General features: G+C 34.7%; 6 protein-coding genes and 2 long non-coding RNA genes across 9 annotated transcripts in view; 3 read left to right on the top strand and 5 right to left on the bottom strand.

Moving 5' to 3' along the window:
- The first annotated feature begins 5,453 nt into the window (after nt 1-5,453).
- On the top strand, nt 5,454-6,338 carry LOC104895695 (PLAT domain-containing protein 3). The gene is made up of 2 exons (XM_010682266.4): nt 5,454-5,650; nt 5,741-6,338. Exons 1-2 carry the CDS (start codon nt 5,585-5,587, stop codon nt 6,203-6,205), a joined length of 531 nt encoding a protein of 176 aa, XP_010680568.1. The 5' UTR covers nt 5,454-5,584; the 3' UTR covers nt 6,206-6,338.
- A 6,654-nt stretch (nt 6,339-12,992) lies between these two features.
- Nucleotides 12,993-14,037, bottom strand: LOC130591957 (uncharacterized). Its single transcript, XR_008969944.1, has 2 exons — nt 13,529-14,037; nt 12,993-13,437 (listed from the first exon to the last, which is right to left on the bottom strand). It is a non-coding gene; the product is annotated as an uncharacterized LOC130591957 (long non-coding RNA).
- A 4,117-nt stretch (nt 14,038-18,154) lies between these two features.
- LOC104895694 (TPR repeat-containing thioredoxin TTL4) lies at nt 18,155-25,012 on the bottom strand. Of its 2 annotated transcripts, none has more exons than XM_010682265.4 (7): nt 22,853-25,007; nt 22,554-22,749; nt 22,084-22,256; nt 20,217-20,550; nt 19,572-19,779; nt 19,382-19,482; nt 18,155-18,574 (listed from the first exon to the last, which is right to left on the bottom strand). In XM_010682265.4, the coding sequence occupies exons 1-7, from the start codon at nt 23,875-23,877 to the stop codon at nt 18,422-18,424; spliced, it is 2,190 nt and encodes a 729-aa protein (XP_010680567.2). In that variant the 5' UTR covers nt 23,878-25,007; the 3' UTR covers nt 18,155-18,421. The 2 variants fall into 2 exon arrangements, 1 of the variants encoding a protein (XP_010680567.2); XR_007274995.2 differs by having other exon boundaries at nt 18,434-18,574; nt 19,645-19,779; nt 22,853-25,012.
- Nucleotides 25,013-26,606: 1,594 nt separating this feature from the next.
- On the bottom strand, nt 26,607-34,269 carry LOC104895693 (protein SCO1 homolog 2, mitochondrial). The gene is made up of 8 exons (XM_010682263.4): nt 33,990-34,269; nt 31,700-31,838; nt 31,474-31,540; nt 30,614-30,811; nt 30,443-30,532; nt 30,199-30,331; nt 29,985-30,118; nt 26,607-26,942 (listed from the first exon to the last, which is right to left on the bottom strand). Exons 1-7 carry the CDS (start codon nt 34,076-34,078, stop codon nt 30,010-30,012), a joined length of 825 nt encoding a protein of 274 aa, XP_010680565.2. The 5' UTR covers nt 34,079-34,269; the 3' UTR covers nt 26,607-26,942; nt 29,985-30,009.
- A 2,210-nt stretch (nt 34,270-36,479) lies between these two features.
- On the bottom strand, nt 36,480-40,107 carry LOC104895692 (succinate dehydrogenase [ubiquinone] iron-sulfur subunit 3, mitochondrial). The gene is made up of 3 exons (XM_048645911.2): nt 39,757-40,107; nt 37,654-37,892; nt 36,480-36,960 (listed from the first exon to the last, which is right to left on the bottom strand). The coding sequence occupies exons 1-3, from the start codon at nt 40,054-40,056 to the stop codon at nt 36,576-36,578; spliced, it is 924 nt and encodes a 307-aa protein (XP_048501868.1). The 5' UTR covers nt 40,057-40,107; the 3' UTR covers nt 36,480-36,575.
- A 5,339-nt stretch (nt 40,108-45,446) lies between these two features.
- On the top strand, nt 45,447-49,650 carry LOC104895691 (mediator of RNA polymerase II transcription subunit 30). Its single transcript, XM_010682261.3, has 4 exons — nt 45,447-45,695; nt 47,285-47,657; nt 48,679-48,759; nt 49,356-49,650. The coding sequence occupies exons 2-4, from the start codon at nt 47,292-47,294 to the stop codon at nt 49,458-49,460; spliced, it is 552 nt and encodes a 183-aa protein (XP_010680563.3). The 5' UTR covers nt 45,447-45,695; nt 47,285-47,291; the 3' UTR covers nt 49,461-49,650.
- A 12,091-nt stretch (nt 49,651-61,741) lies between these two features.
- LOC104896195 (uncharacterized) lies at nt 61,742-63,497 on the top strand. The gene is made up of 2 exons (XM_048647200.2): nt 61,742-62,320; nt 62,416-63,497. Exons 1-2 carry the CDS (start codon nt 61,742-61,744, stop codon nt 62,923-62,925), a joined length of 1,089 nt encoding a protein of 362 aa, XP_048503157.2. The 3' UTR covers nt 62,926-63,497.
- Nucleotides 63,498-65,629: 2,132 nt separating this feature from the next.
- Nucleotides 65,630-66,008, bottom strand: part of LOC104904007 (uncharacterized) — a 1,064-nt gene continuing 685 nt past the window's right edge. The window contains exon 2 of the long non-coding RNA XR_008969874.1: nt 65,630-66,008. This exon is cut by the window's right edge and continues 122 nt beyond it. This is a non-coding gene — a long non-coding RNA (uncharacterized LOC104904007).

The raw sequence follows: 66,008 nt of genomic DNA, 5'->3' as shown, positions 1-66,008 counted from the left end.
TCAATCAGATTACTCCACAAGTCGTTTCCTTAAGTCCTCATCCCTGGTTACATTTGTTTGTAGATGCTTCCTATACTAGTCTCTCGTCCCATACATGCATTGCGGGTGTGTTATTTGATTGTGCAGGTCAATGGGTCACAGGGTTCCAGAGGAAGATCTTTGCAAACTCACCACTTCACGCTGAATTATTAAGTATACAATGGGGAATGATCATCTCGCATGACTTCAATGTCGAGCACCTAAACATATTCACGGATTGCGAGAAAGCAAATCAATTACTGAAAAAACCCGAGCAAGCGGACCCACTGATTCATCAAACTGTTACATTGTGCAGGGATCAAAGCCATTTCTTTCAAAGGATGAGGGTCCAATCGTGCCCAAGGAAGCTCAACCAAGTCGCGGATAAGCTAGCAAAAGAGGGTAGAAAAAACTCTAGTGAAGTTAATGTAACTAAGATTATCCCCACGCCCCCTAATTATTTACTTCACATTTGGGATGATTTTGTATTAAGGCTTAAAGCCCAGACCATTTAATCTATTTATGCATCCATTTTCACCAAAAAAAAAATATACTTTAGCAACGAATGACTCTTTCAGCCTTACAGGTGCTGATCCTGAATATAGATTTGTCTTCTTTCCTTATGGATTGAGATCATTCTGTTAATCATGCAGGGCATGACTATTTTGAGTTTTAATGTATTATTATCATCTTAAAATACTCGTGTTTGTATCAGGTCTCACATGATGATGCCGGCTTTTATTAGATTGTCTACTTGTCGTGTCGTTCCCTACTTAAATTCATTCAGATCTGGTGATCCCAGCTTATTATATTTTGATATCAATGTTTGTAATCTTTTCAAAAAGTTTTTCTCTTTTCCACAATACATAGATGAAGTTGGGAAACCGAGTAATGAAATAGTTCCCTATTCACCCAACCGCTTGGCTCGGCTCGAGCTTGTGCCTCGACGAGCCTCAAAAATGGAGCTCGGCTCAGGCTCAGGCTCGTGTCTTTGAATGTAAGGTTCGATTCGAGCTCGTTTAAGATTCGGCTCGAAACTGACTTGGTTGAACTTAGAAAATCTGGCTTTAAAATTTAGCAGTCCGCCTTAATCTTGTCAACTTAAATCTTTTATTCATTAAAGATTTAGATGCTAAAGAGTCAGTGCCAACAACTAAGCTAGGCCCAACATATAAACCATCACATCTGAATACACTTATATATATAATGTTGAATTCCTAATAATACACTTGTTATTCCTTTGATGTGGGACATATGGAAGTTAAAAAGCAAAATCATCCAGCTATGCGCGCCTTGGCTTGGAGGATTTATAAACTACTTCAGTTTGTAAAATATCCCCACCACCCATTTCAAAACAAACTTTTCAGCTACCTTAGTGGATCGTTATAGTTTTATATTGCATAATAATTAGATAGTGTTTAAGATATTTGTTAGAAGCTTATAAGATTTGTGCAGCCTATAAATTGTCAAATGTTGTCAAAGTATAAATAGCCTTCATCAAGAAAAGTTAGACATGTCAAACAATAAGTAAGGGAAAATAAGGGTGTTGTTTGTCTTTGAAATTGATACGAGACACTTAGTAATTTGCATAAATATTATCTAAGTAAGAAGTTTTCGAGCATGCTCACGAGCTTTCGGGTCGAGTCATAGACGGCTTGGGCTTGGCTCATTTATATATCGAGCCGAACCCGAACTCGAGTCGAGCACACTTGAGCCGACCTTTCACCGAGCCGAACTCGAATAGTTCGCGAGCATGCTTGGCTCATTCCCACCCCTAGCAGAGAGAATGATTAAGTAGGAGCTCTACCCTTTCCATCCCCGTCCAAGTGGTTGGGGATAGATTTAGGTTTGGCGGAGATGGGAGCGAGATGGGGATTAAAATCGTATTCGCAATGGGTGGTGGAGCAAGTGTAGGTTTTATGTTATATCCGCCTCATCTCCACTTGCCCTGCCCTATCCCCGCCCATCTCGCCCCACGCCCGCCCACCCCCCATATTTGTTATTAAAATTCTAGTTATATAGTCATATCATTAATAATTTTATCTTGCAAAATATATATATGTGGGTATGATGCCGGTACGAAGTGCGTGCAAATACCCATGCGGGTGGTGGGATGGGGATGAGGTGGGTGTGACGCGGGTGCGTGTATCCATGTGGGTGATCGGGGGAGTGGGTTTGAATACGTACTTTATGGGACGGGGGTAGATCTGAAAATTCCCCCTGCAATAGGTGGTGGGGCAGGGATGGGGATGGGGATGAAAATTTTATGCGGGTACGGTGTGGAGATACCATCATCCACACCCGCCCCTCCTTATTTTTGAAGTATCGAATTATGCGTAATGTTGATAGTAAAAAATAATCAAAAAATATATAACACATGATAATTTTTTGATATTTTTCCTTCACCAAAAAAAACACTTTTGATATTTTTGTTGGTTAAGTTAGTGAGGATTGACTGTTAAACTCTCATGAAAAATTAAAAGCATAACAATTTATAGATTTGTTGTAGTATTAGCCTTTTTATTTACAAATTTTTCTGTTTAATTCGAGAAAAAGAAAAGAAATATGTATTTCTCATATATCTTTTCTATTCTTAATTCTTAAACTTGCAAGTTGTTTTTTCTCGTCATAGTAAAATATCCTTCGTGCACAATTACTTAGTTTGTTAATAATATGATCCATGGGAAGGACTAAAGTATTCAAAAAGAAAATTAAGGTAATATTGAAAAGAAAAAATTAGTATAAGTAATCCAATTTTCATTCTTTTTTTTAAGATAATCCCAACTTTATCATTTCAAAATAATTCTAATTGTGAGGAAGTTTCTCAAAGTAATGCAAACTATTATTTTATATATGTGTATTATAGACCTAAAACATGTAACTAAACATCATAATGATTGACAATTATCATGTGCATCACTTTAATTTGGTTTTATTATTTATGTGGTGTAGTATGAACTCTGAAATTTTGTAGTCTTTAATTAATATACTCCAATTTGATTATGAGAATAGTAAGTAATATGAGCTTGAAATAAAATTAATTAATATAAAACACAATTCTTATAATGAAATGATTTATTACATAAACATGCATTTTATTATTTCTTTTATATATTTTCTCCATCAAAAGTTCAAAACCCTAATTTTGTGTATTGATTTAGTGGCCATTTTGAGTGATGGAGAATTTATATTTTCTTTTGGATTTTTTAACAAGTATAATACAAACTTTTTCCCGTTCTCTCGCAATAATACAAACTTTTGATTATTTTTGAATAATACAAACTTCTGATCAAAATTTCTCCAGTAGGGCTATACCAATTAATAACTTGTTGTAGGAGGTAACAAGTTGACATGGTTTACTGGTTACAAGTCAACTTGACTACTAGAGAAATTTTGTTATAAAATTTGTATTATTAAAAATAATCAAAAGTTTGTATTATTTCGAAAAAATAGGCAAAAATTTGGATTATCGTAATTAAAAAATCTTTTTCGTTTCTATCACTAGTTTATAAGTTAATGATTATAGCAAAAGCGTACATCTTTACTATTTTTTATTGGAGAGCTTTTCTGCCAAAAGAATACTACCTCCGTTTCTTTTTAATTGTTACACTTTGACATTTTACACTATTCACAAATTGCACTTTGACCCTCGTTTGTGATTTATACGTGAATAAAAACATAGTCATGTGGGATCTTGTTAGATTCGTATTAGTTTGTATTTTATTAATATGTAGTTTTTATATTTTTTACAAATACAAAATTAGAGATATAAAGGCTCAAAGTAGTGTATCGACATGCATGGAAAGTATAAGTGTAACAATTAAAAAGAAACGGATGTAGTATGTTTTATCTCAACCCGCCTGAAGGTTTGAAGAATATGTCTTTATGGTTTTCATAGTTCTACTAAAAATTGTTTCATTGACATGTGTTTCTACGAAGTCGAGGCAAATGTTAGTATTTTGTCCACAATCAATTGAATTAAATCACATTTTACTTCAAGACTATGATAGACCGACGGATAACCTTTTTTGTGTAAGGTTGTATACTTGTAGCCATTAACAACATGAGAAAGAGTTTTGCAAAAGTGTTAAATCCCGTCAATTCTCATACGATTGCTATAGTTGAATTATATTTTATCAAATATAATATGTATAATCAAAGTTTTGACTTTTATGATAGACATTATATGCTCAAAGCTATTTTATTGCTCTTTGTTCTTTAGAGTCTATCTACTATCTAGCCTCCAAATGAGCAAAATTAGCTTATGAGGAAAGCCCTAAAGAGCCATCAATGTGTTTTAGGCAGACCGGATTCACTATAATATATTGTGCAACCACACTGATTTCATCATACAAAAGCTAGTCACATTACAAAAAAACCTACCATATCATACGAAAAGTAACTATATCAGGAAATTGAATATGTCATACAAAAACTGATTATATAAAAGGTAATATTACCATACGAAAACTAAATATATCAAACGAAAACTGACTATGTCATATGATTTTCGGTGCAAAATTAGTTATTGTGAACATCGTCCGTTATAAGCATGTATTAAGCAAAAAAAATGCTTGTCGTTTATTTACACCCAACTATGTAATCATAAAAAAAAATTTGAATGGATCAAGCCTACAATAACTTGTTGTACACAGATAACCATATGGTATAGCCAATTTTCATTTGGCATAGTGAACTTTCGTGTGATATATTTAGTTTTTGGACATTTTTGGTGCACAACACATTATCATAAACTCGGTCTACCCACAAGATGTTATCCGCTCTAGTCTCCCCATCATTTTTTTTTTTTTTTGTGCTTAGGAAAGATAATTTGGTTTGAAAACCAACCCATACTAAGCTACTAACGTGCAGGGTACACTAACTCAGATATTGGATACAAGACTATACAGACCAGAAGTAAAGCACCAACATATGATTGAGATGAGGATTTGAACTTTGGACAATGTCCTAAAATTCAGGATGGTACTCCACTGAGCTACCACCTCCCACTCGGTCTCCCCATCAGTATGATTTCAATAATGAATCTATAGAAAATGAAATCACCGTCAAAATTCCCCAACAACACCCCCACCCTCTCTTTTTTTAATAAATTATTACAAGGGACTGAGCAACTAAAATTCTAGCAAAAATTATTAAAAGAGACGGTCTAATTTTAATATAAAAGTACATCTAGTCATTAAATAAATTAAACTAGTCACTAAAAAAAATTAACCTAGTTATTATTAGACTAATTTTTTTTAATATTAAACTTATCATTGCATAATTTTTAATTTGAAAGTATGCGATCTCTTACAAGACAAACTCAAATTCTAATTATATCTTGTCCGTTGATCCAGCCCATCCAGCATCCACCATCCACCATCCAGCATCCAGCATCCAGCATCCAGCTAAGATAAGAATAAGTAGTCCCACTTCGGCACTTCCCATTCCCAAAATCCCAAATATAATCATCCGGTCACAAAATAAGGAAAGCTAAAAACTGATCTACCTAACAACAAACGCCACCTATCTTTCTAACTTGAGCGACGTCAAGAAAACAACAGCAATGGCGAGATTCACTGCATTGCTCAACGTCATTATCTTCTTATCTCTCACCCTAATTGCTCGATCTGTAAGTCTACTTTCTTCATCTTCTTCATTTTCTTTACACTACCAAAACCAATTTTAATCAACTCTTCTTTTTTCTTTGTTCTTAAAACAGTCAGATGATGAACTTAATTGTGTTTACACCATCTACGTCAGAACTGGGTCAGTTTTAAAAGCAGGAACTGACTCCAAAATCAGCCTTGAATTATGGGGTCAAAACGGTGACGGAGTAAGAATCACCGACATCGAAAACTGGGGTGGGCTTATGGGCCCAAAATACGACTACTTTGAAAGAGGTAACTTGGATGTTTTCAGTGGACGAGGCCCATGTTTAAATGCACCTGTTTGTGCTATGAGGGTTGTTTCTGATGGATATGGGCCTCATCATGGTTGGTATTGTAACTATGTTGAAATTACTACTACTGGGCCTCATATTAAATGTGCACAACAAAAGTTTGATGTTGAACAATGGCTTGCTTCTGATGCTTATCCATATGAACTTACTGCTACTAGGAATTATTGTCCTGTTTCTCTTACTAAGGAACTTGTTCCTACTTTCAGGTCTCTCTCTTCTGCTTAATTTTTATCTTTTGTCTAAGTCACAAACAAAAGAAATTGTGCTTAATTTGTCATGAGATTGAGATTTGAGATTTGAGGATGGATGTTTTTTTGTATCTTATTTTTGCTAATAATAAAGGTGTTTTTTTTGGGTTGTTTTTGTGTGAATTTTTGCTTCATCTTCGTTTTTGCTTATTGTTTCTTGAGTAGTACTTCTTTTTGTTTTAGAAATGTGAATGTTAATCATCATTAGGAATATTAGTTTCCACTTTTCACCATCCTTTACAAATCAAATTAAAATAATGGAAGGTTGTTTTTTTTAAAAAAAATTGACATGAATAATTTCAATTTTAGCTAGTCTTTTATAAAAATAATATTAACTTTGTATTATTTTAGAATAATTCCAACTTTAGAAAGTACCTTCTCAAAATCATTTGAAGTTCTTCCTCCATTTTAATAATAAGTGAAATATAGAGAAAGTACACACATACCAAGGAAACAAATAGGTTGTGGTCCCCTCTTACTATTTGGTTGCTCATTTGTAATAAAAGTAATTTTTTTTTTACCATTTAAAGCTTGATTTCACTTATTGTGAATATGTCAAATAAGGGAAGTGTTTCACTTAGGCTCCGTTTGGTAGAGCGTAAAACGTTTTCCCAGAAAATTGTTTTCCTTTATTTTCAATTTTACATTGTTTGGTTGGCAAAAGAGTGTAAAACCATTTTCCCTTGTGGTAAAATTATTCTCCCAAGGATGGAAAACCATTTTCCTTTCAAAATGAAGGGAAAATTATTTTCCTTCTCTCTCTTGTACACTCCTCTCACTATCTCCTTACTTTCCCTTTCATTTTCCTTTTATTTCATCATTTTTTTTACATCGAACCAAACAACGGAAAACTAATTTTGGAATTGTGTTTTCCATCGTAAATTGTTTTCCATGAAAATCATTTTACACTGAAAATATTTTACGCCCTACCAAACGGAGCCTTATTGTGAAAAGGAGGAAGTATTAGTTTTTTATATTATTATAGATCTAAAACAGATTAGTGTAGGTAAGAAAAATGATACTTTAGTTTTTTTTGAGAAAGATTCTTTTAAAGTTAGGATTATCCTAGAATAATTCAAAGTTGAGATTATCTGGAAAAAAAAAAACGGTTGAAAGTTGGAATTATTCAAGCTAATTTTTTTTTTTTTTAGAAAAATGATTTTTTCTCAACCAAATACACTCTAATAATTGTTTGTTAATCCTGTATGTTCAAGATCAAATATTAGATTTAAAAATTAAAGATAGGATGCTTTCCATGGCTAATAAGATCCAATCTTGCAAATTTGGTCAACTAGTGCTTTAAAGAACAAAGAAGAATCTGGCAGTGTGTTAGACAATGGGACAAATGATTAATTAGAATAAAGAGATAGATCACCTTGTGACGATTGACGACAAATCATGATTACTTGGTACGCTTCTCAACGATTCAAGCTAATGGAATACCATACACAATAAAAATCAATAATTCTAATATATTTCCTCCGTATCAAATTAATTGTAACAATTTAGGTTGTACGGTCTCTTAGACAAAATTTCTTAAGAGTAAGATTAGGAAAAGGTGAGGACATGTGATTAAGTTTAATTGGAGAGAAGAGGTGGGACCAAGCACCATCTAATGCCGCCACTACCAGTACCTAGTGCCACCACTATCGTTGGGTCACCACCAGTACCACTACTTACTGCCACCACCATCACCGGAGCACCACTAGTATCAACAGCTCCATCGAAACACCACTAGCATATTAGCACAATTCACCTAGCAGAAGCAGATCTTCCGACAATCCCAAAAACTAATCCCTGACACGCCTCATCCCCCGACAAAGCGGTTGCATAAACCTCAACCAACCAGACAAGGAGAGATAATGTAGTGAAAACAGATGTTCCCGTCGAAGGAGACCAAGAACAGTGCCAACGATCTCCTCAGATCTAGAAACATCCACGCGGACAAGCCGTAAACCTAAATCTGACATGTTCGGAGCCGATGCTGAGCGACTCGTGAAAGGAAAGCGAGTGACTGGAGGAGTTCGGCGATGGACGATATCCGGAGGGTGGTGGTAGAGAGAGAAAGTGGTGGTGGGTGATGAAGAAGAAGAAAATGGTGGTGGGTGAGAGTTGAGGAGATAGAAAGAGGAAGATGATTTGAGTTTGTATTGATTTAATTAGTATGACAAGTTTTTGATTAAGAGTTTAATTAGTTTTCATTAGGTATAATTAAGTGTAGTTTAATTTTTTAGTAAGGGTATTCTCATAAATTCATACCTAAAAAACTTACCAAAAATAAAAAGTTTGGAATTGTTGCATTTAATTTGAAACTGCCCAAAATGAAACCTGTTGCATTTAATTTGATACGGAGGAAGTATTACAAGTTATTTCAAACTGTAATGTTAAACATCCCCTCAAAAAAAAAAAAAAAACTGTAATGTTAAACATCATCTCAAAATGTCTTAAAATCGTCCCGAGTTTATTAAACATTTTAAACTTTAACATTCTTTTTTTTTTCTTTTCTCTAAACCATCTTCCATCACCACAAGTCCACAACGGTTAAACTTTTTATGATTTTCACTTAAAAAGATTACGAGATATTACGGACTTAAAAGCATTTTGAAAAATATGTACAAATAATGTAACAATTAAAAAAAATCAAGCGAGTATAAATGAAAATGAAAATGAAAATGAAAATGAAAATGTTGATCTTCTTATGGCAGGTAGTAGACATCTAAAAATACCTCACTATCAAACATTCAGGTTCCCTGGCTCCTTTCGGCACTAGGATATTGCATTACGAGTATTGTAGTAGAATTTTAGATTTTTATTGACTCGATTAAAGTCCATTATTAAAGTATATTAAATCATAACTCATACCCATGGTCCATGACAGCCTATCAAGGCCCAATAGAAAACGACAATAGAAATTGGCTAAAGGTTTCTTGATATGTACTGCTCCTTATTAATGACATTCTTACAAAAATGATCAACCCCATGAAAGACAATGATAGGATCTCTTTTAAAAGCCAATGAAGAGTCTCAATTAAGGCTATGTTCAGTTCACCTGAAATTTTCTGATCTGAACTTATCTGATCTGAACTTATTTTTTCTGATCTGATCTGATCTGAACTTATTTTTTCTGATCTGATCTGATCTGATCTGATCTGAACTTATTTTTTCAACAAGATCTTATCTTTTATAAAATATATTATTACTATTATATTATTACTTTGTAAATCATTATTATGCAATACATTATAAGATCTTCTTTATAGTGTTACTATTATTATCATTTTATTTCTATTACAACTTTTATACAACTTTTATTATTAATAATAATTATTATTATTATCATTATTATAAGAACAACAATAATAATTATAATCATAATTATTATTATTACTAAAAATAATTATATAACTCAAGTCATTATTTTATAAGAGCACTTATACAATGTTTCACACTTTCCCTTAAAAAAAGTTTCACACTTGAGAAGTCGGCAAACTGAACTCTTTTTTTTCCATATAAAATAGAACAAGATATACAAACAACTATGACTTGAGCAAAAAATAAATAAATATCGTGCAACTTCAAATAGCTAGAGAGATTTGAATTCGGTAGAAGAGGTATACCGAATCTAAATTTATAATTTGTATTCACACTTAGCTTATTTTGAAATGTAATCCGAAATTAGTAGTTTCGTTGTCATGAATTTGAGATATCATATTTTATATATTTCTTATTTTTGTGTCAATCTTATGTTCTTAACAGTGTTTTAATTTTCTATTATTTAATAACAACAAAATAACTTAATATAATAATACAATGACATTTATAATGGTAACAACAAGATTAATAATAATTACCAATATTAATAATTAATAAGTACAACAACAACAACAATAATAATTCTTTTGAACAAATGTACTAGTAAATAATAATATTCCCTTTGTATTTTTTTATCTTTGTCACTTAGAATCTTTACACTATTCACAATTAGAGATAATCTTTTAGATTTTTCTAATATATAAGAAAAAATATAGTCATGTGGGGTCTTGTTTGATTCGTCTCAATGAGTACTTTATTAATATTCAATTATTATAATTTTTATTAATATGTAGTGAAAGATATTTAATAATAATAAGTTTTTAAATATAAGCATGATATGATTAACTGAACTGATCTGATCTGATCTGATCTGAACTTATTTTATTCTGATCTGATCTGAACTTATTTTTTCTGATCTGATCTGATCTGATCTGATCTGATTAGATCTGAAATAAGCAAAAATAAGGTGAACTGAACATAGCCTAATAAGATGTTATCCCGAGGTTTTAATACCATAAAACAACATTTAGAGGTTCCCAACTGCACTAGATCCAGAAGTAATGGCCAAGTTACAGAGTACGTGTACCTATCAACTATGTTTACGGAAGATATCTGGGTAATCTAGAAAAGACGAGTCCGGATCCTTTAGCGTTTTAGTGAAACTCTACAAAAGTACAAGGAGTTCGGATCCTCTAGAGTTTTAGTAAAACTCTACAACGTAGAGTTGCATCCGAGCCATACATTTTAAAATCAAAGGCTCATTTGGTGAAAGGAAAAGATTTAGGGGTGGATTTTGATGAGATAAAATAGGAAAATTTTTGGAAAGAAGATATATAAGCCATTAATTTTTTATTCAATTTTTGATATTGCTATCTTCGTATTATTTAAAGAACTATAAACAGGCAAAAATCTCATAATGATGAACACTTCAAATGAGCTAAAAATAACTTTAAATGTATCATACATATGATATAATCGTATATATAATAGATATACTCACATGTACATGTAATCTCTTTGTAACTAATGGTATGGTTGATAGCGTAATCTGTTATAATAATGTGACAAACCAAATCTAGATAAAAAGTTGAAAATTACAATAATAGTGTTTTATAAATTTCATGGAAAAAAATATAATCTAATGAAAGTAGTGACTGATAAATATTAATGAAAGTAACATCCAACTTTGCAGTTCAGATTTTCTTTCTTGTCTTGTTCTAATAGAATTTCATCGGGTAAACTGTGTCAATGTCCCATTTATTGTGCAAAATGACTAACATGTAGCTTTTTCTAGAGCATCGTGAGCTTTGGCCGCTTCAAGAAGCCAAGAGTTATCCACGTTGATCCCATAAATGGAGCTCTTATGAAAATTAATCTGCAAACCTGAGGATAATTGAATCAGGATTAGTGCTTTTTTTGATATTCAACAGAGATTGGATATTCGGGTCGCAAAATACTAGGGTGTCATCTGCATATTGCAGATGCGACACCATAGTTCTATTATGGCTTCTTTCAATTCCACTCCAAAGGCCCCGGGACACCGATTTCTGGATTAATAGATTTAATGGTTCTACGACAAGATTGAAAAGAAAAGGCGATAGGGGGTCGCCTTGTCTCAATCCTCTCTGGAGCTTGAAAGTAGATGATGGGGAGCCGTTTATGAGGATTGAGGCCGATGCCGACATCACACAAGAGCGCATCCAAGTCCTCCACTTGGGAGGGAAATTCATTTGAACAAGCACCCATTCTAGGTAATTCCAAGAAATACTGTCAAATGCTTTATGGAAGTCTAGTTTCAAGAGTGCCGCTTGAGACTTATTTCTTTTGCACGAAGCTACTACTTCACTGGCAATGAGGGCACCGTCTAGAATTTGACGCCCTTTAATAAAGGATGTCTGATGTGAGCCAATAAGTGAATCAATGACCCTTTGAAGTCGACGGACAAGCAGTTTAGCTATGATCTTATACAAACACCCTACCATACTAATAGGGCGGTAGTAGCTAAACTTCAAAGGAGTTTTCGATTTTGGGATTAGAGCTATGAAGGCAGTATTGCAGCCTTTGGGTAATCTGGAAATTTCCCAAAAATCATTGACCAGTTCATACACATCCGATTTTATTATCTCCCAAGAGTTCTTTATGAAAGTGAAATTAAAACCGTCCGGCCCGGGAGCTTTTGATGCGTCACAGGAAGCCACAGCTTGATCAATCTCTTCTCTGCTGAACCTTTCAACTAGGTTTTTCCCTTGAGTGGAGTTTAGGGAATTGAATTCGAGATCTTGAAAAACCGGCCTCTGATGATATTCTTCTTTGAATTTTTTTTGAAGAAGTTTACTGCCTCTCTCTTGATTTCCCAGGGATCTTCTATGACCCCTTCCCCTACCGCAATCGTTTCAATGTTGTTTTTCCTCTTATTCATTGTCGCAACTGTGTGGAAATACCTCGTATTCCTATCACCTTCTTTGAGCCATTTGTTTCGGGAGAGTTGTGCCCAATATGACTCTTTCTTCTTTAACCACACTAGTACATAATAGGCGATTTGCGTCGGATGTGAGGCACCTATTTGCGTCGGACATGGGTCCGACGCCAGAGGCCTCGACGCAGATGACTATCAATGGTCTGCGTCGAATGCAGATCCGACGCACATTTTCACCTATTTGCGTCGCACCTCGTATACGGTGCGACGCAAATAGCTATCCCAGCCCAATTCAGAGTAATGCAGAGGTTCAGAGTAATGTAGAGGGAATGTGCGTCGCACATTGCCTAGGGTGCGACGCACATTAGTGATTTGCGTCGCACCTAGGGCTATGTGCGACGCAAATTACTATTTTAATTTAAAAAAATTATTTTTGGAGATGAAATTCCGGATTGAATATTATTATTCCAAATAAAGAAATAAAATTCCAGATTGAACATCCAAACATAGGCCAAAAGAAAGAAATAAAGAGAAGAACGATTAAGGAACATTATTATTATACAATTTGAAACCAAAAAAATTAGATCTAACACACAAAAAAACCCTAAAATTTAATATCCAAACATTAAAATTTACAATTTATTACAACTTTTACATAGATCCAAAAAAATAAAAAATATTCTTCAATCTTCATCGTCAATAGTCGCACTCTTCTGTTAAAAATCAAATATAAAAAAATAAAAAAACGCCATTATCTTTCAGATCTAGAAAAGTGTCAACAAAAAAAATCAAATACAAAAAATTTTAAAAATTCGAACCTATTGGAGATGGAGAACGGCAAAGAAAGCCAAATTATTTCAGTCACTTTCAGATGCTGAGATGAAAAATGTACATACTAGCAGTGTAATCATCTTCGAGGTCGATTTCTTGGCGGAGCGATGCTTCTTCATTTCTCAACTCCGTCGGAATTGGCTTCCCCTCTGTTAAATTAATTAAAGATAAGTCAATCAATTTCAATCCAGAAAAACAAAAAAAAAAAGAGAAAATTAAAGAAAAACAAACAAAAAAAACCTTCAAGAGCTTCTCTGATTTTGCGTTTCTTATCATACAAAAATTAAAAAAATCGAACCTGTTAGAGATGAAGAACGTCGAAAAAAGCGAAATTATTTCAGATCTATAAGGTTTTTCCTTCGAAGCTTCACCACGCTTTTTTCGTCAGATCTTCGAAGGGTTTTTCGAAGCTTCGAGTGAAGGAGAGAGAGAGGGAGGGAGGGAGAGAGAGAAGCAATGTTCAGACTTCAGAGAGACTTTTAGGTTAGAGGGAGATGGGGAGATGGGGAGTTGGGGAGTTTTAGGAGAGGGAGATAATGAGACGCGCTGGCTTGATGAGATAATGAGTTTTAGGAGAGGGAGATGGGAGATAATAAGACGCGCATGGGCCAAACTAAGATGTGCGTCGCATGGGCTTGAGTCCGACGCCTATGATATAATTTCCAACGCACCTTATGGACGTGCGACGCAGATAGTTGTCACGAATGTGCGTCGCACCAAAGCAGAATGCGACGCACAACTACAATATGCGTCGCACATACTGAGGGTACGACGTATATTGCTCGTTTTTGTGTCAAACGCTCTTTGGCATGCGACGCAAATAGGTATTTTGCGTTACTTCCGTGTCTGTGCGACGCAAATCAGGGGACGCAAATCGTCCTTTTTCTACTAGTGCCAATTCCAGAGACCTACTTGCGCTTCCTTCCTCTCACTAACCTCTGAATCGCTTAATGCACGATCATTCGCTGCCAGGTCTAGTTCATGAATTCTGCTTTCCAGGGCCTTTATTTTAAGATCAATTTGGCCAAATTCGTTGGAATTCCATTCTCGCAAACGGGACTTTTTTTTCCTCAGTTTTTCCCCTAGAGGCAAGCTAACATTGGTACTCCAGGTTTCTTCAATAAGTTTCAGGCATTTGGGGTGAAGCAGCCAACAATTCATGAATCTAAATGGGGCGGGGCCCCCAATTTTTCTCTCGAGAGTGGGCAAGTAATGGGCAATGATCCGAGATGGTCCTTTTGAGCAATGAGACTTTTATTGATGGGAAATTCAGCAGCCATTCTGGAGATATAAACAAGCGATCTAACTTGCTTTTGGAGTGCCCTCGAAACCAAGTGTAACTTCCATTTTGAGGAGAAATTTCCATCACCTGCATTTCCTGCAAAAAAACACTTAAAATCATGTGAGCCATTATTTGATATATGTTGGCTACCACGATCGGAAATATCTAAAACCTCATTGAAGTCCCCCACTAATAGGCATGGCAATTTGGAGGAGAGTTGAAAGTTGCATAAACTTTTCCACACTTCCGCCCGGTCTGATACGGAACAAGGGTTGTAAACATTAACAATGGAGCACTTGAAGTGAGTGCTACGGATTTCGCCTAAGATGGCAATCCAGTGTTTCTCAATGATAGAAGATTCCACCGCAAAAGAGTCCTCATTCCATAGAGACAGCAGCCCCCCAGAATTTCCAGATGATGGGCTAAAAGCCCAACTAACATGAGAATATTTCCACATGGATTTTATGATCTGAGGGCTAAATACTTCAATTTTCGTTTCTTGGATGAAAACGAATAGGGGTGAGTGAAGGTTTATTAGGCTGCGAATTGAGCTGCGTTTGACCCTGGCATTAAGCCCTCTAGCATTCCAGGATAGCAATATCATTTTGGATTGATTGGATTAAATGGAAGAGAGGAGGGAAAGACTACTGCAGCGAGTCCCAATCCTCCCGCTGTTTTTAAAGAATTTTATCAATTCTTATCTGGAGGACTGAAGGTGGGCCATCAAAGGTGAGACCCAACTGGCCTGCAAGAATCAGATAATTCTCGGTATTGATTTCAATTGAAGGCTGGATGGGTTGAGAGGGAGGGCTAGGACAAGGACAGGTTAAGGGAGGCTTTTTGAGATGCTTGGGAGGCTTTTGGGCTTTTTGCATAGCCTTCTTGGCCCTTTTCTCTGCGTGCTTGTTTTTAAGGGAAATAGGTATTTCCTCTTCAAATCCCGGTGGAAACATGGGCCCGACGATAATGAGGATAGTGAGGATGATTTTTTGGGCCTGTCAAGGGGTCCATATCTGTTTGAGATTGAAATGGGAGAATGTGAAGAGTTTTGCATTGGGCTTTGAATTGGGCTTTTTAGGGGGGATGAGTGGTTCACATTTCCAAGCTAAGGTGTAAAAGGAGTTTTTGCTGAGTTGACAATTTGGTTCAGAGGGGAGAGAATAAGTTTTTTGGCCGTTAAGCTTTGGGAAGTGGGGGAATTAATTGGGGGTTCATTATTGGGTGACACTGTTTTGGAGGTAATGATGAGTTCTCTGGGGTTGTGTGGAATTGGAGATGAAAAGTCATTTGCAGCTTTCTGGTGGGGTGGACTCCACGCGTCATTGTCCTCATCCGAAGAGGGGTCAGGCTGAGGTGGGATTTGATTGCTACCTTTTTTATTCCCATCAAATCTAATTTGACATTCCTCATATATGCAGATTGGATGTGATTTTTCTTCAATATCTAGTATCAGTTTACAGTTGACAAAGAGAACATGCAATCTGTGATTACAGTTGCTTTGGCGCATTCATAACTGGAATAATCCACGAGAGTACCTTGCCAAACACGTTTCCAATTTTGAAGAAGTTATCATAGCTCCATGCCCCTAATGGCACCCCATAGATTCTTAATATTATTTCTCTCCAAATTGATGCACAACCTGGGTTGACCTCCCGTATCTCCATGAACCATCTTTTGAGCCACTCACTCTTTAGCATGCCTTTTTTGTCTTCTAGGGATTCAAAGATGATGAGGTGTAAAAGTCCTCTCAATGGTTTTATGGACATACATGTTACTCCTTCTGCCAGAATGTGATCTAATATTGCGTTTGAGGATAAGGCTGAGTTAGCGAAGGCTATAGAACTTCTTTGGAATAGTTCTTCGTTCGCTGTGCATGGTGAACCTTTGAGTGACATAAATTCTTCTCCCTCCATTGACTTTACCAGTAGTTCGTCTCGAATTGCCTATGTTTCTTCGCTTAATGCTCTTGCACTCATTCTTTTCATGGCGCATGGTTCAAATTTGTAGTAATCTGGTTGAATATCTGGTTCAGTAGGAGGGATGTGTTGTTTCTTCGGATCTTTAATAGGTTGGGTTGGTTGTTTTGATTGTGGTTGGGGAATGGTGGTGGCCTGGGGTTGGCGATTTTCAGGGTTCATATGGTTTTGGTTTAGACATACTTCACGGTATGACCTATGGTCTCTGTTGGGATGAGAGTAGCTGTGTTTTTGGGGGTTATGATTGTTTGGTTTATTGTAGGGTTGGTTTCTTGAAGGTTGAGGGTAGGGGGTGTGAATGAGTTTGTCGTGTTTTGCAGGATATATTCAAATGTTGTGTCTTCCTATTCTTTTCCCGTTTTCCCCTCTCATTGCTGGTTGCAATGCTGAGCTACTTATGAATTTGATGAAAGCATATCGGTATCTTTTGTTGGGTCGAAGTTTTTCCGGTATGTAGACATTTGCAATGGAGCCATATTTGCAGAAGATCATAGCTAGGCCATGAAGGTTAATGTCTGGTGGAAGAAAATCAACGAAACAAGTTTTCTGGGCTGAAGGTGGGGTTGATAATTTATGCTCCTTTCGATTTCCTCCTGGTTGCCATAACCCATGGGTTGGGGTTCCTCTCTCTAAAACTCCCGTCTCCCTCTCTCTCTCTATACACATCCTTTCTCTTCTCTATTGATATTTATTATTTACTCAGTAGTATTTTTCCACAATCATACTACTATTCACGTTCTTTTTGAAACACAATGAAAAGTATTAAGAGCTTAATTATCAATATACTATAACTTAGTTGTCTAATGTTTCAAATAAAATATGATGAAGTCTTGTAATAATTATAATTAACTAAAAAGACCTAAACAAGTATATACATCTCCGACACTCTTATTACGTAACTTACAAGAGAAATATTGATGTCATATTCTGTTACCACAATTTTTTTTAAGGTATTGTTTTCAAACTCAAACGGTCAAACCTTTCAATTCTTTTTACTCATCACGTCGTGACGTGAACTTTTCAATTTCTTATAATACGAAAAGTAGCAAAATAGATTATGAAATTTAAAAGGAAAAATTGACAATAGAGGTCTGAACTTTGGGAGATAATTTTTAAAAGGTCTGAACTATTGATTAACCTGTGTAGGTCCCAACTTTAGGGGGTCTTAACTTTTAGCGAGCCTTAGTGACTTAAAACTAGCTTAATATTTCGTCACTTGTAAAACTTGGATCACTTCCGAAGGGTTAATTGAGGGAGGGATGTAGGAACTAGGTGAGATTTTAAAAAAAATCTTCAGTTTTAAGTCGTCGAGGCCCGCTAAAAGTTAAGACCCCCTAAAGTTGGGACCTATACAGGTTAATCAATAGTTCAGATCTTTTAAAAATTATCACTCAAAGTTCAGACCTCTATTGTCAATTTTTCCAATTTAAAAATAATAACATATTTGTTTATTTTAACGGACTCGAGGCATCGCCCGAGAAAAAAAAACTTGTTATTAATTTATTATATAGTTGTTTCCCCTAATGATTCTTATAGTAACAAAGCAAACTACGTGACTAATTAATGGTGGGATTATTTCACTCAAAATTAGTTGACAGAATTTAGAAAAAAGAGAAACAAACAAATGATTCATTTTCCAATTCTCTTCTTCAATTCTTTTGGCTCTATACAATCTGAAAATCATATTAGCAGCACAAATGTAAATGGATAATCCCCAGATTTTTCTTCCCGTCAAAATATGTAACCCAAGCCCAAGGCAAGCTTTGTCCTTACAAACTTACTACTTTTGCCATTCCAACCATGCACTCAATTGTGTAGCCAAAAAAAAAATTGAAAGAATGACAAACTTCCACTACTATGGTTTTTCCATGTATGCTAGCTTGTATACTCTTTGATGGAGTTTTCTAAGAATTCATGATCTTCTCCAGGAAGTTCTGTAAGCCTTGAGCCATTTCGGTATATCTTGAAGGCTGGCAATGTGCTAACACCCTCAGATTTCACCAAGCTTTGGTGATCTTCAACATCAACCTGGAATGTTTTCGCAAACATCGAAATTCAGATGACAATTACCAGTTCGTGCATTAGATTAGTACAATAGAGTTGATCAAGTATGACCCAAAACCTAAAGTACCAGCTTGTGGAGATTGAGCGAGTAAATTGTTTTTTGGTATAGCCTGTCCCAAATTACATTCTCGACTAAACTGTTTTTGTCCTAAACCTGCTGGTCCAATTCAAAGGGTCAAAAGTTTTTGGATTTTTGGTACGGTAGGGGGAGACCAGGACGGCTAATCAGCTCTAGTGCTTGTTCAGTTGACATGATAAAACACGGAAAGTGAGAACTCCTAGGATGTAGAGAATACCGAAGTTGTTTGATTGACCTTAACACGGGAAGTGTCATTCACTGATAAATTATACTACTTCCTACAAAATGGAGAAATAACTTACGAAGCCCCTATTTTGAGTAGGAATTGTCAGGGAAAGACATAATTAAAAAAAAAACTTTTTACTTCCTAGGAAATAGTAAAACTTATATTCAACCGAACAATCATATAAAGTATACCATATTTCCCTGTCTTCTAAGTCATAATAGTTTGCCTAAATCATATACTAATATATAAAACAAATATTATTATGTAGCAGTATAATATCATTGATTTGTCCTATGTATATTTTTCAAATACTATATGGATCCAATTATAATTGTAGAACTTTTCCGTAACAACTTGTCTCTCATACGCCAAAACTGGGCAAATTATTAACTATTACTCCAAAAAGAATAGAGAGGGGTATAAGTTTAAACCGTGTAACCTCAACCAACCAAAATTTGGAACAGACCTTGAGAAATTTAATGGTAAGGTATCTCTTGCAGAGTTGTTCGATAAATTGCAGCGTTTGTTGGTTGCCTGGCTTGTTATAGAACAATGCTACTGATAAACCTGCCCAAATCATAATAGATATTACGCTTAGCTTACAATGAATCATCTACATAACTGAGAGAATCTTCATTTTATAGCATCTAATTTACCAGGCCAGGATGTGACATCCTTGAAGTGCTCGTTACTTTGGATTTTAATTAAACCATCATTCCCAAATCTTACATTTGACACGTCTTCTCCCCGCTGCTTCTTGAGTTGCATCTGTGCCTCGAAATATGCCTTTGCAACATCCTCATTTCCCGGTGATTCTTGCAACAATATCTCATAATCTCTTATAGCAGTTTCCCATTTTTGCAACTACATCACCAAAATATAATTTTTGTAAATTTTGATCACATTGAAATATTGAATAGGTCATCCTCCCTTAAGAACAAATAGCTTTTGGTTCCAGTAAGGTTCAGCAACTGTTTCCAAGTTACCCAAGGAAGACATTTTATGAAAGCATAATGTCTAGCTAGCTCTCTATCTAGCACCCTGCATATCGACATTATAGCCCCAATGTATCTGATCAGACTTGGGGTTACTGAGGGTATTTTACTCAATGCATAGCAAGGGTGTTAAATAGAGAGCTTCAGTGTTAGCCATTAAGCTACTCTTTTGGAAACAAGTGGAGAAAGAAAAGTACTTGAAGTTTTCAATCCACTTCAATTATTTTTCTCAACTATAACATCAATTAGGAAGCATAAGAAAATAGCACTCAGGTGGGTTTGCATCAGAAGAGAAAACTCATATACCTTGGCATTACAGTCAGCTCTTCTTAGTCTAGCCTTGGTATAAGAGGATCGTGAATTAAGTGCGGCCGTACAGTCCTCTATTGCTTTCTCAAACTGCCCTAGTTTGACACGAGAAGCAGCGCGGTTGCAAAGCAAGACCGAGTTGTGTGGGTCATGCTCAAGCCCCTGGCCATAAGCAACACAAGCTTCTGAGAACCTACCTTCTTTAAAGAGGTCATTCCCATGAGCTCGAGCAGTAGACACAGCTCGAGCCCTTCGAGTTACTACCCCCACCTCCCTATTGGATGGGTCTAGTCTACCTGCATGTTGGATAGCTTCCATTGCTTCATCAAACCTGCAAGCCCCTTCAACAGTTAAGAACCACTTTGACTTGCATATATTTGCCTACAATTGATATTGAGCAGAAACAACATCTATGACTATATTCACATTAAAATCCTGGTAGTTTCTTGAAAGCTGAAGTTAAGATGTGACAGTAGATTCAACAAAATTAAAAGGATAGGTTTATACTAAGCACCAACCTAGAAGTTAAGGTATTAATCCCATAAAAGCCTTTTGATTGTTGATAAAACATTATCTTGGCAACCGATAATTTTTTTTTTGTTTTGGGCTGAGAGCCACGGTGGGAACTGGGAAGTGACATAAATAGGATCGGATCTTAGGTCTTGAATACGAGCTCCTCCAGATTTTACCAACCAAGCCAACTAACATCCACATGAACTTGTTTAATGTGGATCCACTTTATGATACCCTTCATCGGTCGTGTATGTTTTGTAGGCATAACAGACTAGATATCTGGCCGAATCTAACATATGATATTGTAGCTTCACTAAGGCCAAGACTTTGAGGATGTCAAGAAAAACACGGATCAAATATATTACCCAAAATATTTACGTGAGAGCCAGTTATGACCTAGTGTTCAATACGATTAGTCCTTAAATAGTAAGATTACTTATTTGGTTGCCCTGCTTTTACATCAAGAAAATTTAATGAAAGCCACTCGCATTGATCTTCTATTTCAGACTGCTTGTCCTAGTTAATTTTTCGCGCGTTAACTGATACATTAAATGCATAAAGAGGTGATTAATTAGGACAAACAAATTAAATCATCTCAATACAGAAACTGGGACAATCATTCCAAAATTAAGGGGTTAGCAAATTAGCAAACAAGTTGTGTATGACAGGAGTTATTGTAAAATAACAGTTAACAAATATTCAGACAGAAAATTGATGTAAAACCTTGCTGTGACAGAAAGTTCTACAGCACCAATAAAAACAATAATACAATATTGATTTGACAACAAATATTTTTTTAATAAGTCGCTTGTTAATCTTGTTTGACAAGTTTAAAAGTAGATTAAATAAAATAATCACCTTGGTGTGATTTGTTTAAATTACTGGAATTAATCTACAGTTAATCCCTCTTGCTTCAACCAACATTTTGAGCTGTCTTACAGTACGTGGTTGGCATAATCATCATGCTAGCAACTATTAGATGATGCTAATTGACTTTTTTGGTTATTTGAATCACTCCTTTAACCCTTATGTTGTACTCCCTCCGTCCCTTAATATAGTGCCCATTTCTCCAATGCACGTTTGCCAATGCACGTTTTGTATCGTTAATATCTTTAATTTCATATTAGTAAAAATTATAAAAGTTTGATTTTCTTAATGTACGTAATGAGACGAATCAAACAAGACCCCACATGACTATGTTTTTTCTTATATATTAGAAATATTTTTTGAGGGCTTTCTTTACCTTTGAATAGTGTCCAAAAAACTTTATTACTATTGCTTGAAGAGGGAAACAAAAACAACTGACGACAATGAAGATCTGAAAAGATTTTCTAATAAGAGACAGACTAACCTCCCAGCAGCCATGTCTACCTGAGCCCTGACCACCAACAACATAGCATTTCCAGCAGGACCAAAGAACTTGGTGCATCGATCCGTATCAAAATTTGGACCATTTGTCAATGTTGTCACAGCATCTTGAGGCCGATGGAGTTTCAAATATGCCTCAGCTTGCATTGCAAATATCTTTTTTCAAGCAAATACAATAACTGTCAATAACTTGCACTTACAAATCTAATGAAAATAGCAATTGTCTTACGACAGTATTAAATTACAGCTGATGTGTATTCAAAGTGTCGATTCCAGATTACTTTTTACGATTTTTTTGTAACTTGTACGTACTTTTGTATAACTTGTCAACTTTTCAGGTCAATTTCTATAACTTTTTTATATACGACTTCAATAGTTTTGTTTAACTAATAGAGAGTTCTGACTGTATCAAAAATTCTCGATTGAACTGAACACAATGCATAAGATGCTAACCATAGGTGCAGAATCTGCTCCGGCAGCTATGGCGTTGCCAGATTCTCTGAGCACAGTGTGCCAATCCTTCAACCTCTTAGCCTCCTCGCACTTCTTCAGGTGTCCTAGAACAGCCTTTGCATGATTCAATATATCTGGGTCGGCTTCTGGCCCTGCTTTTTTAAAGTGAAACGAAACCTTTTCCGCTTCTCCTAATCTGACAAATTTCATCAAATATTCCTTATAGTATCATCCAAGGCTAGAAACGAATCATATGGCTAATTATGATTAAAAGTATAGCAAGGTGTCATTGTAACTACCTGAGATAAAGATTAGCCAAACGGTGGTGAGCCCTGTGGTAGTGAGGTTCAATACCAATGGCTTCTCTGCACTCAAAAACAGCCTCAAGAAGCCGTCCAAGAGCTGTCAAAGCCGCACTCTTATTACTTCTGTAAGAAGCCTTAGAAGGGTCCAAATCGATGGCTCGTTCATACAAAGCTAAAGCTTCTGCAAAATTGCCATTCTTGTAATCTTCATTTCCCAATATCTTCAATTCCTCAGGGTCCATCCTACAAGACAATGCTCGACATAACGAAGTCCCTCCTATTGTTGTTTTCCCTCCATTTTCTATCTGCTTCTTGTTCACTATATTCCCCATCCCGCTATTTGAATATTTTGATGACATGTTATTATGACTATAATTATTGTTGTTGTTTGGAGTTTGATATTCTTCAGGCCTACCATTAGTACCTGGTTTTGTGCCAGTATAAGTGGTTCCCCCAGGCTGCCTCAAGTTACCCAAACTACTATGAACCATCACATTGCCAGATGAAGCACGGACAAGATTTCCTCCTACTCGACCCTTCTGCTGCTCGGCTATCATCATCTCTAACTCACCAGATATCCCCATGGATTCCTTTGGAACCGTCTTCCTTGTATTATGTCCATTACTTTGATTCTGAGCTGATGCCTGGCTTCTTGAAACTGGCACTACAGTTGTGTCATTTGAGGACGGTCTTCTACCTTGATGTTGATTTAGATGTTGTTGTTGGTGTCTACCAGGAGGAACTTTCTGTTGAGGTTTAGGGCCAACACGGCTAGAGGAAGGTTGGGAAGAGATACTATTAGCATCGAGATCATCAAAACTACCGCGTCTCTTCTTGGAATTATGGCCAGCACTAGGAATTCTCTTAGGGCTGTTGATGCTTTTAAGGATACCATCTTGATTAGGGAGAGAACCTGTTGATGTGGTTCTTCTTGGCCAAAACTTTTTCCTTCCACCAAAAACTGCCCCTAATAACCCACATCCTGATTTTTTATGATCTGGTGATGAAACACTGCTCATCTTTCTCTTGTATTTATTCTACAAACTCAATGAAAGATTTCCAGCATCCATGCATATGTATGCAATGAAAATATTTCAAAAGGGAAAGAAGGGGGGAAGGAACACAAAACAAAACAAAACTAAAAGGTGTTACAAATGACAAAAAGTAAGCTTGAGAATATTTTTTGAGGATGAAAAAAATGAGGATAACCAGAATGGAAAAACAAACCTTTCCTTATGATATAGTAAGGTTCATCTTATTTTATCATGAATTTTGTCTAATTCTCAACATACAAAATGTTGACAATGCATGAAAACAATGCCAAAAAATGTTTGATTTTCTCTTAATATGATCACCCACCTACACTTTGTCTTTATGTTTTTATTGTCTTCATGTTGCAAATGTGCAAGAAAATGGTGACATTGTAATGCCAGAGAGATAGAAAGATAGAGGGAAGGGAAAGAGAAGGTGGGTGCCAACGTTCAGGATTTGAATAATAAAATCTATTTTCCAAGTTCCCTCAAAAAAAAAAAAATCTATTTTTTAAGATTTTGGACAAAAAGGTTTTTACTTGGAGGATTTTAATATTTAATATTTTTATTTCTTTCCTTTTTCTTACCACTTTGTTTCTACTATTGGCTATTGTCAACTTGAAATCCATTTGGAAATGTTTTTGGGGTTGGTGGGTGGGAAGGAGAAAAGCTAGGAGACCCAGTCATAGGAAAAATTTGTGATATCTACATTTTTAGAAACATATTTTTTTCATTTAATTCTAATTATTTTTAAGAAAAATATTATCCCCCATTATTTTTGGTGTTGGGTCCTTGTTGTCCGCAATTCTCCCTCAGAAGATTTAGGAAAATATAAATAAGACAAGAGAAATGACGAAAAAAGATGTTACTCGCAATTTTGTATAGCGGAACTCCGTGTATGACTGCCAACAAGGAATCAGATACTACCTACCTTTAACCCTACATTCCTTTTTTATTATTATTACATTGTGAGTGAATGATAGGTTACAAGTATCGTTTATAGGTTCGAATTCCCCTTCTTCTTCTTTGTACTTTGTATTGTCTTCGTGGCTCATATGAATAAGAAAAACATTATGAGTGGTCAATTTACTAGAAATTTTTAATTTTCTTTACTTGGGTATTTTATATATTATAGGTATAGTTGGACGAGTAGGAGTCCATGATCCTTTAAATCCTTTATATGTTTCGCCTGGTAAAACTCTACTATTTCTTCTCATTTCATTCAGCATGATATGTTCTAAATATTTTTTTACAGCATATAAGAATAAGAAGTTAAATATATAAATTTATAAAGCAATAACTAAATTCTAATAACAAAGATCGACGTGTAATTTTATCATAATTTCTTAAGATAATACTCTACAAAGATCGACTTGTAATTATGTCATAATATAAATTAGTTTGGGAACTGTTATTAACTAAATATTCTTCCTGCAAATTTGCAGGGTTACCTTCAACATTTCACTGTCGTAAGAGGTAGTACTGCAATTACCAAATAGAATCCAAAAATGTCATTTTCACTGAAATGTAGCTCCCATAAAGTGTTGCTAGTCTAATGTAATTGATGTTTAATGAAGCATATGAGCAAATCAGTTCCAGACTGCACTATTTCAGTTGGCAACCCAAAGTTAATGATCATTGCTTTTGCCAGTTTGATATCGTCAAACATAAATTCCATCTGGCTTAAAGTATAAACTAACTCTATACGTTTCGAATTAAATGCAACAAAAAAATATTTTATATTTTATAAATAATACCTCTTTGTTGCATTTAGTTTGAAAAAGAGGAAATATAAGATTTGTAGTTGAGTTCGTATGAAATGAAAATGCCGGTAAAAACAATTCCCATAGAAGATCTTGCTGCATGCCACTATTCTAACTTCTAAGATCTTGCTTGCATAGCATACTAAATTTCCTAACTACTCCATAGATAACAATTACAAACACTAACAAAATCCCCATAGTATGTATGCATGCTAAACAAGAATCTAGGTAAAACTAAGAGTATTTTATAATTCTTAAGTTGAATGAAGTTGATAAACGTTTGTACATGACACCAATGAGGCAATGACTAAATAAATGAAAAAGTAAATATCACTCCATTTGAAAGCAGAAAAAGTCAAATGATAGGAGAACAATAAAACTAACATGTTTATTTATTAGGAAAATAAGATATAATCGGATCCTCATGATTTACTTTATTTCAATGGTACACTTGGTTTTCTTGTCCTTAATGTATAACCATACCATCAATATATATAATTACATATTATCTCCGTTTTTTATTAGTTGCAACAAATGCCTTTTTGCGCAAATATTAAAGAGGAGAGAAATTATAATTTAACTCAATTGCCCATGCTTTTTACATGTGAAGTACGTAAAGTAAGGATAAAATGGTCAAATTGCCCAAAAAGCTTTACCAAGAAAGGAAATGTTGCAACTAGATAAAAAAAACCTAGATATGGAAATTGTTCAACTAAAAAACAGAGGAGGTATTAGTAAAGCAAACATAGAATCGATATTTTGGAAGTAGCACATATACGAATCTAATAATATTAATACCACACGATAAGAATTTGATATTTACATCACAAAACAAAAAGTTAAAAGTGTAAGTAACTTATCTCATGAATTAGGTGCATCAGATAGAAAAATCGAGAAGTAATGACACTCTAGAATGACATAAAGGGAGGTTCTTTCTATTGTTATAGGCAGATATTAAATGATAACATATCATTATCTTGCAACTTTTATAATTATCGCAACTTTAAAATGCCTGCTTAGGCAACAATTATCATTGTGAAACAGATATTTTCTGCTTGCTTAATCCAGAAAATTTAAAATTTTAAAAAAAAAAAAAACATATAACCCATAAACACTGCAACGTCTGTTTCCAAATATATCTAGTCTGAGAAGCTAAACCGAAATGCCTGTTAGTTTCAGAAGCACATTGTCAAGGAACCTCTCAAGTTTTGGTGCTTTGTATCAATCAGCTATCTACGAGCCAGTGAATCCAAAATTCTTGATTCGATCACATATACGAATTTCCCCTCCCTAAAAAAAGAACCAGAGTTCAGAACCATTAAATTTACACAAGTGATCGATCAAACAAACCGAAAGTTTTCCTATTTAACCTTCTTTATCACAGCATAAATTAGTTATTTGAGGTGAGCAACATGCATGTTTCATATTGATTTTACATCTTTGGTATGGTTTTAAAGAAGGGAAAAGTGATGAAAAGGAAAGCTAATGATGATATACAAAAGAGGAGAAAAGGAAATCCTCAGAAGAGCATAGAGGGAAATAATTGTGTCAATTCGTAACGCAAAAGGTTCAGATTAATGTTTAAAGATTACTAATTCAAGAAAAAAAATAGGGGCAAGGGAAAGAGATAGAAATTTGTCTCCAGGAACGGTGTTTTTAATTCTTGAATTAGAAATAGATATAGATATAGATATAGACTAGTTTAGATATAGAAAAGCCGACTAAAGGACTAATTTGATATTCGGGAGACATATGACACATATCATTAACCATACTACCTTTGTCCATAATATATCATCTTGATACGCTTTCACACACAAATTAAGAACATTACTTATGAATGTGGGTGAATGATTAAGTGTTGAGATTAAGTTAAGATTGGATAACGAGGGCGAAGAAAACAGTGCTTGTGACAGTGTGATAATTTTGAGAGAAGGATTTATTGTGATAGAGAGAAAAATAAGGTAGAAAGAGAAATCGGATCCCTATCAGGCTATTACACCACGAGTTAGAATATTTCACAAAACACGTCATAAGAAGTTAAATTTCGGAAAATAAATATGGAATGGAGGAAAGATATAGGCTCCGTTTGGTAGGGCGTAAAACATTTTCAGTGTAAAATGATTTTCATGGAAAATAATTTACAATGGAAAACACAATTCCAAAATTAGTTTTCCGTTGTTTGGTTCCATGTAAGCAAAATAATAAAAATGAAAGAAATATGAAAGGGAAAATAAGAAGGTAGTGAGAAGAGTGTTAAGAGAGATAAGGAAAACAGTTTTCCTTTTATTTTGGAGGGAAAATGGTTTTCCATCATTGAAAGTGTAATTTTACTCCAAGGGAAAATGGTTTTACACTCCTTTGCCAACCAAACAATGTAAAACTGAAAATAGAGAAAAACAGTTTTCTAGGAAAACGTTTTACGTCCTACCAAACGGAGCCATGGTGTTTTGTAATTCCTCATTGAATAACTTGGTCAAATTCCTCAGGTTGATAGGACATCTAACCAACATTGACTTTGTATCCGATATAAAGAATATACTAAAGAGTAAAGACTAGGTCGTACACTGTTTCGCAACAACGTGCAGGTCAAAACACTACAACAGCAGATACTTGAAAGAAATTGTAGAGAGATCTATATTGTGAAAAGAAAAGGTGCCAGCTTGCATTTCAAGGCCAATGTACGCCAGAATATTGTTCTGGAAATGATTGAGACACAGGAACAAACATCTTTTATGATCAGGTCAACTGCAACAGCAAATCCCCTGTAATGTTGATACCTGCTATCCTAAATGGCCTCATGCCAGAGAAGTCTTTGAAGGTGTCAAACTAACACCTCCGAAGTCTATATTTTTGTAAAACTTTTTCTTACTCTCATCATAAGAAATTGCCAACCTGCTTGACAGAAGTCACAGTTTCCAGGTATAGAAACAACTGTTTCCAAAAACTCTATAGAACTTCTCCTTCAAGTTAGTGACTCTTAAATCCGATTTATATCTTCCTTGGGGTCTCTAGTTTCCCACATTTAGTTATGCTGTCCACAATTTGGTATTTTGGAAATGAAAAATTGTCGAAAACATTATCAACAAGCTTCATGCAGCTGGTAGTGAGAACATTACTAATTTTGAATATTTGGACAATGATTACCTAATTCTATATTGTTGGTAAGTGTTAACTAGAGTATTGTTGTACTTGATACTTATAGCCACATCCTGAATTTTGGAGTAATGTGCCTGGAAAAAGCCAGATCTTCATACGATCTTTATGGTATCCTTAGCCTGTTTCCATATTTATGTAACAGAGTTAATTATAATACGAAATCACTAGCCTTCTAGGTTTTCATTCTACATATCAATTTATAGTTCATTGCATCGAGTTGAAACCTAACTCTCAATTCTTAGTCCCAAACCTAAACTTGAAACAGTTAGGAATTGAGAATCGGGATATACTTTGAGATATTACCCAAAAATGAGAGTTACTACCAACAAAAGGTATGTTCGTAGCCAGATTTGTTGTACTTTTCAATACAGGAGATGCAGAGAAGAAAGGAAAGAAGCGACTTGCCGTTTACGATTGTTCTCTGACTTGGTCGCTTAAACCCCCTCCCCCCTTCCGAAATATACACCCAACAAACCCTTTAACCCTGCTCTACCCTCCAACCCCGTTAAGCAAAACTCCAATTAACAAACTAATTCGAAACTAGATAAGCTTAAGAATTGTGAACTACCACTCCTTTTCAGAACTTATGAGTTACTCATGATTCTTACTAGGATTTGTTTATTTTTTAACGTTCAAATTTAATCCCTTATACATTCCAGAACCCGTGATTCTACACTTTCCCTGTTTCCCATACAAGACACGTAAATTGAGCAGTCTATCTACTATCATATAAACTCAAATTTATGTTCAAAACTTCATGATCGCAACAGGTACAGGTCTTCCGCTTGCTAGCTCCCTATAACTTGCCTGTCACAGGTGACAAGACAACCACAGCAACACTAGTCCCTTAGAACTTGAGCAGAAAATACCAATATACTAATGGACTGCATATCAGGCAAATAAAATAGAGCCTAGTACCAAAATTAACACTACAGCAGTTCAAAACTCGACATCCATGTCCAAGTTACCTAAACTGATCATGCCAGCCAAAAGTTTTTAAATCAAAGATAACATAGAAGTACCATCCTAGAAACTTGTTATGGTGATATTACTAAGCCCAAAATCAAAGCGATTGTCATGTTAGTTGCATCCAATTAAAAGATGAATCAATATCCCGATAGAATTAAGCAACATCTATGTTAGTCGAATAATTGATATAGAAATATCTCATACCTCCAAGAAGATGCAGAATAGAATATTAAGTTGCACTTTTCTTTAACACCTTGGCTATAGCTTCTGCCATCTCTGTAGCACTATACTCTAGCCCGAAACGTTCCATTATTTCCATATTTGGGTTCATTAAGTACCTAGACATTCCATCACAATCATGATCATAGAAACCCACTGACACAATATGGAATGTAAAGCTTTATGGAAAAAGGTTTACATTGTATGAGAAGATTCGACAAGATAGTCACTACCATCCTCTTCAACCTTTTTAAAAAATACTCGATACTCTTGTGCCATTTGCCGGATAGAGTTGACAGGTCCAGTTAACCCTAGTATCCTTGGATCAAACTCTGCAGTTCTTGAAGAAGGAGAAACAAGGATCAATTGTAAGTTAATATCAGATTTTAGTACACAATATAGAAACATATGAGCGAAGACATCCAAAAGGAACAAAAATCCACCTCCAAGATAAGCTTTAAGCTGTGAAGGTGAATCACGCTGAGGATCAATTGTGACAAAGACAGGTAGAACTTTAACATTCTGTTCGGACTCTTTTACATGCAATAGAAGATGTCAGAGATCTATCACAATCAAGAATGAAAAAGCTATGAAATAAGGTGAATGCATTGAACCTAATATGTCAATGGCCTTTGCCAATTTCTGCAATTCCGCTGGCCCTACATCAGGTGATGATGTATAACCAAAGTATAAGAGCACCCAGTGTCCAAGGAGATCACGTTCAGTTACTGTTTGTCGCTCAGTATTAATCAAATTAAATGGACCACCAATAGTAGGCCCCTTGGAAGTAATTGCTTCCTTCCCTCCTTCACCTGATGAATGTAAAGTGGGAAACAATAACAGACAAATCAAGAACTAATTATTCAATGAACTGGCTAGCTCCATTATTTAGGCCCATTCTGTTTACGTTAATTAGAAGTGCAATATATAAACCTTATAATTAAGGTCTGCCTCCATATTCTGCAATCCATAAACTTCTCCTAAAAGATAATAAAACTTCTTCTCCTCTACCTATGGATCTAGCTACCACATTGTTAGTGAGCCAATTCTTAGTTGCTTTATTGCGTTCGTTATAAGATCCATTGTATGATAATAAGTCAGTGAGTCAGTTTGACTAAATGAGTATAGCAGATGGTGTTCACCACAGATTATCTTGATCTAGCAAACGACATCAATAATTTGTACGTCAACCTACCCTTTCAGCCAGTTCTCTACCAGATAATGAGCTAAGGGAATAATAATGAAGTTTGTGGCTAATTCTAAACATGCCACGCCCATGCCAACTATAATGCATCTCCATAAGTTCATTATTTCTTTCTATTATCACTCATTTATCTGTAAAGCATTGGCCAAGCACCAGTTTAAGAAGTCCCTCAATGAAGCCTGATCAAACAAAACATACTGCCTGAATCATGAGTGACCGTGTTTGCAGCACATATATCATAATAGTCATCAAGGTCGAATACCATAATACCTTTCTGAGTAGCTCTTCTCTCATCATTGTAACGAGCATAACCAGCCACTCCGAGAAAAGCAATTGGCTGAGAATTTTATCCAATTTCAAAAGGATGAGAAACCTTTAAACAGGAAAAAGGTGCCAAAAAAAGAAAGCAATCTGAAAGAGAAGTTCAAATATGATAAAGATCTAAAACGAATAACACCAATGCTTGGCATTAAATAATGGAGACAAAGATACGTACAATAGCAAAAGCCATCAATGACCTATAATTAGTACTTGGATGAGTCTCTGACAGTAATTTTTGGCCACTTGATCTTTCAGACGTCTCTCTCGCAGATTTAGCATAACCACGACTCTGGCACCTTTTTGATGGATCAACCCTAAGGGAAACAAAACATTTTAGTTACATGAAAAAAGATATAGAAGTAGAGCAATATATATCAGAACCAACGTATAAACAAATTCGTCTTCTGCTATTTTAAGCCAGATCACCAAAAATATAAAAAGAGGATAATACTGAAGCCACGAAAGAATTTGGAATATGTAGAGAGAGCAGATACAGTTCACATGATTAGATCTCATGGCTTGTCTATATATTGCAGGGAAAAACTACTTTTCTGAAACTAGGACAAAACGATGTTCTTTACACATGAAGCAGCAAACCACTTAACTAGAAACAGAGCATGTCCAAACTTAAACTTCCTAAAGCACTGAAATTTGGACGTGTACATATATTAAGTTAACAAGTCAAATTTTCCTACAAATATCACAATCTTGATCATTGATCTCTAACAAAGAGCTGCAACTTCAACTCCCAATCAAATACTTAAAATAACATTTATCATTTGCCATAAATATGTCTGGACTGCGCTACCGTCTGCCTATGGGTGAGGATCATGCAGATCTGTAAGAAAAAAGAAAAGAAAAGGAAGCTTCCGACCCAGAAAGTTGTACTTCAAGTGCAAGCATTGTTCATGTATACGAAATCAGCAAGAGAAAACATTCAGCTAATAGCAAGATAAGAGCAATAAATTGACTATGATTAAGGACTAAGCCTTTACCCACTAAATGATTTTGGCTTTAATACATGTTCTGCTGGCAAAATAGCAGCTAGAATTGATGCAAGAAAGCAAAAGTATAGCTAACAGTCACATATTGAATGATAATTATAGAAGATCTTTAGGGTTTCTCTATCTTATACCCTCAAACTTAGCATTTCAATTGCATAGTGCCCTATGTTGTTAGCTAGGGATCATTTATTTCATTTACTATTTGTAATCTAATTGAACTAATCTAATTTACAAATTTCCCTCCAACAGATAAATTATGTAGAAGTAAGATAAGTTCATGAACCTATTTAAACTCCTGTTGATCAATCACGTCAAAGTTAGCATATCCATTTGTTTACAAGTGCGGTCATTGTAGACCAAATAAATGTTCATCTTCATGGAGTGTGAAAACCCCTTCGTTGACTTCTACACTACATAACAAACATTTGAGTCACAATCAAGAATTAGAAGATAAAATGCTGACAACTAGCTGATATAACCTAGAGCACATAAGCCTTTGTGTATTACTCCAAGCACTAACGACTAGTAAGGTGAAATCTCACTTGGACCTATGTCGATCCTTGATCTGTTTATGCATATTATCTATCAATCAAACTGATGAGATGCTTAAAATTTTTGCAAAATAACTTAGAAACAAAACCAGCACAAAGTTTCCAAACATGTATACTTCCTCCGTTTTTTTTTTACCTGCGACACATTCCTAAAAGGGAAATAACTAATTACTTGCAACACTTTCTATTTTTGCTTTTCCTTTCTCTCTATCTCTCTCCGATCACATGAGCCCTCTCTTTTTCTTCCTCTCTACCTCTCTCCTACCCAAAAATTGCATTGGAGTTGCTGAAAAAAGTGTTGCGAGTAAAAAAAACGGAGGAAGTAGCATAATTCTGAATATCCTACTACTCCTCTTTATACAACGCCTAGATGGTGCATACATTTGTACGTAGAGCATGGTGCGCACATGTACATGGCTACCAAGCTAAATGTACATGAATAACAAGCCAATGGCCACACATACGTGACTAACAAGCCAAATAAACATATATACCATCTCTTTGGTACATGTTCATTGGTATTGGTCTTTGTGTTCATAACGACAATCATTTATATTCATCGTGTATATGGTTCTCATCCTACGTACGTGTGTACTAATTTGGGCTCTTCACATTCCATGCAATCCATTACATAAAAATTACCACATCATATAACCAACAAATTACTAGTGACAGATACTCGAAACTAAAACAAAAATAAAATAAAATAAAATTACTCTCTTAAAACCTTCAATTTATCTCACATGGATACAAATAATAGATCACTATTGACTAATCCTAGGTCAGAATCCATCAAACAACATTTTCGAATAAAAATTGAAGAAAAATTCAGCATATTATTAGGTTTACAAGAAATTGAATAAGGAAAATGAATTGAAAGAAAAAAGGAAAAAGAAAGGCATTGACGAACCGTTGAAGAAAATTGAGCGTCTGCTTTGAGCGACTTCTGAAAGAGAGAAAAGCTGACCTATACATTGAACACCGAACTACGAATTTCATTCAAATCGATTGAATACGATTCTTCAGAAGTAAAGGAGAAAGAGAAATATAATTTTATGGAAGATTTCTTCTCAAGTAAATGAGTAATCAGAGTGTAAGTGTTTGCATTTTAGTTTACTCAATTCTCTCTCTTCTTTCTGCCTCATTTGTTCGCTGTCTCACGAGAATTTAGCCAATTTGCAGTTATATAATACGATGGCGTTTTTAGTTGGGGTTATGATATCTTGAGAAAGAGGTCAAGTCATGATTTGGCGGCAACTTGAATACTTGTTCAGTTTTTTTGCTTTGCCCTTGTTTAAGTTGTTTTCCTATTTAAAACGCAATCTAGAGAAGTCTTCCCTTAAGATTGTGCTCTAGTTTATATTTTTAAGCTTTACAAAAATATATTATGTAATATATATCTAGGGGTGGTAATGAGATGAGTCAACTCGTGAGCTACTCGAGATCGACTCGGTCAGAACTCGACTCGAGTGAGCACAAATCGAACTCGAGCTCGACTCGAGATGTTGGTGAGTCGAGTTGAGCAACTCGATACTCGACTCGAAAACTCGTGAGAAACTCGAATACCTAATTATCAATAGCAAAATACCTAAATTCAACATTTTTCTACCTTATTGTTGCTTGTAGCATGAGACACTTGCAAGCTACTCGAAATCTACTCGGTCAAAGCTCGACTCGGTCAAAACTCGACTCGGTCAATGCTCGGTCAAAACTCGACTCAACTCAAACTCGACTCGACAAGTTAACGAGTCGAGTCGAGCTAGCTCAAACTCGAACTCGGCTCGCATCATTGACACCATAAACGCAAGATAATTGGCACCATAATTAGTTTCACCATTAATATTTCTTGAAGTGATGATGAGTAACAAATCTCATGCTTATATGGCAAGAGAAATCTTAGTGGTGGTTTGATATACAGGTATTATGTAGGCAACATAAATTCCCATGTTTTTTCTGTTTTGGATTTGTTATTTGGTAGAAGTGGGGAAAATGGGGGAGATAAAAATTATTCTTTGGCATTTGAAATTCCCACTAAATATAGAAATTGGTTTCATCGTTTACATACTCTTCCCTTGGTCACTCACAATTACTACATAGATTCCTATGAATTAAAACTTCCCTTATGATTACAAAACAACTTAGACTAATTCCTAGGAATTTCATAAGGGAATTAAATCCCCACGATTGTAAATACCTATAGGAAAATAATTCATATTGCAACCAAACAATCACTTAGTCCAATTGGTATGAAAGTGATGAATTTAATATAACGCATGTTATATTATAAAGTAGGATTTTTTTTGTCCATAGGTGTCTTAATTTTGAACTTTTTTGCGAGAAATTGTCTTATGCATTTTTTTTGCCCAAAACTGCCACTAAATTGGATTTCGGGTGTTGACAAATGCCACAAATTAATTTCAAGCGTTGGCTTTGATTTTCAGATGACGTAAAGTCACGTGCTGGACACGTGTTCATGTTTTTCAGTCCCGTTTATTCCTCTCTCTTCTATATCATATGCCACTTCTTCTTTCTCCTCATATTTCTCGAATTTGAACCTCTGATTTCCCCTCCCCCCTCCCTCCAAACAATTCTCCATTCAACTTATTGTTCCTCCTCTTTTATTTTTCGAACTTGGAGAGGGGAAGGTGGCAAGAGAGGTGAAGAAAAACAAGTGCTCTAATTATTGTTGTGTAGGCCATAACAAGACTAAGTATAAGCAGCCAACACAGTCCAAAGGAGGAAGACCAAAGTCCATTGATCCATTGACACAACATCAAGAAAAAAGGGAGCATGAGTTGAATGGAGATTGGTTTGGTGGGAGGCAAAATTAGGGGTTCAAATTCGAGAAATAAGAGGAAAGAGATAAAGTAGAATATGAGATAAAGGGAGCATGAGTTGAATGGAGATTGGTTTGGTGGGAAGCAAAATTAGGGGTTCAAATTCGAGACATAAGAGGAGAGAGATAAAGTAGAATATGAGATAGAAGAGAGATGAATAATCTGGGCTCGCTATAAGTCACCTTAAAAATGAACACGTGACTAGTGGCCATCTCTTCTAGCAATAGAATTTATAGTCATTTAATTGTTTGCAAGCCTTATTTCCTAATTAGAAATAAATAATCATTACTTATATGATAAAATAAATATTTATATTATAAATCTATATGCAGATATATCTATTGGAATATTTAAATAATTCAACATCGTCCAATTACTGAATTACGCCAAACACTTCCATCATTGATAAGGAAGTGGTAAATGATACTTGCAAAGTTGCAAATTTACTTGGTTTGAGTAGCTTTGTATTCTACCAGATTTGTGATCTACTAGGAGCTGGAAATTTAGTCCAATGAAGAAGCGATGATATTAAAAGTACCAGATGAGAAGCTTTGATATGCAAATACTACTCTAACAACCATGAAACATCTAAATAAATAGGTGGTTAGAAACAAGCACAAACATTTAATACAAACTATGATAATGGACATTCTTTCATACTACTTCTCCACAAACCGAGAAAGCATACGTTTAGTCTTCATTTTGTTAATGGCAGAAGCGGGGTCTAAGCTCTTAGGACATGCTGCAGTACAATTCCTCACAACCCTGCACCTAAATAGTTTATCGTGATCATCAGTTATAGATTGTAACCTCTCTTCTGTATAATCGTCTCTACTGTCAGACATCCATCGATATGCATTTATCAAAGCTGCCGGACCCAAGAACTTCTCTGGATTCCACCAATATGCAGGGCATGAAGTGGTGCAACAAGCACATAATATGCACTCGTACAACCCATCAAGCTTCTTCCTGTCTTGAGGCGATTGCCTATACTCTAACCCATCTTCTGGTCTCTTCTTCGTCTTCAACCATGGCTCAATTGACCTATACTTTCCATCATTCAATTAGTTATAACTCATAAGCAAGGCTACACAAGGATACACGGAGCAATGCATCGTTGCTTCGCTTGCATGGAAGGGCATGTGTGTGGATCAGATGACCGACACACATGCCCTTCCATGCCAATAATGGACTATTGGTGTATAGTCTGTATACGAATTTAAAATTTTGAAATTGGAAAGTTTAGCCATGACAAAAATAGAACCAAGTATAGATAGATTGAAAAATTAGCCTATCGATAGAATGCAGAAAACTACTCCCTCCGTTCCATATTATACTGCCTACTTCATTTTTGGTGGATCAAATTTTAAAATCTTTGACCGAATATTCTCATTTGTATATATAAAAAAAAACGTATTCATGTCGGATCTTGTTAGATTCGTCTCAATATCTAGTTTCATAATATAACATTTTATATTTTTTATTAATACAGAATTTGAAGATATTAAAGGTCAAAGTTACATCTTGACGACCGTGTAAAAAAGAAACAAACACTATATGGGTGGACGAATGGAGTATAATTTAAATATTAAGATAATGTAAGATGAAATGAATGAAACAAGAGCAAAGCCAACCAAAATTTAAGCAGAGTAGTAGTTATAATATAAAGTACTGATATTGATAGCTCCTAATTGCACCATAAAGCTATATATGAAAAAGTAATTAGTTAGAAATTACTTGTATTGGTTATAGAAATTGGTAAGATCGACGACGAGGTCTTTGATAACGAACATGTGCGGAAGGGGAGTGATAGTGGTAGGCTTTGAAGCATCCGAATCAATGGGTTTAAGGCAAGCCACAGTATTAAGGCCATCTATATTCATTGAACATGAACCACAAATTCCTTCCCTGCATGATCTTCTGTAGCTTAAACTTGAGTCTTCCTCTGCTTTTATCTTTTGTAATGCATCCAAAACCTATCCAAGACCAGAATTTATGAGTGCAAACAATTTCCGGTAAATTCTACTCATTACTAAACAATTTCCGATAAATTCTACTCATTACTAAACAATTTCCGATAAATTTTACTCATTACTCCCTCTGTTTCAAAATATAAGGCATTCACGCTTTATGAAAATTTGCTTTGACCACAAATATCTCCCAAAGACGATAAATAAAAATTATACTGTTGGATTCGTCTTGAAAAATACTATAGTCATTTTATTTTTAAAAATTTTCTATCAACATAAATTGAGAGTAAATAACGGTCAAAATTCAATCTCGACATCGTGCATTCGTGCGTGCCTTATATTGTGAAACGGAGGGAGTACTTTATTACTTGGAGACCTGGAAATTAATTGAGTGATCATAAGGGTTGACAACCCTCCTATTATTGAATTTTCATTGGTTAGGAATTCACTAAAACATTATTTTTATATCACTTTTCCCCTCATTTATTACATACATATCAATATTTTATTCTAACGTATATAAGAAGGTTGGCAATCCTAAGGGTTACTCAAACATTTTCTTCAAGAATTAGTTTAGATAACTAGATAAACGTAAATTTTCTTGAAATTGGCTAAAGAACAAAAATACAGGGGTAAATAATACTTTCCACTTTTTCTTTTATCAAAGTGTCCATTTGGTTGGACGGACATCAGACAAAAATATGTAATGAAACCATTAAACTGGAGGATGGATGAAAGAAAGGAGAAGAGTAAAGTCGAGAAAAAATGTGTTTTCCTTTCCTTGGAGAAGAAAAAATGTTTTCGACCATTGGATTGGAAATCTATTTTTTACCACTTGAAAAACTTGCCTTGGGGTGAAAATTCGATATACTGTTTAAATTTAAGCCTATTTCAATCCAATCAAAGGTTGGATCCAAGCTAATCCAATCTGACTTTTCAGACACTAGATTAGATTCGATTTAATATTAATTTTTTAAAACTTCATTCCCAAAGAACCCCTAATGAGTGAGATTTATTTGATCACATGACCTTGCATTCATGAGGCCAAACCTTTACCACTAAACCAAATTTTGTTTGGTAATTACATATTACTTACAAAGTTACGACTAGAAGTGTTTATCGAGCGAGCCGAGCCCGAATAGCAGTTAACATTGGGCTTGACCCGAGCTCGTTTAACTTTTTATGGGCTCGGCTCGTGAGCTCGCCGAGCGTGGGAGCCCGGCTCGTAAGCTTGTTTAGGCTCGGCTCGCGATTACGGGTTCGAACTCGTTTGGGAAATTTATTTCGCAAAAAATTTATATAAAGTATTAATTATTTTTTTCTTTTTAATTGTTTTTACCTTTTCTTTTATCTTTCTTATATTACACACCTTACTTAATATCTTTATAAAAATACTTAATATAATTTTTAATATATATAAATAATTTTTCAATACATAAACAATTTTTTTAATATAAAATAGTAATATAAATAGTATAAAATAATAATCGAGTTGTTCACCAGCTTTGTGAGCCAAGCTTTGCCTAATTCGGCTCGTCTTGTTTAAATCTCGAGCCAAGTTTCAACAAGTCGAGCTTTAACCAAATCGAGCCCGAATTGCTCACGAGCTTGTCAGACCCTAATTACAACATTAGTTAACATTTTTGCCAATGTATTATATGTTCGATCTCTTTCCTTATCCTACGACATAGCACATCAAGCTCTTTTTATAATTTTTATCTCTTTTGATATCTCTCCTCTTCTAATTTCTTGTATCATACTTAAATATAAATGTTGCAAGCAAAAAAAACAAAAAAAAAAGTATAATAGTGTAAAATTCAAAGGGTTGCAATTAGAAAAAAAAATATATATAGAGAGAATTGGAACTAACCATGGGGCCACATGAAGATAGGTCGACGAAATAGGAGCGGAGAAAGGGTTTCTGGTTGGGCAAGTCGGGGTTCCAACGGTAAATTTGGAATTCTTTCTTGAGAGATTGAGCCGGAAGTCGAGCTTCGGTGGAGTGTTGTATTCTCCTTTGAGATTCCACTGTTTCCTCAGCTTGAATTTGAGCAGCAGGGTGACCTTTCAGTGTTGGAAAATCTTTGGTTTTAGACGAGTACTCTCGTCTTCCTTGTTTCACCACTTTCTGTTTCATCCCCTGTCCTCCAATACTCCATCTTTTCCACATTTCCTTCTATCCTATATATTTCTCTCACGTCTCTCCGCCGGTTGTTGAGTTGTTCAATTTTTCTACTTAACTTTGCTGCTGCCTGCACCGATTATTATACTTCATTAAGATGTGTAGCGAACTGTGCGACACTTGGTTTGGTTGCATGCAGATTGCAGATGCATGACTGACGTTTACGTGTAGCTTTTTGGTGCCTCTTCATTACATCACTTTTGAGTTTTGACCTCACCAGGGGAAAATATAGAAAAGGAGTTGAGCATCTTACAAAGATCTATACATTTTAATATTATGGGATGCAAATTGTTACTTATAGAGTTAGAGTTGGTTTTAGGAGACTCGACTTAGGGTGCGTTCTGTTCAATTTAAAAATTTATGTTTCAGGTCCAATAAGTTTAGATAAGTTCAGATAAGTTGTAATAAGGTCTAATAAGGGCAATAAGTTCCAATAAGGTCTAATAAGGTCCAATAAGTTCCAATCAGGTGCAATAAGTTCCAATCAGGTCTAATAAGGTCCAATAAGTTCCAATCAGGTCTAATAAGATCCAATAAGTTCCAATCAGGTCTAATAAGGTCCAATAAGGTCCAAATAGTCAATGTTTAATAAACATTTGTATTATTGTCCATTATTTTATTATTCATAATTTCATATCACTATTAGCTGATTATGTTATTATTAGAATTTTAATTAAAGTACACAATGATTATATAGTATTATACTTGTATTAGTATCTATTATTTTATTATTTATTTGTATTATGCCTATTATTTTATTATTTATTTGTATTATGTCTATTATTTTATTATTCATATTACTATTAGCTGATTATGTTATAATTAGAATTTTTTTATTAAAGTACCACAATGTATAGTATTATACTTGTATTATTGTCTATTATTTTATTATTCATATTGCTATTAAATAATATTATAATCATGGTCAAATAATTAAGGTTAACAATAATAATAATAATTATAATTACAATAATTTGCAATTTGTCTTTAAATGGTTTGTTAAATTAATTATCATAAGAGATAATTAATAATCATTATTTTTTAAAGGACGAATTATAATAATTATTACTCCATTAAAAATTTTGAGGGGTAGTGTTTACGTTAGTGGTAATATTTATGTTATTCATGGTCAATTTTGTTTAATAAGGTCAAATAAGTTTCAACCAGGTCCAATAAGGTATAATAAGTTTCAATCAGGTCCAATAAGGTCTAATAAGTTTCAATCAGGGCCAATAAGGTCTAATAAGTTTCAATAAGGTCAATAAGGTCCAATAAGTTCCAATCAGGTCCAATAAGTAGTTGAATCAGGTCCAATCAGGTTTAATAAGTTCCAATAAGTTCAGTTCAGGTTCAATAAGTTCAGTTCAGATAAGATCCAATAAGTTCAGGGCCAATAAGTTGAATAGAACGCACCCTTACTTTTCATTTATAATTAAGTAATAATCTAAGTCCTATATTTAAAGAGTAGATCACCTTTCATTATATAGTGACTAATGTTATTTATTTAGAGATCGACTTAATTTATGATTATTGCCTTGTTTAATTTATCAATTGACTAGTTTAATTTATTTAGTAAGATTGTCAAGTTATTTTTTTATAAAAATTAATTCAACATTCAACGGTAGACAAAAAAAAGGAGGAAGGAAGAGAGGATTAAGTTAATGTTAGATTTTTAAGGATAGTGTTAGGTTAGAGGTGAGATAATAGAATGAGTTTGTTAGGAGAATGTAGGCTTAAGGGTGCGTTCTGTTCAACTTAAAAAATTAAGTTTCAGGTCCAATAAGTTCAGATAAGTTCAGATAAGTTCAGATAAGTTCAGATAAGTTGCAATAAGGTCTAATAAGTGCAATAAGTTCCAATAAGGTCTAATAAGGTCCAATAAGTTCCAATCAGGTGCAATAAGTTCCAATCAGGTGCAATAAGTTCCAATCAGGTCTAATAAGGTCCAATAAGTTCCAATCAGGTCTAATAAGGTCCAATAAGGTCCAAATAGTCAATGTTTAATAAACATTTGTATTATTGTCCACTATTTTGTTATTCATAATTTCATATCACTATTAGCGGATTATGTTATTATTAGAATTTTAATTAAAATACCACAATGATTATATAGTATTATACTTGTATTAGTGTCTATTATTTTATTATTTATTTGTATTATGTCTATTATTTTATTATTTATTTGTATTATGTCTATTATTTTATTATTCATATTACTATTAGTTGATTATGTTATTATTAGAATTTTTTTATTAAAGTACCACAATGTATAGTATTATACTTGTATTATTGTCTATTATTTGATTATTCATATTGCTATTGAATAATATTATAATCATGGTAAATAATTAAGGTTAACAATAATAATAATTTATTATATGTTATGTATAGGCAAATATATAAATAGTAATTTTTTGTTAAATTAATTATCATAAGAGATAATTAATAATCATTATTTTTTAAAGGACGAATTAAATAATTATTATTCCATAAAAAAATTTGAGGGGTAGTATTTACGTTAGTGGTAATATTTATGTATTTCATGGTCAAATTTTTTAGGTCTAATTACAGGTTCATAATAAGTTTCAATCAGGTCAATAAGGTCTATAAGTTTCAACAGGTCAATAAGGTCTAATAAGTTTAATCAGGGTCAATAAGTTCCAATAAGGTCAAATAAGGTCAATCAGGTTCAATCAGGTCCAATAAGTTCCAATCAGGTTCAATCAGGTTCAATAAGTTGAATCAGGTCCAATCAGGTTTAATAAGTTCCAATAAGTTCAGTTCAGGTTCAATAAGTTCAGTTCAGATAAGTTCCAATAAGTTCAGGTCCAATAAGTTGAATAGAACGCACCCTAAGTGTATAACATTTATGTTAGAATTAGACTATCTATTTGAATAATTTTTATTAAAGTTAATTGTCACTTGTAGTGGTGTTAATTTTATTTTCTTTTAAACTAAGTCGTTTGTGTAACAATGTGTGATGCAAAATATCAATTAAGTACAATTTTTCATCATAAATTTGGTAACAATAGCGATTATAGTAAAGGTTAGCAATTGTAGTAGCCGTTGGAGATTGGTGTAGTTGTTGATCGTCGGATAGTACGTAGCTACTAGAAGTTAGCTGTGACAATAATTGTTTTAAATATACATGTTTGGTAGAAATAGTTGTTTGCATTATAGAAAGATCAAAGTAGCTATATAAAATTCTTGCATTATCTTACTTATTGGTTTTATGTTCCTATTTCTTTTTTGCTACAATCATCATAAAGATGCTTTAAGGTTGTCCAATTACGCAAATTAGATCCTGCACCGAGGTGTAGGATGAGCATCCTACACCTTGCCCATGTGGCTGACTTTTGGCAATATTTTTGAAAGTGGGCCAGCTCTTTCTCTATCATCACGTGAAACAATTTTTTTTAATGTACAAATGCATATGGTTTGGTGTACAATAATCTACGAATGTACATTTAGGGATTTTCAGTGATCAAAGCAATGACCATCAATGTACATTGTGATTTTATTGAATTTCGGTATGAGAATGTAATTGTACATATTGAATTTCATTAGTGAACAAACATCAAACACACCAGTGTACAAAGAATGGAAATTACTCACTTGACATATTTCGGTATGGGACTGTAATTGTACATATTGAATTTCATTACTGAACAAACATCAACACACCCAGTGTACAAAGATTGCAAATTACTCACTTGACATCAACTTCATGAATTGGGTTACTTTCAGCTGGGGATTGTCATTGTACATTTTGATTTTATTAATGAACAACCATGAAGCCAAGGATGTACAAGGAGGTTAGTGTGGAAAAGAGAGAAGTGGTGAATTTCGGTATGAGACTGTAATTGTACATATTGAATTTCATTAGTGAACAAACATCAACACACCTAGTGTACAAAGATTGCAAATTACTCACTTGACATCAGCTTCAGGAATTGGTTACTTTCAGCTGGGGGCTGTCATTGTACATTTTGATTTTTTAATGAACAACCACGAAGCCAAGAATGTACAAGGAGGTTGAGTGTGGAAAGAGAGAAGTGGTGACAGTATATGGGGGGACATCAAATCAGTTATTAAATGGTGAACAGTAAATGTCAAATCATTTACTTTTTGAATTTTCGATTTTGTACATTGGATGTAAGGGGAATGTACATTGGCTGTCAAATCAATTACTTTTTGCATGTTGAATTGTGCGTTTTATTCTTCTTGCCTTGCGTTTTGGACAAGGTGCAGGATGCTCATCCTACACCTTGGTGCACCATCTACGCATTGGTCCAATTACTGGGATCCACTCTAGATGTTTTTTTAAAAAAAAAAAAAAAGAAAGACCAAAATTACACATTTTAGTTGTAATATCAATTTCAATATGATTAATATATTATATGGTTACATTCAATGTTTAGTTTATAATGCATTTGTTTTTCTCAAAAATAAATCATTATTAGTAGGAGTATGTGTACTATATGTCAATATGTACAATTTTAAAAAGTTAAAACTGTCTTCACAGTTATTTTTCCAAATGTTATGTATTATTATTTGTCACATATAGACATAGATATGGAGTATGAGCTATTAAATAATTAAGGAGTTGTCTATATTATCCCCTTGTATTTTTTCGATTTCTACGTTGTAATCCAACATTTTTATAATTCTATACAGTATCCTTAAACTTAAATTTTTTTATGTACAATGATGTATCACTATTTATACGTTGTTAATTTTGTTTACTTTTAAAATTTAGTGAAACTAATTGAAATTATACATAGTTTAAATATTTACAAATTAGATTACTTCTATTATTGGACTACCAAAAAAAAACTAAATTCATAACGTATAATTAACGGTAGGGGCACTACGTATTTAAAAATGCAAGTTTGAGGGTACCAAGTAAAATTTTAATAAAGTTAAGGTATAACGTAGAAATTGAAACAACACAAAGGTAAACATAGAAAAACTCAATAATTAACTTTGAGATGGAGTATTATTGATCTCCACTAATAACTTGGATTATGTATTTTTTTTTCAAGGGACCCTTTCGTGAACCTCATGTTAAAGAAAAAGGGCATTATGCTCGCATCAGGTCACTCACCCAAATCCCCAACAAGTCTCAACCATCCACATTAAAATTTTGGTTTCATAAAAAGTTAACAAAATCCATTACTTGAAGGTAATGGTTGCCCTTCATTTTCATTACTTGGCTTGAACCAAACACTCAATAAAACTAACCATTTTTGTTACCATTTCCTTCCTCTATTTGTATCCATTCCTTTGTCATTTCATACATGAACCAAACGACCTCTTAATCTTTCATTTGAGAAATAAGAAATCGTAGCATATGAACACCCTAAGGATCCTTATGTGCCCGATATATTTTTCCATCCTTCCTAATTACCATTAGTGATTTCCCACTATGGTATGTATCTTACTGGATAATTTGCTGATGAATTTGTTCCACCGCTAGTCTTCGCTCTTCTCTCTCTCTCTCTTAAACACTACGTCACACACTCCCTGCCCCTTTGCCGTCCTCCGACCTTCCAGGCGCCAGAGCTGTCAACCATCGGCATCCCCTCTTCCCAGCCGCCACGACCTCACCAGTACATAGTTTAACAGTAAGTTCTCTTTTAGGTGTTTTTATCTTTGTTTCAATTTTCATACTTCATAAATATTAGATTGTTAGATTATTTGAATGTTTACATGTAAATTTGTAGATGTTCTTCATTATTAGGGACTTATTGAGATTCAAATCAAATATATAGTTTCTAGGGATTTAGCAATTTAGGGCTAGATTTAATTGTTCTTCTTTTCAATTGGTATGTGTTAATGTGTTTATTTGATTCAAAAATACTGTTGAAGTTGCAAACTTTGACCATTAGTAGTCCAATGTACACCTATTTCTTTTTGGAGAGGGGTGTGGGCTAAAATCCCAAGTTAATTGGTGTGTTTGATGATTTGTTTTATTGGAATTTATTGCAGTACTTGTTCTTCTCCTTCCCTTGTGTATAATATGTAAGGTCATCTCAAGGATGATTTAGAGGTTGATAAGTTGCAAACTAAAGTTTCTTCTGGTTTTGATACTTCCAAATTCTGATTTGTTATATACCATTTTCTAAGTCATATGAGTGAACATATTTCTGGTAGATTCTTGAGTTTTTGTAGGAGGTTTGGACTAATATTGTTAGTTAGACATTCTTTTATTCAGGACATCTGGTAATTCATGAGCTTAGTGATTCAATATGTTAAAGAGTGACCACTTAAGAAGCCAACTAAGAGACTGACCTTATGGTTTTGTAGCTTATATCTGGAAAGTACTTATTGATGAAACAAGGCTAATGATGGTGTGTTCTTTGGAGATAGTTTTTCTCGCCATTTTGATTTTTGGTCATAGCTCTCTGATGAGCTTGTTTTATGAGATTAATGCGTGAGAATCGACAATAGATATGTCAAAATATGGTTACTTTGGAGACTGACTTAGGGATTAATCATTTTAAAGCTTATTTATTTACAATATATATGTTGCTGAATAATGGCCCATGATGTTTCACCCTTTTGAGATAGTTTCAATCTTCATTTCTGCACAATGGTCTAGTAGTCTGGCTCCCAATGATCTACTTGCACTGGAAGTCGAACTTGACATATTCCACATTTCCACCCTTGACCTGCCAAACATACTGGATCATTTCCTATTGCCAGTCTCTCTCTTTTTTCCGCATTTTTTTGGAGTGGGTGGGGTGTTTGACGGAAGAAAATATTCTATGCAACCGTCATATATCCTAAGTGACGTTTCTGGTTACCTATTACTAGTAACCTATTAAACAAGTGTAGAAAGCTTTTAAATATAATTCAATTTCCCAAAACCCTCCCTGTTTTTCTGGGATCCTGAGTGGGTTCTATTCCCCCGTTGTATAATTCTATGCAACTGTCATATATCATAAGTGAAGTACTAGGTAAATAACAACAACACAAATGGATAATGAGCTATGTGAGCGGTAGAGAGGGTATTGGGCTTGAGTGATTGGTCTGCAAGGGGGATGCCCAACATTAACACAGAAGTGCTTGGTTAATCATGAATTTGACACATAAAAGTAGTGTAACCGACACTTGCCAGATCATCTGTTCTGCCTATTTGGCCATTAGGACTTCAAATTTTTCATAACTTTTTGATAGATTTTATTGTTCCATTTGCTACAATGCTTAACAGCACAATAATGGAAGACAAGGAAATGGCTATTGAAAACCAAAAATCAACGAAGGAACTAGCAGCAGAAGGTCAGAAGCATCTTGAAGAGACAGTTGATGCTGCATTTCAGATCCTATCGGCAATGAACGATGAGCTCTGCAGCCCAGCCTTGTGGTGTACAACTACCTCTTCCTCTGCTCTAATTACTGATTCCAGTACTGCTGCTGCTATCACTGCTAATGGGCATAGTGAGGGCTCAAATGGTGATGTTTTGTCAGATTCAAACAACCACTTAGATATGGGTGGTGGTGCTCTCGAAGAAGCTCGTCTTCAGTATAAATCTTCTGTGGCTTCTCTTCGTGCTGTTCTCAACTCCATGCCTCAGTACCACAAGGTAATTTCCTCCTTTTTATTGGCAGAATTTATTTTCATTGAATTTGAGTAGTTTATTGTCCCTTAATTACATGACCCCTGGGTGGTAAAAAAAATTTATTGACATTATATTTTCTGAATAACTTTTGATTGTTTAGAATTATTGGAAGTTTTGAGAAACATAATGTAAAGTATCCTGATATATCAGAGCTCTAAAGGAACAATTCCTCGAGATACAAGTGTTTTATACTTATAATTTTCATCAAGTTTAAGATTCTATTGGCAAGAACGAAGGATATGTTTGGTTGAGGGAAAATTCATTTGCTAATTTTTAACTTTCAAATCTTCCTAAATTTGGTACGTGAAAGACAGGAAATGATGTTTATAGGCTAAGTATAGTTTACCCATTTCCTTTTTTGAAGAAGGAACTAGGAAGCCGTACCCTCCCCTTTCCCTCATCTCCCAAACAGAAAATTGAGTTTGTAAGTTGATTTCTTCTGAACTTTTTTTTTCCTGAAGAAATTGAGATCTCTTCATAATATTCTCCTAAAATCAGACATTGCCAAAAGTACTGATTCCAACACTTAGAATCCACTGGATTCTTACATAATGACATAATGTTGATGATACCAAATAAGCATTTTGAGTACCAATACAAGGTTTAATAGTAGCACTAGAAGGTTCAATTTAGTACCAATACAAGTTTCATAGGTTATAGGTATATCTGAAGGTTTTATAAAGCCAAAAAACTGTTATAGTAATAGTACAAATGTACACGAGGAACCACTTGGTAATAGGAAAATGTTTACCAAGAAGGGCTTAACTGGTACCATCAATATCTGTCAGAGAGCTAATTAGACTCTGATGCTTAGTGTTTTAGCATTCTCTTACTTCTGTAGAGTTGAGTATGGCTATAATTTTCTTCTTAGCTTCTCATAGATAGTCCCGTCTATTAATTATTGCTCTAGAATTTCCATATGACAGGGTTACTGCTGCTGTCCCTGTAGACATCTAACTTGCTCAACTGCGTTTCTTTTGTTCAGGAAGATGTGGGTGCTTCTGGATCACAGGACGATGAAGCGGAAATTGGGAAGCTAGAAGAGCAAGTATCTAAGCTGAGGATGGTAATGTTAAAGCTTATATATTGTTGTTATTTTATCCTGAAAAATATTACTGCTGTCCTCTTGTGAACTACTTTCATAGTTTCATTTCCTTTGAAATTGATGCTGAATGCTCGTGAAGTCTTGGAGGTTCTCATGGTGTATCTAGTGCTTGTATGAATCTAAGTGAGATGAAGTTTGTTAGGGGACATGCACAGGCCACATGGATTGATAAAGCGTTAAAAAAAGCACAAATCTGTTCGATTTTGCTCTACCCTTTTGCCTTTTTGACTCTCTAACTCTAAGGCATAACACTATTTTTTTTGTAACATACTGTTGGATCTGTTTCAATGTGTTTTAACTTTTAAGTGTGGATTATTAGAAATTATGGGAAGATTGATACTGTGAAAGCACATTGAAACAGATTCAACAAAATCCCACATGTTAATTATATTCTTGTATAAGTCAATAAAATGTGGTCAAAATTTTTACATGCTGTTGAGTGTTGTCACATGAACTGTAAGTAGGTAGAACAGAAAGAATGGAGTTAGTAATTAGGATTGAGACAATTTGAGATAGTGTAGGTATCTCAATTGAATTTCCTTCTATTGTAATTGCAGGAGCTTGCAAATAAGAATAAGCACCTCAAGCATCTTATAGATCAGTTTCGAGATCTTATCACTGATTTATCAACTTGGCAAAGTCCTTGTGCTGTTGCGAGATAGCTTATTAGGTACATGTTTCCGTTGAAGTAGAGCCTCTATCATTATTTTTGCCATTGACTAGAAGAAACTGAAGTAAATAGAAGACACGAGCTGACTTTGTACTATCAATTTTCTCATATATGTATACTTGGGAGGCAATAATTTAATTGAGGTATCCCCTTGTTACAGCAGCAAATCTTACATTCTACAATTCTACTACATTTGTACTGGTTTGCAACTATGCTTGGGGAAAATTTTAGCCAACCTGAAAAACAGTATCAGAAGCTGTCGTAAAATTCATGGCTTTGAACCTGAAATAACCCAAAAAAATAACTGAAATTGGTTGGCCCAAGAATTATTTGAAAAACAGCTACTTTAAATATAACTTAATGGACTTTCTGTGGAGCGGATAGCGGGAATCGAACAAGCGTCTTCTCCTTGGCATAGAGAAATTTTAGCCAACCTGAAATTTTACCGACCTATTATGTTGTCAGATGTCTATCTGAAACTGTATTAAGCTCGAGCAGCTGTTACCTGTTCTGATTCGATGTTGGTTTCAATTTGACATTACTAAGAAAGTCAATATATAAGTAAAAAGGGGTGAAAAAGTTACTCCATCTACCGATCATTTGAAACTATTCATATCATCACATCTTTGGGTTACTGCTACAACTACAAGCACCACTTCCTCCTAAAAGTTGATGAAAGTATGAAACTGAAAGATCACCAACAATATTACTTTGAGTGGTTTGGGTAAAAGTAACAAAGAGTATGTAGCTTTCTTTTGCAATTTAGTATTATGGAATGTACAAAGAGTCAAAGACAAGTAACTTCATATCATAGAAATAGTAGCGGCAAAAGTAGGAAATTACCTCTGTCCTCTTGGCATACTTCAGTGAACTGTGGACCTTTACTGTTCACTTTCAAATCTACATACTTCTATTCCACTATAATGTTTTATTCAAAAGAAAAAATATGACACGTTTTTACCATTAATATTCCATTTATATATACTTCTTTCGTTTAAAAATAGTTGCACCATTTGCATGGTATTTACTATTTACATATTACACTTTGATTATCTTTGGTGATTTAGGAAAAAACATAGTCATATCTCATATGGGATCTTGTTAGATTCGTTTCAGTGTATGTTTTTTTAATATTAACTTTTTATAAAATGTCATGTTGTCACATGTTCCCCCCTTAAGCAATTGAGACAAATTAAATAACCTCTCCTTTGAGATATAAATACAATAATCAACTAATCTACAAGCTTATATTGATTTTTTTTTTCGTTATTGTAAGTAGAAGTAATTATGCTTCCTAAGTTGACACACATATTGAACTCCTACATCAATTGACCTATCAAGTAAATGAGTAATATATTAATATATTCTCGTGTTACAAGTTATATCACCTATTAAGTTTTCGTTTACCATAATAGTGATAATAAAATATCAAATCAACTTTGTTGCATTATAATAATTTGTAATGGGTCCACCAAACCTTAATTTATGCTTAGCCTTTTATAAAATAAAAAACACAGTATACCTATCTGAATGAGAAACTTGAGAAAATATATTGTAGTTAATTTCAATCAATTATAAGCAGGATTGAAAATGGAACGTTTTTTTATGACTTGAAAAATGATATTACAAACTTTGTCGTATCGAATCAACTATTTGAAGGACTGATCCATTATGATACGAGTTTATGTAGCGGATAATTATTTGTCTTAAATATATAGTCACTTATCTATATATATATATATATAAAACAAGGTTCATTTTGCTTACGTGTCAAGCCATCATTATTCAATGTTCACTTCGCCTACGTGTCACGCTACTACTAAATCTGCCATGTGTCATCGCCAAATTCGACACTCTATTATATAAAGTGTTCACATCCAAAGATTCTGATGTCACATGGCGTGATAATTTCCTTCCAAAAAAATACCTTGAATCAAACAATGATATTAGTGTGGGAAGTTTTAAACAACTGCCTATATTATAGCTGCCAATCAAATATAATTGAATGTTTTTTATTTAAAATTTAAAATTCACCCACCAAGATTGTTATTATAGTTGCGGAAAATAAAGGTAAAATGTTATTATATAAGATGTTCATGTAATCACACCCTAATATAAACTGATTGTCCAGAAAATTAAAATGTGCATTAATCCTAATTTCAATCTCAATTCTAAATTTTCTAAATGACAGTTATATTACTAATATATTAAATAAATTTTCACTAACTGTTAAAACTTAGAATCTTGATTTTTTCAATATATTTCTCACTCACTAACTGTAATAAATTAGAATATTTTCTATAGATTGGCATATTCACTATTTCATTTCAACCTCATGTTATTGTTTCAAATAATTTGAATCTTGATTCTTCTCACTCACTGTTATCAATTTTAGGAATTATATGACTCATTTTAGTATTATAATTATAAGATATATATAATTGCTAAAAACTACATGCAAACATAAAATCATGGAAATTTCATCATAATTAGTCAAAAATCATTTTTTTAAAATAAACTTACCAAATAATTCCAACCTACATTGACCCATTTAGAAAATTTCTTCGAACTCCATTAATCCAACTCCTTCATAGATTTGCGATTTTGCATGCGGTCTTTAAATCATCTTCACTTTGTAGATCGAATGATGTACACCTTGGTTGCATTAAGGGATTATAGTAACCATGCTTCAAATGCAAAAAAACATAAAGATAATCAAAGGCTTAATTTCTTCACAAAACCCACATGCGTGAGTTTTATAATTGTTGTTGTTGCAAAAATCGATGACTTGAGAAGATAACAATTCAAGATGTTGGAGTATAATTTTGATCGATAATTTGTGGCTTTAAAGTATAAAAATGTAGCTACTTATAAATGAGAGATTGTAATTTGATTTGCTTGAAGCCTCTAGATTTTAGAAGATGAGTAGGCGTATTTTTTGGACTTAATTTTTGGAGGGTTTTGATGGAAAATCGAAGAGGAAGAAGAATGGTGGTTGGTAATGGATAATTGTTCATAAAGAAGTTTAATATATGGTACATAAATATAAGGAAGATGAAGAAAGAATCTATCTCATTTAAGTTCCCTGAATAATCTGAATACAAACCATAGTATAAGTTTGCTATAAAGTGTAACAACTTATAAAGCTTGATATAAAGAGTTGAAAATAAAGTCTGATATCTTATTGTATAAGTTGATATTAAGGTTATATAAAAAAAATACAATTTTTAAACATATTCTATGGTTTTTATTTTTTGATGTATACATAACTAATTATCAGGTCAAAAAATTGGTTTTTTCTTTTGATGCATAATGTACGTACTTGATATATGATGTATGCTTTTGATATAGTTGAAGAATATTTTTGTGGACTGTGCGACATAACAATAAGAAAAAAATTATATTGTTAACTCATAAGCGCCCTTTATTGGATATATCTAACAGTACGACCAATCATAATTTCAGTAGTAAAAATTATATAAGAGTTATTGACTTGGTGCTCGAAATCTAGATCTCAATTTATAAGGACTCTTAATGAAAGATATATAAATGAAATATATTGTCTATTTGATAAATTAACTCACATGTTTTTTTAAAAATGATGGAAAACGTAATCACTATTTACTTTGATTAAATAATATTTAATACATAGGCTTAATTATAATATTTCGGTAAATATTTATGAACTTTACAACATATTTTTGGCGAAACTATCATAAAATCTTAAATTTATCATTCCCATGTAATTTGCAAGGGTCAAAAACCTATACTAAAAATTTTCGATCAAATTTATTAGTAGCATAATTTATGTCCACTCACACATGAGAACCATGGTATTAGGGGGCTATACTTTGTTTTTGTGTGTAAAGAAATTGATATAGACATTTAAAATTGACTATAAGGAACAATGGCATAAAATTACTGAGTTTAAAGTATCTATGAGACAAGTTTTACCGCTAAAAAGTTAGTTAAAGTTAAATAAATGACCCTAAGCAGGTCCATTTTTTATAAGGCCCGTTCTAATAAAATAAGAACAATCATACTACTAATATAGATAATTCACAAGTCATAATCTTACAGCACAAGGTCGTAAGCCAGTTTTAAACTATTCTCATTACAAGTTTCTAAATTTTTTAATCACAAGGCCATAATAAATATTTCAACCTAAAATTACGAGATACACCTCATTCACGAGTATGTTGGAATGTAAATATAGAAGTTTGAAATTGTTCTACAATACAATTCTAAAAATCGAAAAGAATATGGAAAAAGAAAGTCATATGGTGATTAAGAAATAAAAGGCAAATCAAGACAAAAATATGCCATATTTGTATAATTTTTTGAGTGATTGTTCTTATTTAAATTAATTTTTTCACTTAGAAATTTAGAGATAACCCCATTCATTTGATGAAAATCATGCTATATAAAACTTTGAGATTGTTTTTTAATACAATTTGGATAATCATATCATTAAAAAAAATAAAAATTTGTAATAAGATAGTTTAATAAGAGAGATGAGTTGAGTGGGATTGCAGAAAGCAAGGAGTACTGAAAGTTGTTGCATGATTGAGTGACAGTAGTGCTACACATTGTGTTTTTATATGAGCCTTTGTATAAAACGATAGGCAGAACAAAAGCTTCTTCATTCAACATTTTTTGTTTTAAGAATATTTTTTGCAAAGCAAGTAATTATATTAATTAGAGCAACCAGTTACAACCTAAAACGAACTGAGAGAAAGTAAACCTTTGCTTAGCAAAAAAAAAAGTTGGTCGGTCACATGTTTTATCATGACATTAGCTACATCAATCACTGAATATACGGGTCATACGTCATTTATTTTTAATACACGATATGATTATGAAAACTTGAAATCAATTAGCTACTATTCAAATCATGATTTTAGGAGAAACATCCTAAAATCTTAAATTTATAAACAAAGTATTCCCCCACATTTTAATGTGTTTTTTTTGTTTTATTTACGTAATTATAAATGTATATATCACGATTACAATATTTTTAAAGTTTAAAATATTATAACAAAGGATTTTTATATATATTAAATATAATTTTACATTGTATATTCTTTTAATCTTAAATACATGGATTCTAATAATCACGGATTCAATATATTTCGAATAAAAACAACTACTTAATATACAAAATGATGTTGTCGCACATTATACACGGCTCCAAACCATTTCTACATAAAACCTCCCGTGCATTTTTGCACGGGTGGAAAGCTAGTAAATTTATATAAGAGTGATTTATTTGATAAAAAAGTTACCCTTTAAATTTGAGTAACCTTTTGTTCTAAATATGTCACTTTTACTTATATACAAGTGACTCATTTAGGTAAATAATTATTCTTTATTTAAAAATAACTCATTTTGACATTAAAAAGTGATCCATTTTGCGAAAAATGAATGATCTAACAATTACTATATTATGAACCTGATATTCAATACTAATTGAAAGTTATGAAGTATTGGAGGTTGTCACGTGTAACCTAAATATATACGCTAATATGGGATCATGTAATTCAATTAATTTCATTAAAAATAATAAACAATTATACGCAATAACTCGAGGTTTTGCCAGGGGTAACAACTAGTTACACTATGAAAAGTTAATACTATAAAAAATAAAAATAAACTTAACAAGCTTTCAAATTATTATTTTTTTCCTACATTCTTCCTCCTTAGTGTACTCTCACTCATGATTTTATTGGTCATCAAAATTAGTCATCAACTATGATACAAAAAAATAATTGTACTACGCTCATAACATACTCCAAGAATACAAAATTCTTTCTCCATGTAGGCTTTGTTTGGTAGGGCGTAAAACGTTTTCTCGGAAAACTATTTTCCTCTTTTTTTAGTTTTACATTGTTTGGTTGGCTAAAGAGTGTAAAACCATTTTCCTTTGGGGTAAAATTACTCTCCCAATGATGGAAAACCATTTTCCTTTCAAAATGAAGGGAAAACTATTTTCCTTATCTCTCTTGTACACTCCTCTCACTACCTCCTTACTTTCCTTTTCATTTTCCTTTCATTTCCTCATTTTTCTTACATGTAACCAAACAACGGAAAACTAATTTTGGAATTATGTTTTCCTTTGTAAATTGTTTTCCATGAAAATCATTTTACACTGAAAATATTTTACGCCCTACCAAACGGAGCCGTATTGTTTGTCACCAACAAGGAAATAAGTCATGGAATGAATTATTCTAGAAATGAGTCATCTCGTAGACGGTAGACCCCGCCAGTTGGGAGTACAAAGTAATTTCAAAAACGAATGAGAAAATGACATGTGTTCCTTTGCATATACTTATTTTTATTTGTAATTTGTAACTCATTTTTCAGGAAAACGCCAGAAAAAAAAAAACAATGGTCATATATTTTCATGATCTATATTTTGACATTCACTTTAATATATTTTGAAAAACTTATAAATATATATTTTCTTTCTCTAACTATCTAAAACAAAATCTAAAATGATATATTTTTATTATTAATCAACTTTTCTTATTTTAATTATGTACAACTTTTTTCATTATGTACAACTTTTTTCATGTCATGAGTGGGAAGCATTTGTAATATTTGTGTACATGTCTACATGATGACAAACCAAATCAACTCACTTAACAAATCTTATCCCTAACTCTTCTCTTGTATAGTTGTATGTACGTAGATAACTATTCTCCCTATTCTGTTGTATATTGTTAATTTGCTATCACTTGTATTTCTATCTTATATAACTTTCTTATACTATTTTTGTATCCTGCAATTGTCCTATATAAAGGACTTATTTTGTGATTAATAAAATTATGCAAACAAATAAAGCCTACATGGTATCAAGAGCTTCTTCATCTTTCTTGTAGCTTTCTCGTTTTTTTTTCAATGGTCAATGATTCAACCACCCTCTCTAACACCCACGAGCCAACTAAGCCGCTCACCGTGGTCTCCTTCCACAACTCCATCAAGCTCACCTCCACCAACTACCTTTCATGGAAAACCCAAATCCAATCCATCATGATTGGCTATGATCTCTACAAGTTTCTAGACCGAACGCACCCATGACCTCCCTCCACCGTCATTGTCGAGGACGTTGAAAAACCCAACCCTGCCGCCCTCACCTGGGTGCGCCAAGACAAGCTCATCTACGAGGTGCTTCTCGGCACCTTGAGCACTACCCTCGTGCCTCTTGTCGCACACCCCCCACCGCGGCTGCTGCATGGAACTTGCTCACCTCGGCAAACCCATGGACCATGAAGATATCCTTGAAAAGATCATCAAGGGCCTTGACTATGACACATACCGACCTATCATTGACGCGATTAATAACCGTGACACCCCCATCTCATTTCCCGAACTCTACGGAAAACTCTTCACCTTCGACCTTGAACTCAAACCACCCCTAGACTTGCCTGTATCATCCCCACCCCGGGCTCGATTACTCTAACACTTTCAGTCCGGTTATTAAATCACCCACTATGCTTGTCCTTCTCTCCTTAGCTACTTATCATGGTTGGTCATTACGCTAACTTGATATTAACAGCGCCTTCCTGCAAGGCACTCTTACTGATGAAGTCTTTGTGGCGCAACCGTCGGGATTCATTGATGCAATCACACCACACATGTTTGCAAGCTTTCCACGACCATATACAGACTCAAACAAGCCCCACGGGTCTAGTATAATGAGATCAAAACCTATCTCCTCTCCTTCAGCTTTCGCATGTCTATTGTAGACTCCTCCCTCTTCATCTACCAACATGGCTCGGTTACTCTCTACTTAATCATCTACGCTGCCGACATTTACGTAATCGATCCATCTCTTTCCTCTCTAAACCATTATATCACCACTTTGTCTAACCGTTTCCCCCTTAAAGATCTTGACACTATCTCCTACTTCCTTGGAGTTGAGGTCACACTGACACCCAGTGGTTTGTTTCTCAACCAAACTAAATACATCAATGACATTCTTGCTAAGTACCACATGCTTGAAGCCAAACATGTTAGCACCCCTATGTCCATTGATCCTCCTCTTAAAGCTACCGATGACTCCCCACTCTCAAATAATGCCACTGATTATTACTGTACCATTCTCGGTAGCCTTCAACACCTCTATTTCACAAGACCCGATGTTGCCTACTCCGTGAACAAATTATCACAATATGTTCAACGTCCTATGGACACCCATTGGACCGCACTCAAGTGACTTCTTCGATACCTAAATGGCACAACTCACTATGGCTTGCTTTTTCCACGCAACTCCCCTTCCACTCTTCATGCATTCACTGATGCCGATTAGGCCAAGGATCGCGATGACTATGTCTCCACCACTGTCTATATTGTCTATGTCGACTCGTATCCTATTTCATGAACCTCCCGCAAGCAACGCACACTCTCATGCTCCTTCACTGAAGCTGAGTTTCGCGCCGTCATCGATACCAGTGCTGCAGTCCAATGGCTCCATTCCCTCCTTCGCGAAATTGGGCACCCTCCAGTCGAGTGTCCCAACATTTATTGTGAAAACTTAGGTGCCACTTACTTCTCTGCTAATCCGATTTTTCGTTCAAGGATGAAACACCTTGCTCTCGCCTTTCACATTGTGCGAGAACAAGTTCAGTTGGGCACCATTCGAGTCACTCACATCTTTAGTACCAATCAGCTCGTGGACATCCTCACCAAGCCCTTGTCCAAAGCTCGGTTCTATCTCTTAGCTGCCAAGCTCGATCTTACTCTTCGACCGTCTGACTTGCGGGGGCGTGTAAAGGATAACAACCCAAGTCAACTCACTTAACAAATCTTATCCCTTACTCTTCTCTTGTATAGTTATACGCAGATAAGTATTCTCCCTATTCTGTTGTATATTGTTATCACTTGTATTTCTATCTTGTATAACTTTCTTATCCTAATTTTGTATCTTGTACTGTCCTATATAAAGGACTTGTTTTGTGTTAATAAAATTATGCAAACATAAAAAAAACCTACAATTTGATCATAAACATGCCAAATTTTATGAGAATGATACAGAAAGTGGTAGAGAAAGAGAGGGATGACAAATTTTTTAGTCCATGAGTGATAATGCTCTTACTATTTAAACGATGCACTTTTCTTAAATAGAAGTTTACTATTAATCACTATACACAGATTTTTAGTAACTTTTTACTCTCACATATCTATGTTTTCATATGGGATTGACAACTTGTCTCTACTTTTCCCCATTTAATTGATATGTAAGTGCAAGCCATATATAGTAATTAAAAAGAACGGATGAAGTATCAATTATCATATATGAAACTTAGCTTTATGAAGACAACATGGTGTTACTTTATATAATCATTTTGATGTTTTCAATTGCTTTTTTTTCACAAGCTCAAATGCATAATTTTGCCATTAAGATTCTCTACTTACGCCTTAGCAAAACTTATCTTAAGAAAATCAGAGTTCATGATTTATTGAATTTAGTATAATCTTTATCTGAATTGAACAGTATACACTTTCGTACGTTAGGATGCATTTAGTTTCCAATTTTATTTAATTATGTACTTCAATATGATCTCTTATCTTTTTGGAGAGAGTAAAGAGAATCGACTCCAACACATTGACACTATTTCTAAATGAGCGCTTATAAGAGAAAAACATGATTTTAATTATATATGTATATCGAAAATTATAACATGCTATATATGTTTACACTATTTCTTTTTAATCTATAAAAGAAGTGACATCTCCCACTAAATCATCCCGCATTTAAAAAGGTACATTACCATATGAAACACAGCATTAGTATACATTATTAATAATCCCGGCAGAAATGCAGCATAATTTTGGACTCAATAATCACTCCTTTACTAACTCAGTTATGGATTCCCAATGAGATACTTATTAGTAGGGAATAACGGCAAACAAAAAAAAAAACATCATGATAAAACAGAAAAAATATTATTCTGATTTGGAGAATATTTACAAAGTTGAAAACTCTACTCCATACAATAATGGACTACAACTCGTTCCTTGCAATCTTCCATAACCGTTCATATTTCATAAATTAAATATCATAAATTCATGATTAAGCAAATCTTGCTCGGGTGTAGTATTCCCCAATCAATTTGAAGAGGGTTATGAACTTATGATTGCGTTGACGCATTATCTTTTTCAGTGATCATTAAGTATGATAGTTCATATGATAATCTTTCTTTTTATCACATGCACCCCAAAAACACCTGACCTAAGTTATAAAAAGAAAGAGTTTTTACTCCATTTGCCGTAATAAGTATTAGGAAAAATGGATGAAAATACCCCCAACTTTGGTCGGTCCGCTTTTAATACTCCCAACTATGTGTTATTTTTAAATACCCCCAACTATGGGGGTGGTACGCCTAAAATACCCCGCTTTCACCTGTGACCTGCTGTTTGGGTAAAAAGAACCCATTTCCCTCCCTTTGCTTTACCTACCCCATTAATGCGTAATTTTCGAAACCCAGTACATGAAGAACAGTTACTGTACTCCATCCATTCATCTGCTGAACAAGTTAGGAGATTTATCATCAACACACAAGTTTTGATCTTTGGGGGAAAATTCTGCCACCTAAGTCTGCCAGAGAGGTAAATCTTCATCTTTGTTCTTCAATTTTGGATTTTTTCTTTTCCGTTTTAATTTGTTAAATTTAGGGTAAATTGGTTTGTATTTGGTGTAAATTGGTTATTCTGCTTGTGTTGTTGTTGTTTATTGTAATTCTATTGATAATTTATCATGCATTACATTAGGTACCATGAAAAAAACCATTACTGATGACACCATAGTTACTGTTAAGTTTTGGCATGGTGGGACTTTTACTAAGAATAGTTTAGGAGTAACACAATATGTTGGGGGTGAAGCAAGAACATTTCCTGTAGACGCAGATGAGTTATGTTGGTTTTATTTGGAGGAATTAGCAGAGAAGTGTGGAAACTACTCAAAGGTTGATGAAATATACTACCTTGTACCTGGTAGTAGTAGTTTTGAAGAAGGTTTGAGAAGGGTTAAATTTGATGATGAAGTGAGGGTGATGATTGATCTTGTACTTAAAAGCAGATGTATTGACTGCTATGTGGTCCATGTAGTTGATGTTCCTGATGTTGTGTTGTTGTATAGAGGGTGGATCACAACCCAGTGGAATGCCTAAGTGTAGTAGTGCTGGACCAGAAACTGAGCCCACAAACACCAAACAAATTAGGCCCAAATAAATTGACTCCTAGGAGGCCTAAAGGTGGGCCAAAAAAGGTGGGAAACTTCAGCAAAGGAGAAAGTTCAGCTGCACATCTTTCCACCTCACAACAGTTAGAACCTCCACCAGAAAACACCAAAAAATCTGCACCTACTGATCCTCCTCCATTTATTAACACTCCCTCATCTACTCCTTTGACTACACCTGAACCTAATACAGAAACTGAACATAGGACACAAACTGAACCTAGTACACAACCAAGTACAGAACCCTCTGATTACCATCTATGGTATGATGACAGACCTGACAGCCCCCTGACCTGGAGACAGTTGTTAGATGGCTATGAGACAGATGATGAGTGCACCAAAGATCCACAATATTATCCCACAGATGATGAAAGTGATAGTGAATTTGAAGAAGGTGAATTAGAGGAAGAGCATATTGAATTGAATGAAGATGGTGAAGCAGTAATAGATGATTTTGAGATTCCTGAGTGTCTTGTGGAGCAACTTGATGGAGTAGGGGATGACACCAGTGATGATGAGTATTGGGAGTCAAGAAAGAGAGTGAGTGGGTGGAATGAAAAAATCATTGGCATAGCAAATCAGTTACAAAGAGATGCTGCTACTGGGAGATTATGTAATCAAGGGGAAGGACAACAAACTGATCCAACAGGTGATGCTGACAAGGAGTTTCTCAGTAAGTATGAAGCTTCAGAGGATGAAAATCACACCCCAGATGAAGATGAACAAGATGAAATCCTATCTAGGAAGAGGAGGGTGAGGGTTCCAGTTGTTGATGAGAGCACAGATTTCAGTAAACTAGTTTGGAAGGTGGGATCAGGTTTGAAAATAGGGAGAAATTTAGGGATGCTGTTGTGAGATTTGCTATTGCACAGGGTAGGAATTTGACCATTAGTGTCAGTCACAAGAATAGGCAGCAGAGGTTGGGTGTTAAATGTGTTGATAAATGCCCTTTTAGGTTGTATGCTAGCTGGGACAGTAGGAGGGCTAGCTTTGTGGTTAAAACAGTTGTGGAGGAACATAGTTGTAACAGGAACATGGAGCTCAACAGACAGATGAAATCTTCCTGGGTTGCAACCCAGTTCTTAGAGGTTTTCAAAACAAGACCCCATTGGCCTGCAAAGGAGATTGTGGAAACAATTAGGAGGGCCTACAAAGTGCTTGTTAAGAGGGATTATGCCTACAAAGTTAAGGTTCATGCTCATAGGAAGCTACATGGCAGCATGAAGGAGCATTATGGTAAATTAGGTAGTTATTTAGAGGCTCTTATACAAGCAAATCCACAGAGCATTTTCAAGATAACTACTGACCCAAGCAAGGTTGTGTTTCCTCCTGTTTTCCAGAGGTTTTTTGTCTGTTTTAATGGAATTTTACATGGCTGGTTAGCTGGTGGGAGGAAGGTGTTATGTGTTGATGGGTGTTTCATCAAGACATTTCTAGGAGGGATGCTCCTTTCAGCAGTGGGTAGAGACTCCAATGATCAGATGTACCCACTGGCATGGGCAGTGGTGGAAGGTGAGAACACTGCCAGTTGGGAGTGGTTCTTTTATGAGCTGAAGAAAGTACTAGGTGGTGGAAATGGGTCAGATTTAACCCTGATTTCAGATGAGGCTCAGGTATGTTTTGAAATATTATCCAGCTCATCTATATTAAATAGTAGTATTAGTAGTTGTATTATGTATGGCTAACATGTATCCTACTTATTTAACAGGCTATATTAGGAGGTGTTGCTAAAATCTTCCCACAAGCAGAGCACAGACACTGTGCTAGGCATGTGTATGCCCATTGGCATAAGACATACAAGGGTGATGAAATGAAGCTGCTGTTTTGGAAAGCAGCAAAGTCCTACAATGAGGCTGATTTGGGAGATGCTCTGACAGAAATGGAGAAGGTAAACCCTGAATCTGTTGTTGCATTCAAGAAGTATAATCCTAAGGTGTTTTGTAGAGCACATGTTAAGACACATACAAAATGTGATGTCATTGTTAACAACATGGCTGAAACTTTTAATGAATATATTATACATGCTAGAGCAAAACACATTATTTTCATGCTTGAGGATATTAGGACTGCTTTAATGCAAAGGATGGTTACTAAAAGGCAGCAGATGGAGAAGAGTACAGCTAAGATTTGTCCTAGGATACAAAGTAGGCTAGAAAAGGAGAAAGATGAGGCAGCAAATTGCACCCCACTGCCATCTAGTGCTACTTTATTCAAGTAGCTCACAAAATGGACACCTTAACTGTAGATCTGGAAAAAAAATCTTGTACTTGCAGAAAATGGGATTTAAGTGGTGTGCCCTGTTGTCATGGGGTTGCTTGTATTTTCTTCCTCCACCATGAAGCTGAAGACTATGTTGATGAATGCTATAAAAGAGAAGCTTACCTGAAGATGTACTGTGGGGGAGTAAGTCCATTGACTGGAGAGAGACATTGGCCTAAAGTGGACATGCCTTTGGACCCTCCTCCCATTAAGATTGGTCCAGGCAGGCCAAGGAAGAACAGGATCAAAGATCCTCATGAAGACCCTAAGAAAAGTGGCAAATTGACTAAGCATGGAGTGGAGATGTCCTGTAGTGTGTGCAAGAACAAGGGGCACAACAAAAGAACATGCCCTGACAAGGGTAAGGCAGTGGAGCCAGTACCTAAAAAGCCATGTGGCAGACCTAGGAAAGACAGCACTCAACCAATAAACACTGCCAGTTATGCCCCTCCTCCTTCACACCATGAAACCACTGCACAACCATCAAGGATTGGTAAAAATGGCAGGGTGGTTGGAAAAGGAAGAAAGAAAAACACTGCTCCAAAAAAAAGGGTGAGTTCATCAACATTTGTCCTTAAATAAACCTACATTAACTAACCCTAGCTGAACTAAGTATATTTGTGTCTGTGCAGATGCCCACTAGTAGAAAAAGGATGATTTGCGTCCCATGATTTGCGTCGCACTAAAACGGAAATGACGCAAAAGGGTAATTTGCGTCGCACGCAAAGAAGAGTGCGACGCACATCATGGGTAAATGAACACCAATACAAGCTATATGCGTCGCACCTACCATAGGTGCGTTGCAAAAGCCTTATATGCGTCGCATCTTATTTAACGTGCGACGCAGATTCCAACCCCAATTTGCGTCATACCTCCTTCATGTTCGACGCACATACTAAAGCCAGGAGGCCCACTTCCTTTTTATTTCATAAACTAGCGCCCATATTTCATCTCCTCTCTCTCTCCCCCTCTCCCTCACTAATAAACCCTAAAATTTTCCACCAGCCGTTTCATCTCTCTTCTCCCTCTCCCTCTCTCCCTCGTTCAGATTTCCTCGCCGTTTATCACACCAAGACACCGGGAAAAAACGCACATATTAAAAAACGTTCATCACCATCATCGAGTTGGTGTTAACAAGCCAAATCATGTCTGAGATCGAGTTGTCCTTCCGGCGAGCGAATCTTCTGCACAACACCAACATCGACGCCGAAGACCCGACACCACCAACAACGGCGCCGAAGTCCTTCGAATTCCTTGAAATTCAAGGACGAAAATTCAAGAAGAACGAGATTTTCTCACTACCGTTTTCTCGTTTTCAGATCTTTAATCGATCAGGTATTTCATTTTTTTTCTCGTTCTAGAAGTTCGTTCGTTTAATCGTTTTCTCGTTTAATCGTTTTCTCGTTTTCAGATCTTAAGTAGATCTCAGCATTTCACTTCTAGAAGTTCGTTTCTTTGGCGCTTCTAGGGTTTATTTTTCAGATCTAGGATTTTCTTTCAAATTTTTAGTTATGAAATTCCTTTTCTCGTTTTCAGATCTTAAATTTTTGTTTATTCGTTTTCAGGCTTGTCCGATGAAGGTTTTCCGGTCATGAACGATCTCCTTTGCACCGCCATCTGAAATATCGACTGTATATTATTGGTTTTTTTGAGTTTTTTTCAGTTCACTCCCATATTTTGTATATCGATTTTATTGTTGTGGAGTTGTATATTTGTAATTTTATTTAATTGATTTTCTGTAATTTATGTATTCTTTTTTCTGTAATTTTATTTTATTGTTGTAGAGTTGTATTCGGTTTTTTGTATATCATTTTATCTGGTTATTATTGCGTTTGCAACAGAACATATCCTTCATTGATTTCCAGTCATGAATTTATGTAAATAATTTTCTTTTCCCTCTCAAAATTTTTTTTTTTTTAAAAAAAAAATATCAATTTGCGTCGCACGTATCCCGAGGTGCGACGCAAATCAGTCATCTGCGTCGCACCCTAGGAGATGTGCGACGCACATTACAGCTCTATGTTGGCTGGGCAGACTCATTTGCGTCGCACCGTATATAACGTGCGACGCAAATAACTACTTAATTTGCGTCGTTTCCACATACGACGCAGATCGTTTCTTAGTCATTTGCGTCGAGGGCTTTGGCGTCGTACAAGGGTCCGACGCAAATAGGCGCCTCACATCCGACGCAAATTGCCTTTTCTGTACTAGTGGCCACAGGGAGTTGGTGTCCTTTTTGATGGTCATGGCAACACTCTAATCAATGTGAGTTTTTGACAACTGCTTTCATTTTCATTGTATTGAGATATTATGCCACCTTAACTAACCTTACCTGAACTGACAATTAGGCTCCTGGACAGAGTGGTGGACCAAGAGTGGTTTCCCAGATAAGAAGTCAAGCTGAATTAACTCAAGGAAGTCAAGCTTCAAGCACCACAACACATCTCAATTTAGGAAGTTAAAATTGTCTTGTATCCCATGTTTTGACTTCTGTTTTGAGGTTCAGCTTTTCATCTTTGTTTATGGTTGTGTATTGAACTTATATTCTCTTAATGACATATTTGGTTATTTGTATTGCTTATTAGCTAAGTTGTGCTTTTGGTTATTTGTATTTCCTCAACACTGTGAAGTAGCAGAAAAGCAAAAATAGTTGACATACAAGATTCCAATAGAATTCATGTTGATTTCAAGATCATTCAAAAACCATTACATCATTGTCTTTGCTGTCTATTACACAAAAAGGGCCAAAAGACCAGCAAGACACAAGCTTAAACTTCCTACCCCAACCAAAATTCTACCCCAACTTCACATACATTACACCTTCCTACCCCAACCAAAAACTGCCTTCTCCTACAACTCCACATACATTACTTCAACAAGAACATAATTGCAAAAAAAACCCAAGACATGAACAACCCAAACAACAACTTCTTCTCAGTGGTGTTGGATTTCAACTCATACAGAGTTTCAGTTGTGGCAATACCCATTTCCTCAACTTCATCCACCAACTTTTCCTGCTTCATTTTCAACTTCTTTATTTTC

This window comes from Beta vulgaris, chromosome 6, assembly GCF_026745355.1.
Source record: "Beta vulgaris subsp. vulgaris cultivar EL10 chromosome 6, EL10.2, whole genome shotgun sequence".
Classification (NCBI taxonomy): domain Eukaryota; kingdom Viridiplantae; phylum Streptophyta; class Magnoliopsida; order Caryophyllales; family Amaranthaceae; genus Beta; species Beta vulgaris.
The sequence above is the reverse complement of the archived record's forward strand: the minus strand, read 5'-3'. Positions and strand labels throughout refer to the sequence as shown.

Coding starts and splice junctions, on each gene's coding strand:
- LOC104895695 (XM_010682266.4), top strand. CDS start 5,585: ATGGCGAGATTCACTGCATTGCTCAACGTCATTATCTTCTTATCTCTC. Junction 5,651..5,740: donor TCACCCTAATTGCTCGATCT/GTAAGTCTACTT, acceptor TTCTTAAAACAG/TCAGATGATGAACTTAATTG.
- LOC104895694 (XM_010682265.4), bottom strand. CDS start 23,877: ATGAGCAGTGTTTCATCACCAGATCATAAAAAATCAGGATGTGGGTTA. Junction 20,551..22,083: donor GTAGACATGGCTGCTGGGAG/GTTAGTCTGTCT, acceptor AGGGGCTTGCAG/GTTTGATGAAGCAATGGAAG. Junction 19,780..20,216: donor GAGCTGACTGTAATGCCAAG/GTATATGAGTTT, acceptor TTGGTGATGTAG/TTGCAAAAATGGGAAACTGC.
- LOC104895693 (XM_010682263.4), bottom strand. CDS start 34,078: ATGAAATTCGTAGTTCGGTGTTCAATGTATAGGTCAGCTTTTCTCTCT. Junction 31,541..31,699: donor CATTGATGGCTTTTGCTATT/GTACGTATCTTT, acceptor TAAAATTCTCAG/CCAATTGCTTTTCTCGGAGT. Junction 30,533..30,613: donor AAAGGCCATTGACATATTAG/GTTCAATGCATT, acceptor TGCATGTAAAAG/AGTCCGAACAGAATGTTAAA.
- LOC104895692 (XM_048645911.2), bottom strand. CDS start 40,056: ATGTGGAAAAGATGGAGTATTGGAGGACAGGGGATGAAACAGAAAGTG. Junction 37,893..39,756: donor TATCTTCATGTGGCCCCATG/GTTAGTTCCAAT, acceptor GGTCTTGGATAG/GTTTTGGATGCATTACAAAA. Junction 36,961..37,653: donor AATTTCTATAACCAATACAA/GTAATTTCTAAC, acceptor TGGAAAGTATAG/GTCAATTGAGCCATGGTTGA.
- LOC104895691 (XM_010682261.3), top strand. CDS start 47,292: ATGGAAGACAAGGAAATGGCTATTGAAAACCAAAAATCAACGAAGGAA. Junction 47,658..48,678: donor CCATGCCTCAGTACCACAAG/GTAATTTCCTCC, acceptor TCTTTTGTTCAG/GAAGATGTGGGTGCTTCTGG. Junction 48,760..49,355: donor AAGTATCTAAGCTGAGGATG/GTAATGTTAAAG, acceptor TTGTAATTGCAG/GAGCTTGCAAATAAGAATAA.
- LOC104896195 (XM_048647200.2), top strand. CDS start 61,742: ATGGAGCTCAACAGACAGATGAAATCTTCCTGGGTTGCAACCCAGTTC. Junction 62,321..62,415: donor TGATTTCAGATGAGGCTCAG/GTATGTTTTGAA, acceptor CTTATTTAACAG/GCTATATTAGGAGGTGTTGC.